At 38.4% G+C, this 60948-nt stretch overlaps 1 protein-coding gene across 2 annotated transcripts; it reads left to right on the forward strand.

Annotated features, from left to right (window-relative positions):
• The first annotated feature begins 7145 nt into the window (after positions 1 to 7145).
• LOC113094245 (voltage-gated potassium channel subunit beta-2) lies at positions 7146 to 60344 on the forward strand. Of its 2 annotated transcripts, XM_026259933.1 has the most exons (15): positions 7146 to 7281; positions 7879 to 8249; positions 47043 to 47086; positions 47939 to 47976; positions 48316 to 48395; positions 51446 to 51490; positions 51769 to 51813; positions 52018 to 52061; positions 52135 to 52221; positions 52323 to 52408; positions 53945 to 54065; positions 54734 to 54828; positions 54951 to 55071; positions 55334 to 55422; positions 57781 to 60344. In XM_026259933.1, the coding sequence occupies exons 2-15, from the start codon at positions 7960 to 7962 to the stop codon at positions 57868 to 57870; spliced, it is 1275 nt and encodes a 424-aa protein (XP_026115718.1). In that variant the 5' UTR covers positions 7146 to 7281; positions 7879 to 7959; the 3' UTR covers positions 57871 to 60344. The 2 variants fall into 2 exon arrangements, with proteins under 2 accessions (XP_026115718.1, XP_026115719.1); XM_026259934.1 differs by lacking the exons at positions 7146 to 7281; positions 7879 to 8249 and adding an exon at positions 18239 to 18687.
• The last annotated feature ends 604 nt before the right edge of the window (positions 60345 to 60948 follow it).

Below are 60948 nucleotides of genomic sequence, written 5' to 3' on the forward strand. Positions count from 1 at the left end.
TGATATACTGAGTGTTGAAATTAGCATTAAAAAAAGAAGAGGCACTGGGATGTTATTTCTGCATACATGCATGAATACATTGTATATTTATGTTTATGCCTAAGGCATAAAATATTTAAGTTTATTTATAAAAACTACAACTGTGTGTGTTTACAGCCATGTGTGTAATCAGTGATGAAATGTAAAAACCCATACAACATGTGTCCATTTGATGTTCATACCAGGTTAGTGTATAATTTATTGTTTGCTACCTGTGTGTGTGTGTGTGTGTGTGTGTGTGTGTGGGCATGTTTTTGTGACATATCAGGACACAACTTTGTATAATGACATGGGTATGACACAGGTATTACAAGGAGAGGGTGACTTATGAGGACATAACCCATGTCCCCATTTTTTCAAAATACTTATAAACCATACAGAATGAGTTGCAAGTAAAATGCACAAAGTTTCCTGTGAGGGTTAGGGTTAGATGTAGGGTTGGTGTAGGGCCATAGAATATACAGTTTGTACAGTATAAAAACCATTATGCCTATGGGATGTCCCCACTTTTCACAAAAACAAACGTGTGTGTGTGTGTGTGTGTGTGTGTTTTCTGATCATTTTCAGTTGTCTTTTCCCGTTTGACAGTATTTGTTGGCACTTTTCCTTTGGTGCATCATGATAACCCATCACAGTTTCTCCTGAAATCTCTGCGATGCCTTTGGCGTCTCCCTGTCACAATGTATTATAACTCTTTTACTTATTCATGTGTGTGTGTGTGTGTGTGTGTGTGTATGTGTCAGTATATACACCAGTGAATTGGTCCGTTAATGTGTTATTAAATGCTTTTAGGTCTCAGATTTTTCCGTTATATGTGTTCTGGATATGGATTTTTACAGACCATTTTATGACATCACCTACCGGAGATATAAATAGACAAATGATTTCTCAGGAGTCACAGCAGCCTGAAAAACCGCTCAGCTTAGATCTTGTTATTCAGTTTTGCAGCTGACCACTGATTCACCAAGCTTATAGTTTTTATGCTTGGTTAGAAATAAATGAGATATTGGGTGAAGAAAGAAAAAGGGATCACTTAAGTCAGTCCTGTATACAGCAAATGTATTTGTCATTAAACTCAAGGTGGCTATTTTATTGTTTGAATATTAGTATGAATACCTTGAAGAATTCTGTGAAAGACATGTCCAGGTCATATTGCATTTCAAAATTACCAATTAAAACAATATTAAAAAAATTGCTTAAAACTCGATTTGGATAAAAGTTGCATTACATCACTTTGCTGCAGTGAATGGATGCAAAAGTATGAGTCCAGAGATCTGATAAAACATCACAATAGTCTCCAGTCTCTTCTGAATCAGGAGAAATATGCACAGATCGAGCAATGTGTACAAGTGAAAACAGTCGAAAACAGTTGTAAACAAATATGCTTGTGGATTTTGCTGTGAGACGACAACAGGAAATGGACATTGTATGGATTATGGATTGGTATTTTGGCCAGAAGCAAAATGCCTTGATGGATTTATTTATTTTTTATTTTTTTTTACAAACACACAGCTATCTCTTCTCATGATGTTAACTGATAGACTGGAGTGTACACATTTTTCTTCACATAAAGGAAATTGAAGTTTTAGAAATGTACATTTTAACCATACATTTCCAGTACAGTATATTAATATCCAGTATATTAATATCCAGTACAAAGAGTGTTTTTGTTGCAACTTAACCCACTGCCAAGGTGACAGTAAATGTGCTGGACTTTAACACCATAGAAAATTTAAATTTTGTACGTGCATTTATTTCATTGAAATTTACATTTGTCTCAACATAATTTTTGTGTCAATGGTAGTTACTTGGTTGGCAAAATTATGACATACTTTGAATTCTGCCATCTTTGCTAATGTGACAGAAAATGGCAATACTGATTGGCTAATGACACTGCATGATGGCATACAGCCTTCGCTGAAGTCAATTTCATGCTTTTAAGAGACCACCAAAGAAAGTTGATTACTGGCAGTAATATAATGATGTATTTGCTGTTTAAATTTGATTAACTTTTCAATTGAAAAACTGGATTTTGACAGACTGCATGACTTTCTAATGGAGACAGGTGTTTTTGATGCTGTATGATATAGCATTCACCAGCAGGGGCAAACAGGACTAGCCAGTGGCACATTGGCCCCTTGTTTTGCACATGGATTTATGTAGTTGCCATGGCATCATAGCACAAGCTCTGGGGAAGCTGGAGTGACACTGACTTTGCCTCTAGTCTACATATAGCATTTTGGATTACTGGGGTTTACATGTCCCTTCTCATTTAGCACCTTAAAGCTAGATCATTTGAGGGATTTTAGAGTGCTCCATAGCAAAGAAACTGTAATGTAGATTCACTTTGTACATTTGCTGTGTTTTTATTTGCTTTATATACCTAGTACCTAGATTCCTATTATATCTTTAGTCCTGGTCTGTTCTGATTGTGTTATTTCAGTTTCAGTCAGTCATCATTACTAAATAATTATATGTGTATTTATTAATAAAATATTTTTATTAAATATTTATGAAACTATCAAAAAAGTGTAGCGGTTAAAATGTTATTGTAGTGCTAGTGATTAATCTTTTAAAAATATATTTAGCCTTTTACCCACAGCTCAAACACTTTTGTGACTTTATGATGCAAATAAATGTTTTATTTATAAAACATATACATTTTAAGATAAAAATAAAAATCATCTAAAAGTGTAGGGTTTATGCATGTAAAATAAATGTATTTAGTTTGAAATATTTTCAGAGTAATATTTATGTTGGTTTGATGATGTTTTGATATAAATAAATATGCTTGTTTAATTTTGAAGAATGTAATTAAACATTATATACATTAAATATATACATACATATGCCCTATTTCTTTTGCATCATAGTTTTGGATTGGTTCATGTGAAATCTTTAATTTAAAATCATTTCTAAATTTTTTTTTGGATTTGGATTTATTTCATATTCACTCATTAAGTTGCTTATCAAATACAATACTATTTTAAATGAAAAATATTACATGAAAAAAATTATTCTTTGAATTGCGATTTGTTTTAGAATGACAAAATCATATACAGATTTTGAATGCATTATGAGGTTAAAATGAAGGTTCTTTATTGGCATTTATGGTTCCATAAAGAACCTTTAACTTTCCATTCCACAAAAGGATCTTTATAGTGTAAAAGGTTCTTTAGATCATTCAAATACTCTTAACACTAAGAGAAGAAAAAAATAAAACATTGTTTACTGAAATTTCCTTTGTTGAACCTAAACTACTTCTGTGGCATCACTGCGGAGAAACCCTTTTATAATCTAAATTGTTAAGGCAGTGCTTATTTAATTACGATGGAACAATATTCTAAAGTATTTCCACTTCAGCAACAACCTAACAGCAACCCAAAACAACCTAGCAACCGCACAGCACCGAGATAAAAGTCACTCAGAACATTTTAGCAACCACTAGATTTATGTGGGCTAACAGTTTATGGGAATTTTACAAGCATAACATGCAAAGTCAAAAAAGCTGAATTTTAGAAAATCTCAATTTTTTCTACCCCCACATCATAAACCATTCTCTAGCTTTGGCGGGAACCCAGTGTTCCTGAATGAAAGCATGAAGTGAGAGTGATTGATTGAATGAAAGAGACGAGATGAGACGGAACAGCTGTGCCCTGAGGAGCTGCAGTCAGATGCAAGAGTTTAATCCCTGATAATCTGACCCTTTTACAGCGGATGATGGATCAAGGGCAGCTCAGCGTCCCATCTCTCACATTCTGTGTGTGTGTTTGTGGTTTTACACTTCGAATCAGTTGGTTAAACACTTTTTTGTCAGAGATGTTCAAATAAATTCTTCCAAAGATAGTTCATTTAAAAAAAATAAAGCAACCTTCTGCAAAGCATTTAGCTAATATAATAGTTCATTCAAACTATTTAAGCTAAATTGCTTTTCCTCAGTAAGTACATCTCAGTAGTCATCATAAGTTTGTATGGTAAAGTTGTGATTGAATTTACTGTCACGGTGTGGTGTGGGAGAGAAGCACGTAACGAGGAAGATGATGATACAAAGTCTTTAATAATCCACATAGGGGTAATCCATAGGGAGAAGGCAGAAACACACGTACACGTCGACGAGACCTGACAACCAAACACTGTACTGAATGCAACTTATAAGGCGAACGTTAATGAGGGTAATAAGAAGACACACCTGAACATAATGACACACAATAGCCATGGTACAAGGAACACAAGGAGGGAAAAGACAACATCATGAGTCCAGAGGCATTACATTAACTACCGGTCAGCTTGATTTCTTATTTAGCACCTCACATCATTTAAGGGCACAAACGTGATAGCAATATTAATTAAGTACTGTAACTTAACACTGTTCATGAGATGAAGTCAATAAAGCAATCATCTATTGATGTGTGCAGGGTGCAGTCAGTTTAAATTTTTACAAAATAAAGTATAAAATAAAAACACAAACCCTAAGCAAGTTTTTGCAAAGTTTCTTCAACTTTGTACATTTAATTAGGAACTCTGTTTGTACATGGTGTCTTTTTTTGCATTTTTTTGAGAATGTTTGCTGGTCCTTATTTTTCTACAAAGGCTGATTCTGCAAACGCACTAGAATTCAGGTGTACCTGTACTGAAATGTGCCTGTAAAAATGCCAATAAATGTATAAACCTATCAGTTAAAGTTGCTACACAACGAGCTTAATAAAAAAGAAATATACATAATTTATGTATTTTTTTGTTTGTTTGTTTGTTAATATGAGAAATTGCAATAAATCATTTGAAGTTCAAATGATTATATCATTTGCTAATGTAAAGCTGAATGCTTTAAAATGTACACTTATTTTGTTGTGTTGACTTAAATATTAAGCACATGTAAAATATCCGGTTATAATTTGAACTGAAATTACATTTAAAGTGAATATATTCTTAATGTACTAAATTGCAAGTTCATCATTACAACGGGTAAAAACTAATTTATTTGAACACATACAAGCATCAATAGAAATTACATTAAAGTATTTTTTAGTTTAGCATGATTGTCAGTACATTTTTCAGTAACCACATAAAAAAAAAAAAAACAAAAAAAAAAACAGGCTAATTATGAAATTACATATAATGATGTATTTACATCAGTCAAAAAAGGGATCTAAAGTTCAGCTACTTGCATTTAATAAGTATTTAATATACTCTTTATAAGCAAGACTTTTGCGCATGTTTGCAGGATGTGCTATGATAGATGAATAGCGTTCTGTTAAAGAATGCAGTGCTTAAAGCTAGAGCTGTACTGAGTTCAAGAGATTAATCACTGTGAATCTGCTGCAGTCTATTACACTGCTCTCTAGTCTCTCATCCCCCTCCCAGTCCCTCTGTGTCCTGTGACACAAATGGGACAGAGAGCAATACATCTGTGTGTGTGTGTGTGTGTGTGTGTGTGTGTGTTTGTGCATGAGAGCAAGAGAGATAGATCGAGAGACATGGAGAGCTCTGCGTTCCATAGAGAGGCTGTTAAAAAAACATCCAGAGAAAAGTCCCATATTGTATATATTGGTTTTCCATGACTAGTGGAGTTCAGCTCATGTCTCATTTAATTCTCATCTTTGTTTCATATGTTTCTCATTATGCTGCATGTAATCACCTTTCTACTGACATTCTGTAAAACTGCAGGATTGCAATAGAAACATTGTGCTACAGCAGCTCTATTAACAAGTTCATTTCAACATTACATTTTACAGAAGGAAGCCAAAGCTCCATGTGTTGCATGACGCAGGATAATAAACTGACTAACCGCTAAATGAAATGATCCAATGATGATAAAAAATTGCCTCCTGTATACCTTACTGTATACAAAATAAACATGTATGCATACTGAATGTAACTCTTTACATACAGAAAGAATATACATAAATAAAATGTACTTGACCTGTTTGATCTTGAAAGAATTTCAGAAGAAATAGCTGAGCTCATACTGAATTTTGTCTCTCTGCTATAGGAGTAGTGCTGGCTAGATTTCTTATCAAAAGTATCCTTTCACTGATTACAAATTACATGGTAAAAATTGTAGTCAGTAATATGATCTAAGTTACTCATTTTAGGTAATGTATTCAGATTTCTTTTGGATTACTTTTAAGATTATGTTACATTTAAATGATATTAAATTTAAATCCCAGGGAGACTTCAGGTAAATATTTACTCTCAGGAAAGCTAGGGAATCCGTTCATCATGAACAAACATTAATAAACATGAAAAAAGTAATAGAATAGTCAAAGACTTCCAGATTTTAAATATTTTGTCAGTTATACATCAGCAAATTTGAGTAATTTTGTAATCATTCACCTCAAATATGGTAAAACTGACTGAGAGGTGATCTTGTCCTCAAATTCAGATGCATTGATTTCAAATTAATTTACATGACATTTAGATGGCCATTTAATTGTGAATACTCAATGTATTCAATAAGGCACACAATAGAATTTCTAACTTAATAGGAATTAGGGAGAATAACTAAATTGTGAATAATTTACTACCACTGTGTATGAAAAATTCGTAATCAACTTACAAAGTAACTGTTCTCTGTAATCTATGAGGATATTAAAATGTAATATGACCTAATTACAAGTACTTGATTTTTGGAATCTGATTATGTTTTTAGTTACCACTCAGCACTGTCTGGTTTAATTTGTGCTTTCATTAGTTTTTTTTTTTTTTTTTTTTTTTTTTTTTTTTTTTGGTCTTTCTGTATGGAAACCAATTCCAATTAATAATAACTATTGTTTTTACTTCACATCATTATCTATCACATTCTGCAGCCTATTTGGTGCTCTAAGAGGTCTACTGTTTGCAGTTTATATTATGATGGCTCAGATAATGCCTGTGAAATGATTTATGTCAACCGTCCATTTTTATTATTAGATCTGTGTGTGGTATTTTTGGTTTACCGTTGGATGTCAGTCCTTTGTTGTGTTGTTTCTTTTTTAGCATTTCCTTTCCGACATCATGCGTTTGAGCTGTTGGATGAGGGAGGGGTGACCTGGTCACATTTCATCCGAGAGTTTTTTTTTTTTTTTTTTTTTTGACAATCAGGCCCAATGCAAGCTGCTTTTGCATTAGTCTCTCACTCTGTGTGTGTGTGTGTGTGTGTGTGCATTAAATCTAAATGACATCATTGTAAATCCCCTGTCATCTTTCATTTCAAAGAGCGAAAGAGATCGGGAGAAAAAGAGGGATAGATCAAAAGAGACAAAAGTAAGAAAGAAACTGCAATTTTTCTGACATTTGTGAACTTTTTTTTTTTAACGTTTTTCTGGGTTGTTTGTATTTGTTGTTTATTTGTTTATTTGTAAGCAGAAATCAAACTAAAGCGTTGTGCTTAAAGCAACAGCATTACACTAGTATGATAGTTTTCACTATTGTGGAGTAAGAAAAATAACCTTAAACCAGGAGATATTCTTTTAAAGAAAATCTTATTTTCACATTTGTGGTTTTTAAGTAAATGCTTTTTTAAATTGTATATATAAATTTACTATAAGTTTTTAATTATTTGGTAAAATTAGAAATGTAGAGGGTAGAAAATTAGAAGCTAGAATCTTTTTACAGTGCAAGATAAGATGTTAAAAGAGAATGTGTTTGTGGGTGTTTTGACAGTGATATGTACAGATGTTTCGGCACCATTTTCATAGTGTAAAAGAACAAACATCCAGGATGGGACTTTTTTTTCCTTCTTTTGTCTGTGTGTGTTTCGGATAAATGTGGCATCTCTAAATTATATATTTATTTTTTTACCTACATGCTGAAACTTTGTTCTTTGCTTTTTTTGCATTTCTTTTATCTTTGTACATTAAGTCCTGCCAGTTGGAGTGCGTCTAAACGCTCAACTGAGAGCTCAAACCGAGGACGAACACGAACCAAACTAAACCAAGGAATATGGCTATGTTTGGTAGTCGTGGGGCAAAGGGGGGTAAGTTCTCTGTTGAGGACTTGTATGGGATCAGCAAGAAGCCTAAAGCCTCATCAGTGCCATCAAGCAGCGCCGGGGCAAAAGGACCTGTGCAAGGCCGTGGGAAGGGGCAGAAAGGAGAAAAGGATGCCCTGGCCTCTCAGATTTTGGAGGCGGCGCACAGACTGGTTGAGCGGCGACGACTTGAGCTTTACCTGAGGGAGTGTGGCCTCAGCATCAATGACTGCCAATCAGAGAGACAAGCCATGCTGTACCGGTGAGTGAGGAGCTGCGCAGCTCTGAGTGTGTGGAAGTGTTCGGGGAAATGCACTCTCAGTGGTGTCAAAATGTCAAACCTGATAAAGCGAATGTGAAAGGATAATAAATGAAGGTGTATATAAAGGAGGTTGCAGTAGCAGAGCAGAAGCTGTATTCGGAGCAGGATACTGTCATACTGTTTGCTGCAAAGTAAACAGTATGCAATTATACATGTCTAACACTAGTAGTTGTTTTGTGAACACTCTATGTTGCACGTTTAATTCAGATAACATTGTCATTTTATCAGCAAATTTGGTTGCATTGCATTTTAAAGTCAAAACTAAATAAAACCATTTAAACAATAAATTGAATGCACATAATACCTGTTCTTATTTTGCATGATTCATCAGTAAACATTATTACTAATGGACATGCAAAAATTATCAAAATGTATTCAACAACACATTTAAAAAACAACACCATCTAGACTAGGTGACTGGTGATTTTAAATTAAAATATTTTGCATTTGTTTGCAATGCCTGATAAAGATCATGGGGTAAAAGTTTGCTTTTATAGATTCATTTTGCAAACTGAAATAGTGTGCTGGAATAGGTTTTTTTGTTGTTGTTGTTGTTTTTTAAATAGGCCCAAGGTGCACTATGAACCTATCAGGTATCCTGTAGGTGTGGAAATGTAATTGTTTATTAAAGTTTAAAGACAAATACAGTACCAGCCTGTTAACTGGATAACTCTAAGTTACCTTGCCATATATGATGAAAAATTATGGTTTAACCTTGTTGATTTACCAGTGAAATTCATGGTAAACGGTGATTATTATTTTTTTTTAAATAATTTTATTTAATTGTAATTTTAAAAAAATTGGGGGAGGGGGTAAACTAACTTTATATCACTTAATGTTTAAAAGTTGTAAAATAAAGAGCCATCTAATATGCAATCCCAAAACACTGTCTCTGTACTGTTTACGGTGAATTTCTGGAAAGCACAGCTGTTGTTGTACTCTATTTATTAATATGATTTTTATTATTATTAAAAAAAATACAGTGTAAAAAAGGTCAAATATGCAGTTATAAGTATCTTTGACAGTGGTTAGCTAATAATGCTACGCTGTTCTCACATTACCTCCATTTTCTGTAGATTCCTTGTGTTTGTCTCTGTTTTTTGTTTCTTTGTTTTGTTTTTTCCATAAAAGACCCTGCATTTAGATCCACGCTTCAGCCTGCTTATTCCCTTTTTTACAACCTCACTATGTTGCACATATCATTGAATATTTATGGTTATTTTGCATTAAAAGTGCAGAGGAGATATGAGAGCAGTGGATTTACTGATTTATTTACTGTATGCTACACTGCTGCCAGATCTATCATTTCCTTCCCATCTGTTTATCTTCACAAACATTACAAGCAGTTTTTGTAACTCATGTGTGTATCTGACAATTAAAGTACAATAAGACATGAAAGAGAAGTTTAGTGCTCAGTGTCAGGTATTGGTAAGGGAGGAACTCAGGTGCAGACAGGGATTCTCAAACAAAGGGGTTTATTACAAAAAGGGGAAAACAAAACCCACGAGGGGGAAAACAACAGCTAGGGCAGGAACTAAACAACTTAACAGGGCAGGATTGATAAGACAAACAAACTCTTGACACTAACTACAAACACTCACGGTAATACAAGGACTTCAGAGGGTACAGCACAATCTCACACACGATCACATAAGTAGAACACATCTGAGAAACACAAAAGTAACACAATGAACCGACGCAAGACAGAGCACACTAGGAGATCTAAATAGGGGGAACAATCAAGACACGACAGGTGGCACAGATGGGACAATCAAGACACGACTAGGTTAACAAGGGGGGCGGGGCAAGGGAACGAGACAACACAAGCACATGGCCCAAAGACAAGGCCATGCGCTTGTACACAAAACATGGGTCTGTCATGATCCTGCCTCAAGACTAGGAGAAATCAAGGACACGAGGGCAGAATCATGACAGAACCCCTCCCTTAAGGAGCGGCTTCCAGACGCTCCTCAAGGGAACATCAAACACGGGACACGACTGACATGACAGACTGGGACACAGACACAAACCAACAGGACATGACAAATAATAACAAAGGCAGACATGAATACACGACGGCAGGGTTAGGGTGACAAATCAAAAAAAACAAACAGGGAAGGGGAGGGGGCGGGACCACAAAGTTCATGGGGGACAGACCAGGGCGGGTGGGTGGGGTAGGAATCCTAGGAGGACAGGACGAAGGCTGACGACGAGGGGTACGGGCAGGTCTGGGTGGTGAGGGGTGGGGAGGGTTCTCGGGATAACTGACAGGAGCAGACACAGGACGCGGGGCAACACTTACGGGACGCGGGGCAACATCAACAGGACGAGGGGCGACTACATCAACAGGACGAGGGGCGACTACATCAACAGGACGAGGGGCGACTACATCTACAGGACGAGGGGCGACTACATCAACAGGACGAGGGGCGACTACATCAACAGGACGAGGGGCGACTACATCTACAGGACGAGGGGCGACTACATCTACAGGACGAGGGGCGACTACATCTACGGGGCACGGGGAGACAACATCTACAGGGCACGGGGAGACAACATCTACTGGACACGGGGGCACATCAACGGGACACGGGGCCACATCAACGGGACACGGGGAGACAACGGCTGGACACTTAGGACTTCTGGGGACAGGGTCAGGGGACAAAACAGGACTGACGGGGACTTCTAAAATTTGGACAAGACGGGACAAATAATCAGAAAAAGCTTTAGCAGCTAGGATAATAGGCAGCTCCTTATGGGATGAGACCGACTGTACAAGAGTCTTTGCTGCAGAGTCGGCCGCGGCTCTCTCCTCCGCTCTCACGACTGCAGCTCTCTTCTTTGCCGGCTCGGGCACGCTCACTGTTGCTGGCTCGGGCACGCTCACCGCTGCTGGCTCGGGCAAGCCCACCGCTGCTGGCTCGGGCACGCTCACCGCTGCTGGCTCGGGCACGCCAGCTCTCTCCGCTGCTGGCACGGGCACGCCAGCTCGCTCCGCTGCTGGCACGGGCACGCCAGCTCGCTCCGCTGCTGGCACGGGCACGCCAGCGCTCACCGGTGATGGCACGGGCACGCCAGCGCTCACCGCTGCTGGCTCAGGCACGCTCACCGCTGCTGACTCGGGAGGAGACAGGGTCACAGGACCGGCAGGCCCCTTCTTCTTCCTCTTCCTCCTCGGGCGCGGTGCAGAGGCTACAGCTGGGTCAGAGGCGGGTTGGGGGAGTTTGGTCTCGGACAGGGCAGACTCGGACGGCGAAGACTCTGAAGCCGACTCCCATGAAAACCGTCTCCCTCGTTTCATGGGGAGACTGCTGGCTGAGGAGGGCACCTCAGGACTCTGGGAGGGGCTTGCCTGACCCCCCAGGGTTGCCACGGCCAGGACACGACCCTCCGGGATCGCCGGCAGCTGGGTAGGTGGGGACCTCTGGGGCTCCTCCTCTCGCCCGCTCACTCCGGAACGACCTCCCCTGGTCCCCCGGAACACCACAAGGCGAGAGCCCTCAAAACAATCTCGCTGGCTGGCTGATGCCATCCAGCATTGCCTCCTGTCTGCTGAGTTCCTTGGTGGTCGGTTCATTCTGTCAGGTATTGGTAAGGGAGGAACTCAGGTGCAGACAGGGATTCTCAAACAAAGGGGTTTATTACAAAAAGGGGAAAACAAAACCCACGAGGGGGAAAACAACAGCTAGGGCAGGAACTAAACAACTTAACAGGGCAGGATTGATAAGACAAACAAACTCTTGACACTAACTACAAACACTCACGGTAATACAAGGACTTCAGAGGGTACAGCACAATCTCACACACGATCACATAAGTAGAACACATCTGAGAAACACAAAAGTAACACAATGAACCGACGCAAGACAGAGCACACTAGGAGATCTAAATAGGGGGAACAATCAAGACACGACAGGTGGCACAGATGGGACAATCAAGACACGACTAGGTTAACAAGGGGGGCGGGGCAAGGGAACGAGACAACACAAGCACATGGCCCAAAGACAAGGCCATGCGCTTGTACACAAAACATGGGTCTGTCATGATCCTGCCTCAAGACTAGGAGAAATCAAGGACACGAGGGCAGAATCATGACACTCAGATGCCAAATGACAGCCACTTTCTGATATTAATTTCTCATATTAGAAATTAAAACATATGGTTTTTATATTTACTTTTGTCTATGGCTGTATTTATTAATGAGTTAAAAACCAAGGCTAGTATTTCTTTTATTCATAACCCATTTAACCCTAAAAAGTGCGTATTAGCACCTTAAGGACTCTAAGTTACTAATCTGCAGCTTTTCAAAGTGACATAAATCCTTTTAAAGGTACTACTCCAGTAACAAGATGTTGTGCCTTACAGGTACAACTTGTGCACATTTTTTTCTGACTGTGTAAAAGTTGAGTTGAACACTTTGTATTTTGGGATGTAGTGGATTTCAAAGAGTGTTCTGGTTATATATAGAATATTTCTGGCAAATCATTCATGCATATAATAAATCAGCGTACAATGCACGGTATACTTACTGCAGAAACAGAGTGTGACTAGTATATCTGTATAGCAAGGAATACTAATTAATACAAACACTGAGACACTTCTGGCATAATGGACATTTTGTGAAGTTTATAATACTTGATCCTGTTATAATTGCACCACAAATCCCATAAGGCTGTTCTGTGTCCCCAGGTGATTAGTTCTATGCAGGTTGCCATGGGAACTGCTGGCCGTGCTCAAGGTTCGCTGGTTTGAGACTCAGGGGCTACAGTGTCCTTATTTAGCCTGAGAGAACACAGTGTGTATGTTTGTTTGTATATGACAGAATGATGGGTCCTCTATGGCTTGACTGGTGTCAGGTCTGCTGTATTTTGACATGTCACTTCATGCAGAATAGATGCATTTGAACACCATATTTACAGTGGATGCAAAACAGAATGTTATTTGATTCTTCTTTCCAAGCACAAACTCCAGAGACAGCAAAAAATAATTCAAACAGAGGCAGATTAGCCTGAAGAATATCAAAATATATTTTAGGTGCAAGAAAACTAATTTCCAATTTTACAGTAGCCTAAATGCAAATGTGGATGGAAAAGGTCAAAACTAGATTTATAATGATTTAATAATAAGTTATTTTTCATTAAAAAAATGAATCTTGTATTTAATTGTTTAATTAACTAATTAATTCGTTTTTTATTAATTGATTTACATAACAATGAAATTATGTTCCCTGTTTTCAGGGAAGCATAAAAGTAAGACAAATGTGAATGCATTTTCTACATATAAATGCATTACAAATATATCTTTATTTTTTAAATACATTTTCAGAAATATACAAAAAATGTCCAAAAAGTATTGGTTGAATAAATATTTACGTGCATATATTTGAAACATATTTTTGAATATTTTTGAATATATATATATTATTTGTAAAAAAGTATACATACACAAAGACTTTCATATGTATTCACAAATATATTTAGAAACATATTGGAGCAACTACATATTTTGGCCATTTGAGTATATTTTGAAACAGACTGAAAAAAAAAGCTTTTAAATAATTCTTAATATTGTGTCTTTTTTATGTTTTTCAATGTATTGGTTTAAATGATGAGATATATTGGTTTTGTAAAGATAAAATGGCGAACATGCAGAGGCTTATGTTTAGCAGCTTAAAGAGAAAAAAAAATCACTGAAAGAGGGCAATGAGTACTACAGGGATGGTGAGGATCTGGAAGATGAGTGATGGAAGAAAAGCAACAAGGGAGAACAATATGTCTTCAGTTCGTATAAGCATTTGTCTGAATGTATATACCACTCTTTGAAGTGTCTGTGCACGTGTGTGTATCTGTGTACACTTTTATGTTATCGCATATTGTTTTCTCCAGATGGAAGCACTTAAAAGCGTTGTCCCTCCAGGGGGGACAGCGATCTGTTTCCAGCTTTCCTCTTCTGAAATACATATTCTTACTTCCATGAATAATTGAGATGCAGTTCTTTTTGCTGTCCACTGGAGGCCATGCAACAGATTTTGTTGAAGAAAAGCAAATGAGAATTAAACTGTTTTCCAGTCTTCATTTAATGTGTTTTAACTCCTGAAAATTAGAACAAAAAAGAAAGTAGAGCTTTTTGTCCTCTGATAAATCCCTTTACTCTATCGGCCGAGACCTACTTTTGTCATTTTCTGCCAATTAATTTGCAATTATATCTTAATTATGCTTTTAGTAGGACACACCTTAAAGGCAAATAAAAGGGCATAGTCTGCCTTTTTTTTTTCATCTTTCTACCGCCATATGGACTAAATCGCAAACCAGGTGGTTTGTGCTCTGATACCACAAAGCACATGTTCAGTCACTGCACCTCACGTTGTTTGCAGCTGAGACCACTATTTGAAGCTAAACAGAAGTACAATCTAATACAATAGGGATATGATGAGCTTTATTTTAGTGGCATGCTCAGGGACACAATTCATGGATCACCTCTGACACAGCTGCAATCACCTTGAACACAATTTAGTTGTCCTTATCGGCTTATAACATGGCCAGTCTGATCATAACAACATGCTAATTTTGAGAGTGAATCTCGCAAAGCCTGTCAAGAGCATATCCATGTCATATTTCACCTCAAAATGCTAAATTCAAAATTATATCAAAACAAATTACATTTTGCATTAAGAAAATAAAGCATTTACAAACATTTGTGGGGAAAAAATGATTCTGAAGAGCTCAGTGAATTCAAATATAACACTGTTATAGGAGTCCTGGTTTGCAGTAAGTCTATTTGTGAAATTTTTATAACTTATGTGGAAGCCAAAAGAATGTTACCTGCCTGACTGCATTGTACCAGCTATAAAGTTTGGTGGAGGAGGGCTGATGATATGGAGATGTTCTCCACTGGACAGGTTGGCCTCTGATGTCCAGTGCAGAGAAATCTTAAGGCTTTAGCATACCAAGACATTTTGGCCATTGGTATGTGGGAACAGTCTGGGAAAGGTCATTTTCTACTCCAGCATGATGTGCCCCAGTGCACAAAGCATCGTGGTTGGATGAGTTTGGTAGAAGACCTTGACTGGAGTAATGATGCTGAAAATTCAGCATTGCCATAACAAGAATAAATTAAATTTTACTATGTATATAAATATAAAACAGTTGGTGTCTCAATAGAAGATTCTGCTTTTAATTTATGCTGATCCAGCATTTTGGAGCATTTCAGAACTCTGGACAGTTCCTAAAAGGGGATTCTTGATCGGTTAATTTGCATTGTCAGAAAGCAAATGAATTGAGTGACATGCAGCTACACCCCCATCTCTCTCTCTTGGGCTTCGGATTGCATGCAGATGTTCTCTGATGAGAGCAGATTTGTTCTATTCCCCCCATATTCACTACACAGCACAGCTGCGCTGTCACTGGCTGCCTCCTCTGCACTGCCTCGCTCTGATTGGTTGGCAGCAGTATCTGTGCGCCCTGATGCACTGAGTACAGCATTGAAAAACATGCTATAGCTGCATGACAGTGTACAAATGTTGGTCCAGTTGAACAGTCAGTTGAACGACATAAACTCCCCTGATTGTAGGAATGCTTACATGTATCCTTAAACAATTGAAGTTTCATACGGATTCAGCATTATTCGGGATGCTTTGGTATGAATCATTTTGAGGTTTTGTCTCCTGTATCTGTGGTCAGAGAGCAGCATCCATCAGCAACAGAAGCACAACCATCTAGCTCTAACAACTCCCCTTGGTCTTCTTAAGCAGTTTGTGAGGAGAGCCAAGAGCATGCTTTTGTTTTGTGTCAACAGGGTTACAGTTCACTCATTGTACTGGTTTATGATCAGCTGAGAACTTGGCAAAGAATGTTCTTGCAGTTTGGTTCAAAGTGTGTGTGTGTTAGATATTGTGTTTAAGTATTTGGATTGTTCAACGTTTTGTTTATAATAGCATCTTAAAGTAGGTATGAAAATGAAAATCTTTATTCAAAGTGTATATTATAGATGTTCATGTGAACAATTCATCCATGCATATGCTTCTCTTTTTTCTTTCTTTTTTTCTTGTAATGTCTAATCAAAATGTCACTACTGGGCCTTCTGGTAAAATGTGAAATGTCAGACTTCTCTCATGCAGGACATCTCCAGTTATTTTTTCACTTACACAAAATCCCTGCAAGCTCATCTGTCTGAGTACAACACCCACGTTGCAACATCCAGTCAACAACCAATGAACAAAACCAAGTCCCCATCCTACATTTTTTTTCATTTTTCAATAATCTGTTACACTGGTATGTTGATATGAAGAAAAAGATCTGTCACTACATTTTAATTGAATGTGATTTAATTCCCTTGCCTTCTCATCTGTGTTTATGTTTTAATCTATTTGAAGATAAATAATATTCTACTTTCAGAGTTTTAAATGTACTGCAGAAGGCTTGTGGACCAAAATGTTAAAATATAGAAATTTCATTAAAAATATAAAAATGCTGAATATATTGTACAAACATATTTCAGTTTTATTTGATAAATGTTGGTATGTTATTGGTTTGAAAATAAAGTGATGCATTTGCTCAAATCTAATATAGGCCTACAGTGTTGTCAGTAAAGAATTTTGACTGACCGTCTGAATGGCAGATTCCTAATTTGAAACTCCAGTTTTGGTCTACTTTTATAGGGAAATATACAGATTTGTAAATGTTTTTTTTTTTTTTTTTGTATTCCATTCTCAACCTTTGGAACCTTTTTGCTTGGCTGCCTATCTGAAATGCAACAGAGGAATTTAAAATATTGTGTTTGTGAGTGTTTATCTGTGTGTCTAACCCTAACCCAAACAATAACATGATTATTCCGCAGTGGTCCTGCTCAATTCACACATTGATCAAAATGGAAATCCGAGACTGAGAGAGAGAGAGAGAGAGTGAGAGAGAGAGTGTGAGAGAGAGAGAGAGAGCGAGAGAGAGAGAGAGAGAGAGAGGGTGGGGGATCACAGAGGTTTTCATTGGGTTCTAAGTTGGCAGTCTCGCGTTTGATGGCTCTGTCGCTCTGAAAGGATGCACAGTTCACTTCACATCTGCATCGACAGCCTTTCGTTGCTAGACCGCCTTCACGATGCGACATATCGGCTGCTACAGTGAGATCTGACGATGGAATATGGACACTGCGGAGCTGTCAAACTATCTTTTGATCGCATGCGATGATCAAAATGGCAATGATTACGCGCCAGAAAAACAGCGCGACATTTGCTTCCGTGTGTCGAACGCGTGAGGGTGCGCTGTGTGTCAGATAGTGACCATCACCAGTTAACCCGTGGAAGAGTGATTGTGTGCCTGAATTTGTGTTCATACGAGTGTAGACGAGGAGATGGCAAGGCGCGCGTCCCTGCAGTCGCGTTCGGCCGCCGCGTAGCTGGGCTTCAGTGCCATTAGGTGAAGCGGCACCGGCTGTTGCGCATCCCGTCAGTGGAAACCCGGTGTGGATGGGTGGTTCCGCATTTTGAGGAGGTCCCCCACCTCGCACAGAAAGACCACCCGGATTCTGCAGAGGAATGCCTCAACACGGAGAAGAGCGTCTTCAAGTTGCGTCGATCCGGATATTGGAGAAGTGCAGTGGACGACTCTATAGACAGACTGTGCTCGCAGCGGCACACTAAAGGCCTGGACAGCAGCCAGTCGTGACTTTTTGCCTGGCGACATAAACACGCTCCCCACCGCGTCAGGGTTGCGTTTGGACGCGCGCCCTCCTGGCAACAGCTGCAAGTTGGTGCCAGCAGGTGCAAGACCTGACTTGAGCGCAGGTTGGCCCTGTGCATCTATCTATCTATCTGTCTATCTATCTATCTATCTATCTATCTATCTATCTATCTATCTGTCTATCTGTCTATCTATCTATCTATCTATCTATCTATCTATCTATCTATCTATCTATCTATCTGTCTATCTATCTATCTGTCTATCTATCTATCTATCTATCTATCTATCTATCTATCTATCTATCTATCTATCTATCTATCTATCTATCTATCAGGCACTCCCATAAACATAATCGTTTCCACACTAGTGATTCAGTCTAATAAACTCAAACACACAAGTGTCACAAGTGTGTGAGAGCAGGTCAGAATGCAGGTCTCATTCGCTTGTACGGAGCACAATCTGAAGAGCCGCAGCGAGGACCGGCTGTGCGGCCTGCGAACTGCCCCTCCACCAGGGGGCAGCAGCAGTGGAGGAGGAGGAGGTGGAGGTGGAGGTGGAGGAGACAGAGGGAGCGGACAGGGTGGAAATGGCAACTACGCCTCTCAGAGCACGGTCAAAACACGGGACGTGGCGGGGTCCCGACCCGTGCCTCAAGGCCACGCCCACATGAAGGAGGCTATTGGACGACACAGTAGTATGAAATACAGGTGAGACAGGTGGAAGTGGCATGTGTATGTGTGTAGCACCACCTGTTGGGTGGCAGCATAGGCCAGGACTGGGTTATTCTGTGCTTTCTGATGGTTTATGGCTTCTTTAAAGATTCATAAGGGCCCAATGACAGACGCTTTAATACTGAGTGTGTGTGTATTCACTTCAGTGCTGGTGTTATGGCTGAGCTGAATGAATGGCAAATTAGATGTCAGGGGCAGACATGGAATCACCTCCTTTGCTTGCATTATTGACTAAGTCATCTAATGCCTTTAGTGTTTAGTACATATCAATATATTATATAGTATGATAAGTTCTCTTTCCATGACACAGAATTTGGTGTAGCATACAATGCAGAACTTGAAGCTGCCAAAAGAATAAATTGCTTCTTTATTATGATTTATTATTATTAAGTAATCTGACTTGTGTTTGGCAGATGATGAGAATAAGTGTGTGGTTTCAAGCCATATCTACAATTTGGCATATCTACATATCAAATTTACAGCAAATTCACTATCAAAACTGACAATGTTTATAAAGGATGGCATATTGATGCCTGTATATTTTGTTACAACTCTTAAGTGTATTTCAAGAATCAATATAATGTTCAATCTAGGGTAATCACCATTAGGGTAACACACATCACTAAAATAATGCATAAACATGAAGCAAATAACAGATAATTTAACAAAAAACACCTAATGTACATTACTGCTAACAAAAATAAGAAGAAGCAAAACGATTTAAAGAAAATATATTTTTAGGGATTTCTAGAAATGTCATTTTATTATTTTCACTGTAAATTATATTATGTTATTGGCGGGTCATAATATTTATTGGCAAAACCCATGTGTTTGACAGTATTTAGTTACAGCAAAATTACATAAAATGTTATATTATTTTTATATATGGTAATTAAAATTTACAAACATATTTTTACAATGCAGGCATCTGAATATTAGAAATATTGCAAGTTCAATCATCCAGCAATCACCTAGCAATGCTTCAACATCCTCCCAGAAAATTCGGAACTTCCACACAGCAGCAATGTGCTACTCCAGACACCTTAGCAACAGCGTAGCAACACTCTGGCAGTCATTCACAACAGTCTAAAATTGTGGCATATTCTTCAGGAAATTCTACTGCAGCTAAGCTATTTGTGTGTGTGTGTGTGTGTGTGTGTGTGTGTGTGTGTGTGTGTGTGTGTGTGCGTTTTTGTGACATATCAGGACACAGATTTTTATAATGACAACGGTATAACATAGGTTTTACAAGGAGAAGGTAACTTTTCAGGACATTACCCCATGTCCCCACTTTTCAAAACCATTTAAATCACACAGAATGGAGTGTACTGAAAATCTGAAATAGCACAAAGTTTCCTGTGAGGACTAGGGTTAGGTGTAGGGATGGTGGAGGGCGATAGAATATACATTTTGTACAGTATAAAAACCATTAAGCTAAGGGATGACAAAAACAAACCTGTATGTGTGCCTGATTCATCACTGCATGTTATCTTAAAGGAAAATTGCTTTGTAACTGTTCATGATTAAATTGTATGTGTTCAGCCACTGAAATTAGTCCTTGTTTCAAAGGGCTAGTAGTTCTTCCACTGCAAACTTGCGTCCTGATTTGTTTCATTATTGTATTAATGCCCACTTTTCATGATCTAATCATTTCTTGGTGGATACAATCCAGTACAACATCACATTTCTTCTCCTTGAATATGTTGCTTCACTGTGAAATATGTTTGTGTGAGCGTGTGTTGTGCTAATCTCAGCCTCAGACTACCCACGGATCGTTCACAGCCCTTTCTCAGAGATTGCTGAGCCATTATTTAAATGAGTTTCCACTTTGCTGCACATCACTCTATTGGATCTACCTGGACCTAAAGCAAACTCAGCTTTGCCATTTTCCATGTTGGACAGACGCTCACTTCCTGTGTGGTTCTCCTTGTGGTCATGTGGACTTGACTTTTTGGAAAGACAGTGGAGAGACTCCTAGGCGTCACTCACTCACTCACTCACTCAGTCACTCAGTCACTCACTCACTCACTCACTCACTCACTCTCTCTCACACACACACACACACACACACACGCAGACACAAACACACACACACACACACACACACACACAGAGTACAGGTTTAGTGGAGAGTGTTGGAAAGTGAGATGGATTTTATTATCCCGGTTTAAGAAACACTCACTAGACATTTGATATGCTTTTAAACTCCCATCTACCATTCTACTTATCCACCCTAGCAACAGCCAGCATCAATCAAACAATCAATCAATCAATCAATCAATCTATCTATCTATCTATCTATCTATCTATCTATCTATCTATCTATCTATCTATCTATCTATCTATCTATCTATCTATCTATCTATCTATCTATCTATCTATCTATCTATCTATCTATATATCTGTCTGTCTATCTATCTATCTATCTATCTATCTATCTATCTATCTATCTATCTCTGTTTGAATGTCTGATAAACTTCAGAATTCAGTCTTTGTAAACTCAAGGCATCATCAAAGTTTGCTTTAGAGAACTTTTTTTAATCTAGTTTACATTGTGTTATTACTGGAGTCCTCTTTATTGAGCAGCTGTGCCAATGGTGTATAAAGGACAGGAGATTGTTAGCCAGAGGGTGGAAGTTGGCAGGTGAAAAGAAAAAAAAGATTGTTGTTTTTGTGGAGTTTTCTCAATAAACTGTCATCTTATTTTTTAATAAATAGAGACACAAAAGCACTGCAACTTCAGTTAGTGGTCAAGATAAAGATAGCTGTAAAGAGATTCTCATTTCTTTCCTTACTGAATCTCCCTCTTTCTCACTGCTCAACAGCATGTTCAGAATAAAATACTAGCATACTGCTTACTGCATGTTGCGCAGTGTACACTGCACGCTGCCTATTATTTTTTTAAACACCATACACTGTGTGCAATAATAATTTTTTTCTTTCCTGGTGAAGTTGATAATTAGTATGTAGTATGTTACTCAGAATATCCCCTCATAAATGCACCCACATGCAATTTACATGTCCACTGTGAGAGACATAATAAAAAAAAATCCAGCAATCGATTTATGATTTTTATGATTTTTATATTTTAACTATTTATTTGTATGATATAGCTGCAAATAAGTATTTGAACACCTGTATAACAGCTAGAATTCTGACCCTCAAAGATCTGTTAGTCTGCCTTTAAAATGTCCACCTCCACTCCATTTATTATTCTAAATTAGATGCACCTGTTTGAGGTCGTTAGCTGCATAAAGACACCTGTCCACCCCATACAATCAGTAAGAATCCAACTACTAACATGGCCAAGACCAAAGAGCTGTCCAAAGACACTAGAGACAAAATTTTACACTTCCACAAGGCTGGAAAGGGCTACAGGGAAATTGCCAAGCAGCTTGGTGAAAAAAGAAAATCATTAGAAAATCGAAGAAGCCTAACATGACTGTCAGTCTCCCTCTGACTGGGTCTCCATGCAAGATCTCACCTTGTGGGGTCACAATGATCCTAAGAAAGGTGAAAAATCTGCCCAGAACCAAGGTTATTGTTGTTACTGTTACTGTTGTGTTCCTGTAGCTCAATTGGTAGAGCACATTGTTCTCAAGTGCAAGTTTGGGGGTTCGATTCCCCGGGAACACATGATATGTAAAAATTGATAGGCTGAATGCACTGTAAGTTGTTTTGGATAAAAGCGTCTGCTAAATGCATAAATTTTAATTTAATTTTTAATTTTAATTTAATACACTAAGACGTCATGGTTTGAAATCATGCATGGCACGGAAGGTTCCCCTGCTTAAACCAGCACATGTCCAGGCCCGTCTTAAGTTTTTCTGCAAATGGGACAGGGCGACTGCCCTGTATTAAGAAGAGGATAACTGGGGCCATGTGTTGCGAGATTTTGGGGAACAACCTCCTACCGTCAGTTAGAGCATTGGGCCAAAATCCTTCCTGCATCTATCTATCTATCTATCTATCTATCTATCTATCTATCTATCTATCTATCTATCTATCTATCTATCTATCTATATTATATAGATAGATAGATAGATAGATCTATATTAGATCTATCTATATTAATGTTGCGAGATATTGGGGAACAACCTCCTACCGTCAGTTAGAGCATTGGGCCAAAATCCTTCCTGCAGTGTGTGCAAACCTGGTGAAAAAGTACAGGAAACGTTTGACCTCTGTAGTTGCAAACAAAGGCTACTGTACCAAATATTAATATTGATTTTTTTCAGGTGTTCAAATACTTATTTGCAGCTGTATCATATAAATAAATAGTTTAAAAAGATCATATATTGTGATTTCTGGATTTTTTTTTTAGATTATGTCTCCCACAGTGGACATGCACCTACGATGACAATTTCAGACCCCTCCATTATTTCCAAGTGGGAGAACTTGCAAAATAGCAGGCTGTTCAAATACTTATTTTCCTCACTGTTTATATATATATATATATATATATATATATATATATATATATATATATATATATATGTAAAAGTATATATATATATATTTTTTTTTATGTAAGGCATGTGTACCAACACATTAGAATATACTTGCTGTGTAATGCTATTAATGGCAATTAAAATAACAACAGCTATAATTATGCTAATGACCCCTAATAGTTGTGATTGAAAAGCTACCATTTTATTTACATGCACTGGGAGATGGAGGCCATTAAGAAGCATATGCATATGATGGCACATAATCTGTGAATATCGCAGTTGTGCTTGTCATAGTGAGAGGTTATACAGCAATGTCCTTAGCCAGCGCTGTGGATTAGCCAGATAATTAGTCACAAGCCATATGTTAGATTTTTTATTCAGTTCCTACAGAGTTAAAGTGGCTTGCAGAGATTCATGTTTCTAAATTTCTCATCCTAATGCCGTCCGATACTTATATGACTTTTTTCATCTGTGAAATGTAAAAGAAGATGCTTAGCAGAATATCTATGTTGCTCTTTTTCCATTCAACAACAAAGTTTAGTTACAAAAAGCAGTAAAAAAGGTTTTAATATGCCTCATATACTTTATTATCTGATATAAGGTTATAATACCAGCAAAAAAAATAAATTTGTGGGGGGGGGGGGGTGAAAAGACTTTCAAGGCAGGGACATAAATCTATAGAGGTGAAATATTTCATTAACATTGTGTATTATGTAATAATATGTAAAACTAATCTAATACAGATCTCAATTATGTGGTTGTTACCACAAAAAAAAAAAAATCGAAAAATAAAAGACTTGCAATATAACAATAAAACAGTTCTGCACAGGCCTTAGCTCTCTGACTCTGAACGTTGACTTGGAAATACATGTCTGGAATTGTAATGTGTTTTTAAGTAAAAACAAAGAAAGATTAGCTTCTGCTTTGGCCAGTGAGAAGTATGAAACAAAATATGGCCAAATGAAATTAATGTCTCTCTGTTCAGTTGGCTTTAGGTAGATGTGGGCCAGCATCTTCTAATCTGTAATTCTCTCAGTTACCCAAGATCACAATTAACAGTGAGTGATCCAGAGCTAGTCTGATTGCTAGTCGATAAGAAATCAAACAGGTCAAAAACACTGATCTCTGCTTCCAACACAAAATCCATAACTAAGATTAACATCAAATCCCTAACACTTATCCAAGACAACACATGAACAAAAATGTTTAGCCAACATGTCTAAAGACATCAGCTGACATGAGCTGAACTACTTTTCTTTTTTACCTATTTAAGTAGGACTTAAGTACATTTTTTAATATGTAGTTTCTAAATGATTTTTTTTGGCTTTGGCTGAATGTACTGGGAAAAAAAACATTTATGATAAAACTTAAATATAGTTTAATATCATTTCAATTTCATATTTGTAATTACACATTTGTAATGATGAAGTACACCATTTGATAATTTAAAAAACAATGTGCTCTTTTTAGAAAGTGTACTTAATTGTTTTAAGTACACATAAGTATAATTTGATTTAATATATCTGCATATACAGTCAATATACTTTTAAGATTTCAAAGCAGATTAATAGAATGAAATACTGGCTTTATTTTAGATACATGAAAGACAGGATGAATTCTCCTGTACAAAGGAGGAAGTTTGAGGCAGACTGCCACCGGACTAATGATTTTGGTGACAGTGAATGGGCCAATAAATTTGGGGGCCAACTTATTAGAGACGGAGTGGAGAGGAATGTTCTTGGTAGAAAGCCACACTTTTTGACCACGATGTATACGGGAGGCCTAGACCGGTGGCAATCGGTTTTAGCCTTGGTGCGCGCCCCCACTTGGAGTAGAGTCTCGCGGGCTCTAGTCCAAGTGCGGTGACACCTCTGGACGAAGGCGTGAACGGAGGGGAGTGCGACCTCGGATTCCAGACTGGGAAAAATAGGTGGCTGGTAACCTACGCTACACTCAAATGGAGATAGGCCCATAGCTGATATTGGTAAGGTATTGTGGGTGTACTCCACCATAGACAATTGTAGGCTCCAGGAGGAAGGATTCTTGGAAACCTAACATCGCAACACCCTTTTCAAATCTTGGTTGGCTCTCTCGGTTTGACCATTGCTCTGGGGATGAAACCTTGAGGACAGACTTACAGTCGCTCCCAGTAATCTACAAAACAGATCGGACACAAATTGGGGTCATATGTCGGAAACCACGTCTATCGGGAGGCCATGTAAATGAAAGACGTGATCTACAACGGTCAACGCTGTCTCCTTGGCTGAGGGTAATTTGGTCAAGGGAATAAAGTGGGCGGCCTTAGAGAACCGGTCCACCACAGTCAAAACCATGTTGCCCTAGGAGGGCGGGAGGGCGGTAATAAAATCTAGTGCGATGTAGGACCAGGGTCTCAAAGGGACCGGCAGTGGTTGAAGTAACCCATCAGGGGGTCGATTGGAAGTCTTACCAGTGGCACAAACCGAGCAAGCCAAAACAAAACTGTGAATGTCGCAAGCCATAAGTGGCCACCAGAATCATTGCTTGACTAAGAATTTAGTACGATTAACTCCTGGATGACAAGTCACATTAGAACAATGCCCCCACTGGATAACGTTGGACCATAATCCCTCTGGCACAATTAAGCGATTCGGTGGGCACCCGGGCGGAGGCGTTACCCCTTCTAAGGCTGTCTTGACCTTCGATTCGAAGGAGACCACTAATGTTTCAGGAAAAATACACTCGGGAGTGGACGGGCGTTCGGAGTGGTCAAAAATACGTGACAAAGAATCGGGTTTAATATTTTTGGAACCCAGGCGGTACGAGAGAGTAAAGTCAAAACGCCCGAAAAAAAGTGCCCACCGAGCCTGCCTGGAGTTCAACCTTTTGGCAGTGCTAATATATTCTAAATTCTTGTGGTCTGTCCATACAACAAAAGGAACCTCCGATCCTTCTAACCAGTGGCGCCATTCCTCCAATGCCATCTTGAATACCAACAATTCTCGGTTACCAATATCCAGTGTTGTGCCTGAACGCGTTCACTGAACGATAGTTAATGAACTCGTTCATATTTTGGGCGAACGTGAACTGAACGTAGTGTATTAATGCCTGATGAACGTTACTGTCAACTCGTTCATTCTGGTGTCTGTGAACGGCACGCTCTCTCAGGTTAACTTCGTTCAATAGGGTCCCAGATTTCTATAGAGCCTTGCAGGCAAAAACCCGGCTAAAACACACCGTAAACGGGTCTTAATATGTAGCGGAAAAACACCCAATCTGGCAACACCAGCCACCAGTGTCGCACCGTCGTCCGCCGCATGCGTGACGCGTCATCAAAAAATCTGATAAAAGAATTGCTGTCTGTGATTCTATATGGGCTGTTGCAATAATTTTGAAAAACAATAGCTCGCAGCAACATATGGAAAAAAAGAACTATGAACTAGTTCATTTTTGGAACTGTGAACTTAGTTCAAAATTTTGTAGTTTGAACTATGAACTGAACTAGTTCATTATAAAATTTGTGAATTGAACTTTTAACTAGTTCATGTAGAAAGTGAACTTTCCCAACACTGCCAATATCATAATTTAGTTCGGCTGGAGATAATCGATAAGAGAAAAATGCGCATGGGTGCACCTTGTCGTCTGAGGGAGAACGTTGAGATAACACCGCCCCTACCCCCACCTCCGACACATCGACCTCCACCACAAACTGACGTGATGGGTCAGGGGTGATCAAGATAGGGGCTGAAACAAAGCAGCTCTTCAGCCTCAGCTGTGTCTGACCACCTGAACATAGTTTTGGGGGAGGTCAAGGCGGTCAGAGGTGCGGCCGGTTGGCTGCGAATAAAATGCCGGTAGAAGTTGGCGAACCCCAGAAACCTCTGTAGGGCTTTACGGGAATCTGGACTTGGCCACTCTACCACAGCCTTAACTTTCTCGGGATCCATGCGTATTCCCTCAGTCGACACGATATACCCAAGAAATGGAACCAACTGTGCATGAAACTCGCATTTCTCGGCCTTGACAAAAAGCTCATTCTCTAGCAATCTCTGAAGCACTCATCAAACGTGCTGCACATGTTCCTGGAGAGAAGAGGAAAAAATCAATATGTCATCCAGGTAGACATATATGAATTGATCAATCATATCTCGCAGCACGTCGTTGACGAATGCCTGGAAGACCGCTGGGGAGTTGGAGAGGAACCTATATATATTTCTCCATAGCCTCCCTTTCCGGAACAGAAAGTGAATAGAATTTGCCTTTAGGTGTAGACTTACCTGACAGTAATTCTATGGCACAGTCATAGGGATGATGCGGAGGAAGAGAAGCAGCACGAGACTTACTGAACACTTCCTTCAGGTGGAGGTAATCAGTGGGCATGTTAGACAAATCCACTGCCTCCTCCTGAAACACAGACATAGAAACAGACGGACAGGCAGACACTAGACAAGACTCATGACATTTATTATTCCAGGCCAGAATGGAATTGGATGACCAGTCTATTTTGGGGTTGTGAAGGAGGAGCCAGGGGTGACCGAAGACTATGGGTCCCAGGGGAGAGTCAAGAATGTGGAAGGAGATCTCAGAGTGGTTGCCTGATGTGATGAGGGTGATGTCTTCAGTGAAGAGAGATATGACCAGTAGTTTCTGTTCATTGAGGGCGTGAACCGTGATGTGTTGCGTGAGGGGTCTGAGGGGAATGTGTAGTCTGTGTGCCAGTGTACTGTCCATGAAATTACCTTCCGCCCCTGAGTCCAGTAGTGCTTGACAGTCGTGAATCTGTGCTGACCATCTTAGTCTTACCGGGAGGAGCGTTGATGATGATGAGGTCTTCTCGGCGGAGATCCCACCCGATAGTAGCCTCATAAGTACTACCGGGCTTGGCCTTTTACCGGACAGGTGTAAGCGTGATGCCCGGTTCCCCCGCAGTAGAGGCACAGGCCCAGGGACCTCCGCCTCTCCTTCTCCTGGGATAGCCGAGCTTGCCCTACCTGCATTGGCTCATGATCGTAGGAGGGGCTCAGGCGCGCAGATGGTACTAGGGACGGGGGGGGGATACATGACAATTAAAACAAAATATTTGTGAAATATTTCAGATTGTGTGCAATTAATCTAGAATATAAGAAAGTTTGCTTTTTTGAATTGTTACAAAAAATAAAGACCTCGTCTATGACTGAGCTGATGATTTTTCTGGACTGAAAATATTTGACTGCTGGACAGCTTGGTCCCCCCCAGTTAAAAAATCCCATCTGCGACCCTGGAGGGGCTGGCCACGTCCCCGCCGCTGGCCCGCATGTCAGTCTGGGTCCTGGGTGCGGAGCTGGGTAGGTTCCGTCGCTCCACTCGCGTCAGACGTGCATCAACCCGCAAAGCCAGTTCAATAAGCCCATTTAGAGAAGTCGGAAGGTCCAGGGCGTAGATCTCTCTCTGGACGCGGTCAGCCAGCCCATGCAGGAACATGTCCCTCTGCGCCTCCTCATTCCAATGACACTCCACCGCCAGAGTTCGGAATTCGATTGAATAATCTGAGACGGATCTCTCATGCTGACGTAGCATAGTGAGCATCCTCGCTGCCTCCCTCCCGGTGACGGCCGATCAAAGACCCGCTTCATCTTGGAGGAGAGTGTCTGGAACGAGGCGCAGCATGGATCCTGGTTCTCCCACACCGCTGTTCCCCATAACGCCGCCCTCTCAGTGAACAGGTTTAATATGAAAGCCACCTTGGCTCGTTCGTTGGCGAAGGTTTTGGGTTGGAGAGAAAAATGCATATCGCATCGGGTTAAGAAAGCTCTACAAAAGTTTGGCTCTCCTGAGTAGGACTCCGGAATGGGGAGACGTGGTTCCGGCTGGGAGGGGGCTTCCGATGGTGTGGGAGGAACGGGCGGTGTGAGTGGCGCAGTGGGAACTCGTAGTCCTGTAGTTGTTGGGTGAGCTCGGACACCTGCGCCACCAAAGCCTGAACTGCGCGACCAGTGTCATTAAGATTCCTCTCCTGGGAGTCCATCCTCTGAGCACTGGCACTGAGAAACTCTTCCAGGGCGAATGGTTGATGACTCGCTGCCTCCATTGTTGGTCAGATCGTTCTGTGACGGGTATAATGGAGGACAGGAGGCAAATGCAAGTAAGAATGTTTATTGAAGGTTTTTAATGATGAGGAGATGTTGGAGGGTGACGCAGGAACCTCGATGGCAGCACAGACAGGTGAGTTGGTGTTTTGAGTGCGCTGGTAGAGGTGATGGTGGTGAAAGATCCAAGGTGAGGCTGTAATCCACTGTAGACAGAAACCGGGAACAAGGCACGAAACAGTAGAGCTGGAGGATGAACTGACATGAATTACTGAGGACCTCAAACAACGATCTGACAAACAAGTGACGAAAGACAGGGCATTAAGTAGGCTGGTGGAATGAGCTGCAGATGCCGCTGATCGATCAGCGGTAACACCCACATGAAACAATCAACATGACGTAACATGAGACGAGCAGGAGACGGTGCATTCATGAACCGTGACAAATACACTACAAATGCACATTCAGTACAACACTGGGTAAGGGGATAAGAGAACAAATAGAATTGGTTCAGTTCCCTTTATGTGTGTGTCTATAGAGGGATCGAGACAAAACCAGACCCCCAAGACCCAGACCAATTGCAGACTCCCTGAGACCCTGACCAAGACTAGAAACCTTGAGGCCCAAAATTAGACCATGACTTAACCCAAGACCCAAACCTCCAGAGCAGTCCACAAGACCAGTACCCCAACTCTTTGCACATTTATTTTTGGGTTTTAGAGTCTTATGTTTTGTGTATCTAGCTCATAGTCATGTTAATGAACATAGATCTGCTTATTACATTAAGGAAATTCATTTGATCTCACAGGAGTGGTGACTCATATTTAACTGGATTCAATTTGTTTTGCCAGTACAATGTCATGAAACATTTCCAAACTCATTCCTGTCACAGACTTGGTTCTGATTGCTGTAAGTGCACATGCCTTGCACTTTCACAATTTCTACAATTAATGGCAAAATTAATGTTTGGAAATGTAAAATAATATTTCCTTCTAACACACTAAATCAAAAGATAGAAAACCATTTTTATCTGGCAAAAATACTAGTGTTCTTATAATTTTAGCCACCACTGTATATTACATTTTTATTTAACTGTGCATATATTACAGTCAGAAAACATCACATTCAGTTAACTTAAGAATATTATTTTAAAGTATTTTATTTCTGTAACGTCCTCAAAGTTTGCTGAAGAGTTTTTTTAAACACTTTTTTAAAAAAAATTTAATTATTGATTGACTGATTGTCAAAATGGACATAGTTAAAGGGGACATACCTAAAATAAATAATAAATGAGTATAAATATATAGGAAAACCACACAAACCTTTTGAGACTTTTCAGGATATTTTCAAAAATTTAAAAATAAAAATAATAATAATAACAAAGTAAACATAAAAAAGTCATTGATTTGCATCAATATGACTATTTCTTGTAAAATAATAGTAAAAAATAATTTCAGCCAAAGCTACTGCACAGTACATCCTTCCAAATCACCAGTTTTGTTGGATTATCTGTTCAATATAACTTGGGGTATGATCAAACTTATGCTAGGTATTCCTTTTGGTTTATTCGTCAGATAAGAAAAGGAAGATGAAGCTGAGCACATTACATTATGCAACATTCTCTGTTGCACGGTATATATACACCTCTCTCTCTCTCTCTCTCTCTCTCTATATATATATATATATATATATATATATATAGTAGAATAGTAGAAGGAGTTGCATGATAGGAGGCCATTCTACACATTCTCTCTCTCTCTTGCTCACTCACTTTTTTCCCACTTCTCAGCATGTGCAGTAATTGCCTATGCTAACTCATTATAAAGTACATTAATCAGAATGGGCCTTTTACGGCTTGCAGACAGACACACTGTGGAGAAATGTACGCTGCTCTCTTCCACCACTGCTGTTCATTTTCTTTTCTCTCTCTCTCTCTCTCTCTCTGTCTCAGTGTCCATCACTGTCTCTCAATATTGTTCCCTCTTTCTTTCTATAGCATTGTTTTTACTTTTTGTCCTCTGCCTTTTTCTATTTTCTCAATTTTACCTCATCTCAACATCATTTCATTTCCACTTTATCTGCCTTCACTCACATTTTCACATTTGTTGCTCTCTCTACATCTCTCTCTCTCTCTGTCTCTCTCTCTCCACCCTGTTGTGGTGCACTGCAGTATTCTGAGAGGAGTGTGTCTGGATGGTGTTGTGTGCTCTGCATTTCTGATTTTTATGAATCTGCCTGATGTCTGTGTTGATGTATGATGTGACCTTTGCAGTACAGTGGGGTCCAACAGTCTGAGGCTACAAGTGAAAATATTTGTGTCACATCACTGCAAATTATATTATCAGCATAACAATGTGAGAGAAAATAAAAATAAAGAAAGAAATTTTAGAGTGAATAAGAGTTTGCTATTTTATTTTTGCTTTAATGACAGCAGCAATTAAACTGACATAAACTCTAACAGTTTATCTTAAAAATATTTTTCCATTTTTGTTGTAATTTACAATTCTGCAACAGTTAATTTTCAGGTTCAGTAATAATAATAATAATAATAATAATATTAATAATAATAATAATAATAATAATAATAATAATAATAATAATAATAATTTTTAATGTGAATTTTTGGGCCCTCTTATACTTAAAGCAAATTGTGTTGTTGTGCTGGTTCTATTTGCATGCAATTCTTTGCATATGTAAAATGCTACATTTTATTTATAAGCAGAATAAAAGTTGAATGTGTATTATTATTCATACTTTCTTAGCTTTCAAAGCACATAACCCCACTCCTACATACTTCTCAATAACATAAAATACTTTACAGTATGTATTATATAAACATTTATTTACAGATAGTTATACTCCAATTTGTAATTTCATCAAGGCAATATTTCCAGATATTAATTTGTGATTGTTCTTCTCTTACAGTAGACACAGCCATTTGCACTACAAATAGGGGATAACATATTATTATTAAATATAGCTTCACAAGAGTGATAGTGATTCTGCCTTAGCAACCTAGCAATTTGATGGGCTAGACTCAAGTACTCCAGCATTTTACAAAAGCACTTAACTTGGATTCCTACACTATGCAAATTACAATTGTGTCTATATACATTACTCTATATGTAAATTCAATTCAAGCTTATTTGTATAGCACTTTTTATGATACAAATCATTACAAAGGAACTTTACAGAAAATTACGTTTCTACACTATTTAGTAGTAGCCTATAAGGGGTGACTGTCAGTTTGTGTGCATATGACGAGATTTTTCAGAAAAATTAATACAAGACATAGTCAGCCAGATGATGAACATTATTAACAGCAATTATTATATGATGAAATCACACGTGTAGCAATATTTGTTAGTTTTGTTTGTTGATTCAGGGTTAGCATCATCTGGGGTCCTCCGAGGGTCAGCATCATCTCTTCTCAGGTGTTCTGGATCCAGACTGGAGCTTGTGTATATCCTAGTTACCACGGGATGTAAATCTTTGCAAAACAGAGAAACAAATAGACTTCATTAGCATAGCTGCTGTTCAAACAAAGTAAAATTAATTAGTTTAACCCAAGCTAAAGAATAAGAATGTGCATTTGATCACAAGCAACTACACTCACAATTTAAGAGATGCATTATTCGAATGCTTGGCAAAAGAGATGCGTTTTTAATCTAGATTTAAACAGAGAGAGTGTGTTTGAACCCCGACCATTATCAGGAAGGCTATTCCCGATGTTGGAAGCCAAATGTGAGAAACCTCTACCTCCTTTAGTGGACTTTGCTATCCTAGGAACTACCAAAAGTCCAGCATTTTGACACCTTAGGGAGCATGATGGATTGTAACCAGGTATAAGGCTAGTTAGATAAGCAGGAGCTAAACCTTATACGTAAGTAATAATAATTTGTAACTGATACGGAACTTAATAGGTAGCCAGTGCAGAGACTGTAAAAGTGGGGTAATATGATCATAATTTTTTGACCTCGTAAGGACTCTAGCCACTGCATTTTGGACTACCTGTAGCTTGTTTATTGAAGATACAGGACAACCACCTAGAAGTGCATTACAATAGTCCAGTCTAGAGGTCATGAATGCATGAACTAGCTTTTCTGCATCAGAAACAGATAACATGTTTCGTAGCTTGGCAATGTTTCTAAGATGGAAGAATGCAGTTTTTGTAACATGGGAAATATGGTTTTCAAAAGACAAGTTGCTGTCTAATATAACACCCAGAATTTTGACTGTAGAGGAAGTAACAGTATATCCGTCTTGCAAATTGTAATCTACAAGATTCTGTGTACTGTTTTTTTGGTCCAATAATTAATATCTCTGACTTTTATTAAATATTAATATTTATTTTAAAATTTAATAGGAGAAAATTATTGGTCATCCAATCTTTTAAATTTTTTCAGTAAATAGAAGTCAGAGGTTGTTGCAGAGGCCGGCGTTATAAAGCATGTGTTTGTGTTTTAGCAGGATGATTTATGATGATTTATGAGGTTTATGTTAGGAAAAAGAATCTGCAGAGATCTCAGCATTATTAAACTTCTGTCTCACTGAAAAATGCTTGTGTTCATAAGAGATAAAATAGATTTTGAAAAGCTTTTTTGTTTTTTTTTGTTTTTTTAACAAATGCCTTTTTTAAATAAAGCCTTTACTGATGTCATGATCTGGTCTTCGAACTGCCGTTAATTCACCAAACAGACTTTCACAGTACACAGTACATCCTGGACTACATTTCCCATGATCCATTGCACCAATCACAAGTTCACCTGATAACAATCACACCATGCACCTGAGAACAATCACACACACACACACACACAGCACAATCATCAGACACACTTTATAAGCATTGGACTTCTTGTCACACACTGCCAAGTATTGTTCTACACATATACCTCCCTGATACCACGCCCTTCCGTGTTTGTTTTCATAGTCTTTTCTTCTGCACTCACTAATGGAATGACAGCCGCACTAGAGCACGAGTACAAAATGGCAGTAACAGCAGATCACGATTGCAAAATGGCTGCCACAGCTGATCTTCACGAGTCAAGTCAAGTCACGGTTCATCTTCATGAGTCTCGTCACGTCTCAGCTGGATGTCCAGAGCCTCGTCACATCTCAGCTGGCATCCAGCATGGAGGATTCACCGCTGTTGTCAGTAAGAGAAGCTGTTATCCCTAAACCAGCGTGCTCAACCCTGTTCGGTTTAGGAACTAATTCCTCAGTCTGAAGTGCTTCCCATGATAGGGATTGCTTTATGTTGCGTTTGGGCTGCGTACATCTACAACTATAGAGGTGGTGGCATCTACTTTGATTTCTGCAGAGGTGGCAGCTAATGCTGCAGAACCTTCCAAGGCAGTGGCGTTTGCTGCTCTGTCCCCAGAGGCGGTGGCATCCAATGCAGTTTCTTCAGAGGTGGCGGCATCTTGCAGAACCTTCCAAGGTGACGATGCTCGCTTCAGCTCCTTGCGTGGTGGTGGTGCACAGCAACTCCCTTTCAACCCATTATGTCACTGTTGAAGGAATTATTAATGGACTCCCCCTGTTATCTGTGGGTACCGCTGTAGAACTTCCAGAGGTGACGGCATCCGCTGCAAAACCTCAAGAGTTGTCAGTGGTATCGACTCTCGTCCTGTCCTGTCACAGCAAGGGAGGCCGTCTTTGTACTCTCTTCCTGTCCTGTCATGGCTATGGAGGCCATCTGCGAATCCTTTTTCTGTATTGTCACAGCTATAGAGGCTGTCTATGAACTCTCGTCCTGTTCGGTCACGCTATGGAGGTCATTTTATGAACTCTCGTTCTGTCCTGTCACGGCTATGGAGGTCTCTGCTTTTCTCTAGGCCTCAGTCTCTACCATGGGTCCCGGCCCCATCTGCTCTGCCCTGGTGGGCTCCAGTTCTGCCTGCTCTGCCCTGGTGGACTCCAGTTCCGTCGGCTCCACCCTGGCTTCCTGCTCTGCTGGCTTGGCCTCGGTCCCCGGCCACTCCACTTCCACGTGGACCTGGCCCTCCGTCTTCCGTGTTTGTTATCAAAGTCTTGTTTCAATTTATAGCTTTCATAATCCTGTTTCAGTTTATAGGTTTCATAGTCTTTTTTTTTTTTTTGCTTTGCCCTATTACTCGTGTTTTGATCCTTTTGCTCTGGATTCTGGATTATCCCTCTTGCTTAGCCCTCTGGATATTGTTCATTCATCGTAGACCCATGCTTGCCCAAGGATTATTCTTGTGCCCTCTATATACCTGTTTGCCATTGTTTGACCCAGGCCTGTTATGACCACATCTGTCCAATAAAAATTTGCACATGGATCTGCACGTCTCACGTCTCTTCAGCCCCGTTACAACTGATGATGATAGTCAGTAAAAAAAAAACTCTCAAACTGAAATGTTGCAGCAGATACTCCAATCAAAACCAGAACATAATATATGTTTGTATGTATATTATCTGCCACAGTGGTTAACTGAATGGTTAAATGTACTGCTCACTGTTTGTTGTTGTTTCAAAAATCAACTCATGTTAGAGATATCACTTGTCAAGGATGCATTTATTTGATCAAAAAATACAGTAAAAACAACAATACTGTGAAATATTATTACAGTTTTAAATAACTTTTTTTCTATTAAAGTTGATTTTGAAATGTAATTTATTCCTGTAATCAAAGCTGAATTTTCAGCCTCATTACTCCAGTCTTTAGAATTTTCAATAAATTGTGCGAGAGACAACTCCGTAATCACTGAAAATCTTGATGCCTGTGCTATTTGTTTCTGGCACACTTATGAGAGATGTAAATATGTCAGATTCGTGAGCTCTTTTCAATCTGATCAGATCTGGTTCTCTGACTCAGTGACTCAGTCGTAGCATTTAACAGCCCACTGGAAGCTGAATTTCAGTCTGTTTTTCACACATGGTATTCAGATAAATAAAATGAACACATAGCATGAGTTTTATAGATTATTTGCTTGATTAAAAAGACTTTTGTCTGCTTATAACTTTAACCCTTATAACGCATTTCATGTCTGTTTTGACTTAAGAATAAATAAAAACAAATCAATTTCTACATTTCTAAAAATAGATTAAACAAGTATTTTTTAAGAGAGGTAGCCACTTAAATTTTATATATATATATATATATATATATATATATATATATTCCTCCTAGTAAAATTTTTTTTTTTTTTTACATTCACTCATTAATGTGAAGCTGTCAGTTAAAGTATGGTTTTACTTTATTTTGTGTATTTTGTGAAATGCAATGTGTTTAAGTGGTTTAAGGTTAAAAAAACACACTATTTTCCATATAATGTAATGTAATTGTTTCTCCTCTATGCCCCACCTTCTGAAATGTGTTGATTTTACAAAGCTCATCGTTCTGAAAAAAGCAGCTAATTGTGCTCTGATTGGCCAGCTATCCAGTGCATTGTGATTGCCCGAATGCCTCAAGCGTGTGATGGAAATGTTATGCCCCTTAACAATATGCCATCTCCCAAACCAGCAGCATGAGACTCAGTCCAGCTGTTCTGCTCGTTCACATCCCATCATCAGTTCCCTTTTAGCAGTTCAATCAATGTACTGTTAGGAGTAACTGAATAACTTGGGATACTGGTTTATTTCATGTCAGAGGGAGTGTAAGGGTAGCCTGACTATGTCAGACTTCCTACTTCCGCTCAATTTCATTTCGCTTCTGTACTCAGTCTGATGCAGCGTCAGAGCTTTCTGTTTGCCACCGGTCTGGAAACAGCCGGGCCAATCAATGAACAGAGGGCGGGCTGAGAGCCGTGACGTAGATGCTTAGCGCCGAGTTTTACATTGTAGGTTAGAGAAATCGAAAACCGAAACGACCGCGGAAATGGGAAACGAGACACGGGATGCAATTCACTCTGTCATGGAGAACATTCAACTCTTTTTCAAACTGCAAAAGTCGTTTACAGCCATGTTCACTCCGGTATTTCGCTCGCATCATCATGTGTTAACAACAGGTTTACAGTGGAAGTTCAATCATAGATTTGAGTTCGATGCATGATGTCTGTGCTTCGATGCGGCTGTACAGGCGCATAACATACGTCATAACTAAACGTATCTGATTGGCTACGGGTAACCAATGATTTTAAACTTCAGACAAGCGCCCCCTAGCGAGAGAGAAAACACTTCTCTATTATGCCATTCCAGACTCTGTCTACGAAGCAAAGTGAAGTATTACCAGGCTAGTGTAAGGGTGCCTTCACATCTCTAGTTCGGTTCATTTGATCCGAACCTAGGGCAAACAATTATAAATTGTTGCATTTTTCAGGTTTTTTTGGTTCCTTTTCACACTACACTGATTGCTTTGATCCGAACCAGTTGAAACAAACCAAAATGCAGTCACATGACAACATCCACATCACTCATTGGCCATGACGTATTCCCTAAACTGCTTTTCGTTTGATCATAATTAACGTGGGGAAAGTTCCAACATAAGAGGAAAAGCCAGCAAACAACACTGAGTCAACACAACTATGGAGAGACGACTGCGCGGGCTGGTTTTGTCCCTGGCCATAATCTATTACATTGTTTGTATACACCGCAATATGCGAACAAATTAATTTCTATAATGAAGCATGGATATGGCTTGAAAACAATGTTATAATGCACTGCAAACGGCGAGCGGGCATCGCTCGTAACTTCAAGCGGAGGCGTGCATTAATTCTTCTTAACTCTGACTTGCTCATGGTCATTAGACCAAATTTCTATGAGGCTTCGCACCTCCTCACTTCTCCAAGTTTGTCCACGAGCTGCCATGCTAAAGTGCAAACTGTCAACAAACACTTCCTCATCCCATGGGAACCGTTTCAAATGATTCAGTTCGATTTGATGAACTGGTTCGAACGGATCACTAAGAAGATCCGGTTAAATAGAAAGATTCGGTCGCGATCCGGACATCACTAAATGAGACAAAACCAATAAAACTCTTTTCAAACTAGGCATCTGTTTAACCCATTGGGGACATGATTACGGATTATAATTTACTTCTACTGCTTAAACTGAAACCATGTCTGCATTTGTGATCTGAGAACCAACAAACAAGCCTACTCTACTGCTCAAAACTTGCGTTTGAATCATCATTGGCAAATTATTTAAATATAAAATATGTACTTACATGCTGTGAGTCAGAAGCACCAGACTGTCCTTGCAAAGTATGAACTGGACAACTTTACAGAAACAGCCTTTGTGCCACAGGCGCATTGCAGGCTACTGGTTCAGGAAATGACACTGCACACATCTGAATATTTGGGTTGGACTGTTCTGGAACAGTGTTGAAATTCAACTCAACTGATTTCTAGTCTTTTCCTCTTTTGGAAGGCCAAACAAAGTAGTTTTGCTTACACAAGGAAACACACAGTGACTCCATGACATGGTGCTCGTGGCAACAGCGAGAATAAAAAGTACGCCTTCTTTCTATGCTTGAACATTTGTGCAGCGTTATGCAAATCTTCCCACATAGTGACGTAGAGATGTGGGGGAATGTTAGAACGAGCCATTTGACGTGCCTTAACTTATATAAATATATATTTTTTTAATTTTAAGACTTTAGTCTTTGCAACTTCACAGATCTTTTTTAAGCACCAAGAGTTGTAACACTCTAAAGAGAAAGGAAAAATTTTAACCGCATCATGTGACACCTTTAAACACAGGGACCAGTTTCATAGAAAACAGCGATTCTCTTTTTTTGTGTTCCACACAGTATTAAAACAACATGAGGTTGAGCAAATAATAGCATTGTAAATTCTACATACTACTAAAACTAATATTGCATGTTTTTGTGACAGTTCGGCTTAGAGGATGAAAAATATCACGTAAAGTCCCCAACATGATAGTAAAATGTGTGTTCGTGTGTGTGTATGTGTGCATGTACAGTAAACACGCAGCATTGACTGTGAATACTCAGCACCATCACCTTCATGTTTTCTTCCCCGAGGCTTCTCATCATATATATGCATATAGATGTGTGCGTGCGTGTGTGATTAAGTTCTAATGCAGCGCTGTGGAAAAGAGCGAGGGATGGAGAAAGATAAAAATGAAGGATGACAGAGAAAGTGAAAATATTTGTGTCAGCGAGAAAGAGCTTTGCAGCTTTCTCTACCTCTCTCACCCATTCCTCCCGTCTGATGAATAGATGTTTCTTTTTTCTCTGCTTTTTTAGATAAAATTAATGATTCATGCTACTAAATTAGCAATTCCTCACGGTCTTGGCTGGTAATATATCTATATCAGTATAATGAATAGTCCATTCCATATACACATTCACACACACTGGATGCAAACAAATGCACAGTTGCAACATTTCTATAAATAGACTGGCTAGGCAAACAAAAATAGATGCAGAGAAGAGAAAGCGTGGTTCAGCCACCTGGATCTAAACAGGCTGACAATCTGTCTCTTTATATATCTCTGTTTCTATCGGACATATAAGTGAGCAGAAGCTGAAAAAAAAAATGCAGCCATTGTGAACACATAACTGATCTTCAACTGGTGTTCTCACAAAGAGCATGCATCTGTAATTAAAACATCTAAGGTGCTACTATAACTTTCAACACTTTTTCTATTGGCTATTTTACATGGGTTTTGAATAAGGCTCCATATCCATTAACCAATATATGCTAGCTGATGTTAAGATGAAGAGTTGGCATTCATAAATGTATGGTGTAGGGTAATTAAACTGGAATTATTCTGATAAATGATTAATCAGTCAGCTATGCCTTGATATTAGTAATTGATTAATGTTATTACAAAAAGCCATTTTATTTTTTATATTTTGTTTAGAAAAAGTAATCCTACATCCTGAACATTGTTGCTCATAAATACTGCGTGAATTGAATGGTATGAAAATCAATGTAATGTGTCATGTGTAATAATTGTGTTTATGTAAGCTCTACGTTATGTGCAAATTGCAAATAAAAACAGACACTATTTCAACTGAACAGAGATGACATAACTGAATTCAATGATGAACTGCCTTTAACTATCATTTTGCATTATTGAGACACTGTTTTCCAAATTAATGTTGTTCAGTGCTTTGACGCAATGTATTTTGTTTAAAGCACTATATAAATAAAGGTGATTGATTGATTGATGTGATGAGGGTTAAATATAAATATGACATTCTAAAACAGAAAACAACTGATTGCTCATAATAAGTAAATATATGTCAAGTTCTGTGTGTTTTCTGACTGCCCACAGCTCTGCCCAAACTTGAAAACTGCTTTACTTCTGATGAACACAAAGGACAACTCAAATCTGTTCACTTTTTTTTTTTTTAGATGGTTTGATAGATTGGGATGGAATAGCATAGGTTGATAACCTTTAAGATGCACAAACCAAAACATGAATTTGTTACAAATAAATCACAAATAAATTTCAATACCACTTTCTCAAAGTAATAATAAATAAATCTTACTGAATCCTCAAACCAAACCAAACAAAGTCATTAAGATTAACCTAGGATCTCTAATAGTTAATAATTAAAATACCAATCCCATAATTCAACTTCTATAATTTAAACAATACACATTGTGGCGGGAGGAGCACAAGATAGACACAGTGGGCGTGGCGTCAGGCCTCGGAGAGGCTTTTATTAACACAAAATCATAAAACAGGGGATAAAGGTGGCCAAAGGGGAAGAGTGTCCAAAAGAAACAGGGGATCTGTAAGTGGCGGAGTCCGGCAGCCGCACGCGCTCCCCTCTTCGCTCCGGGGCGCGAGGGGCGGCGGCTTCCTCTAGCGGCCGCATCACTCTCATTGGCCGCGGTGATGGCAGGGGATGGACGGCCCGGCATCCTGGCCCGTCGGCCGTGTAAACGGGTGCTTAGAGAACATGCTTAGAGTAATGTTACTTCTGTCAGGTTCTACGTTCACATGATAAAGTCTTCGTTATTTAATTTAAATTACACGTTACAACCAAACAAAAAGTCATATAGAAGCCTGAACTCAACACATTCAAACTCATTCAATCACATTCTGTCCTACCAGTTGAGACTTTGGATGATCAGGAGCTGTGGTTACAAGAGAGAAGTGTTCCCGGTTCTGGTTTACCTAATTAATGCAGCCTAAAAATCCTTTAACGGATTTGGATATTAAAAGCATATTAGTATATGTAAGCCAGGTTAAATAAATGGATCTTTAATCTAGATTTAAACTGCAAGAGTGTGTCTGCCTCCCGAACAATGTTAGGTAGGTTATTTCAGAGTTTAGGTGCGCTCCATTTTTTGGGTTGCTCTTTTTAGGGTGCGAGTATGCTCATTATACCATGGTGGCATACTGGTTTCCTTAACCTTCCTTAACCGTAAAGCAGCATCTGTATTTAAAATGCTAGAAAAGAGAGAGTCCATAGTTTCTGTCACATCATCAAGTTGTTCTGAGGTTTTGGATATTCTAAGGAATTCGGATACATCAGGAAGATAACTTAAAAAGCAGTCTTTTGTGGTAGAAGTGATGGTTCTTCCATACTTGATCATTCCTGTGAGCTATGTGCCACTTAGTCCGGACAAACAGGTTTGGTGCGGCTAACTGGCTCCATTTCCTCCAGAACCGGTCAACTTCTGTTTGGATGGTTCTTAATCTCCTGTAAGAGTAGCCTTCAAAGTCAAAGGTCCCTGGATCTCCTCTGGGTCCAGTCCTTCCAAGCAGAAGTGAATTTGGGCTAATGTATTCTACACAGTACTCCTGGCTGTGGGTCCTGTCATCAATTGGTCGTTCATTGGCGAGGTTGGAAGCCATATAAAGGAAAGTTTGAAACTCACCCCATGTGAAGACTCCATTACCCCCCAGATTGTGCAAAGCCCACTTCACATTCCGGACAGCAGCTTCAGCAGCTCCGTTTCTGTGAGGTGAGTCTACTGCATGGATCCTTCAGTTCCATTCTGTCTCATGCTTGGAGACTTCATCTTCAAGCTTTGATTTCTCCAGTTGGTCCAAAAACATGTAGAGCTCTTTGAGGAACGGTCTGGCTCCGACAAAGTTCTTTCCAGGATCCGACCACAATTTCCCTGGGTGTCCTCTCAGTGCCATAAATCTTTGGTAGGCTAACAGGACTCCTTCAGCTGACTGGTCACTGACAAGGTCTGTGTGCATAGCTCTGGATGCCATGCAAAAGAAGACAATTCCCCACACTTTGAGTTTCACTTCGTAAGGTCCAAATAAGTCCACCGTTGTGTACTCAAATGGATTGGCTGGTGTTATTTGCTCCAATGGAAGGTCACTCATGATCTGTTGGCATCTTCGGGCCTTAAAGGGATAGTTCACCCAAAAATGAAAATTATGTCATTAATGACTCACCCTCATGTTGTTCCAAACCCGTAAGACCTTCATTCATCTCCGTTCAACACGTTAAGATATTTTAGATTTAGTCAGAGAGATTTCTGTCCCTCCATTGAAACTGTGTGTACAGTACATTGTCCATGTCCAGAAAGCTAATAAAAACATCTTCGAAGTAGTCCATGTGACATTAGATAGTCAGTTAGAATTTTTTGAAGCATCGGAAATACATTTTGTTCCAAAAATAGCAAAAACTACAATTTTATTTAGCATTGTCTTCTCTTCCGTGTCTGTTGTGACCGAGTTCAAAACACTGCAGTTTAGTGATATCCGGTTCGCGAACGAATCACTCGATGTAACCGGATCTTCTTGAACCAGTTCACCAAATTGAACCTAATCGTTTGAAATGGTTCGTATCTCCAATAAGCATTAATCCACAAATGACTTAAGCTGTTAACTATTTTAATGTGGCTGAGACTCCCTCATTCACATCAGATGTAGACATCTGCTTCCCACTTTGGCCTGATCAGACCCACAGCTTGAGGAAGAATCCACCTGCCTTCAGAATTTCTTCGACTCTATTGGTGGTTTCGTCTAGCTTTCTCAGGTCATTATGGGATGTCAGGATATCATCTATATAGGAATCCTCTTCAAGGACTCTCCATTCCTCCTTCAGATGAGTGAACATTGGCAGCTTTGCTGTCTCTCATGGCCAGTTGTGCGATGCACCCTCCTGATCAATCACCAATGTTGACCCTGGTGATGGCATATTCCTCAATTTCTTCATCTTCACTGTTTCTCCAGAGAAATCTATGGATGTGCATCTCCAGGTCTTCAAGCCACACAGAATTGTACTGTACATCTTATTGATTTCGCTGAGGGCAGCATGTACTCCTCTCCTGAACCTTAGTAGCACTGCCCAGGTTGGGATTAAGTACATCAGGCCCTTTCAGGAGAGGTCATTCATGCTGATTCCTCTAAACTTCTGGCTGCTGTTCCATAATAGTCGGACAGGTGTTGTTACAGAGTGTGGGTTTGGTGCCACGAAGTGACTGATGTACCATACTGGTAATTTACAGTCAGCAAAGGTCTCTCACATGGGTTCGCAGGCCACATCGATGCTGTCCCACTTTCACCAGTCCAAGAACTCTCTGCCAATAGCAGTGGTTTTGGTTTCAGCTCTAGACTCTTCCATCTCAGCAATTTCTTGATACTTCACTGCTGTGATTCTCATCGATCATGCAGAGTCTCAGAATTGTGCCAGGCCATATCCATTACTTCACAGAGGTCTGGATGTGCTCCGCCAAAGGTCTTTCCTAAAGGGCTCTCCCATAGGACAAGATCTCCTACTACCTTTACTCTCTGTGGAGCAAGTCTTCTTTCACAGTGGCCTATGAAAAGCTCCACATGTTCTGGTCTGTGAAGATCTTCCAGGTTGGAGTCGGGGAAGAACTTCTTGAGTTGCTGTGGTTTGATTACTCTGTGAACTTTTGCAATTTCATCAAACCCATAACAGATCAGCTCATGAGCTCTCTCCGTACCTCTAGGTGTCTTGACTCTTACCCTGAGTAAGTATCTTTTGGTCTTTAACTTCATGGCCATGCCTCCAACTCCATGGACGACAAGCGTGATCTTTTCACTTTTAAGCTTCAGTCTCCTGGCAGCTATATGAGTGATGTAGTTGGTATCTGATGCTAAGTCAATGAGAGTTCCAATTTTCTGTCCTGCATTGGTGGTTACTTCGAGAAGCATAAGAATACCTGGTAACTCACATGCGCTTGAGTCCATCACTCCATGAAGGCTTCCTCCAGTGCAGTGTGATTTTGCAGTCATGTTGGTAAAGGCCCGCCTGAATTTTTCTGCCATATCCGGGGTAAGCTCAGATATTAATTCCTCTTGCTCCTCTGTGAATGTTTGCCTCTTGGTGCTGAGTTTTCCCACTTATACAGATTCTTTCCCCTTGAATCCTCCTTTCAGGCAAAGAAAGAAATGGTGATCTGAAGAGCTTCCTCTCCTGCAGTCTCTGTTCCTGCACAGGTACTTGTCCGTACATTCATCATCCTCTGCATGACATCGGAGACATCTTCTGCATGCCTGCAGCCTTTCGACAGCATTCAGCTTCTCACCAGGCTTTAGTTCTTTGAACTGCTTACAAAACAATATCTTCTCACGGTGCTTTTATATCTCCACAGACAACACATCCGCCTTTCCTCATGGACTTTTTGGAGGCATACCTCTTCTCCAGGTATGTAGCTGTCTTTTCAGGTTTTTCACCTACACCCAGAATGTCCTCTTGTGTCTTTAAGAATGTTAAAAGGATGTCGAAGTGATTGTCCACCCTCCTCAGTTCCCATTTCAGCCAGTAGGCCAGCCCTGTAGTCATTATTTGCATCGCTGACATACCTTGCCAGGGAACTGAGCTGGCTGAGCTCCTCTTGCTGAACATGCTTAATCATACCATCTGCAACTTTGCTCAGGTAGTTTGATTGCTTGGTGAAAGCAGATTTAGCTAAGGTCCGCTCTTGCTTCAGTTGCTTGACAGTCTTCCCAAGAGTTTCCTTTGCAATGGTGTAAAGTTTCCAGTCAATTCTTCCTTTGCATCGACAGCTTGACTTCAGGCCTTTGGTCCTTGTTCTCACTGCCACGCTGGTTATCAACTGTCAAGTTCTGTGTGTTTTCTGACTGACCAAAGCTCTGCCCAAACTTGAAAACTGCTTTATCTCTGATGAACACAAAGGAAAACTCAAATCTGTTCACTTTTTTTTCTCTTAAAGATGGTTTGATAGATTAGGATGGAACAGATTAGGTTGATAACCTTTAAGATACATAAACCAAAACATGAATTAGTTACAAATAAATCTCAATACCACTTTCTCAAAGTAATAATAAATAAATGTTACTGAATCCTCAAACCAAGCCAAACGAAGTCATTAAGATTAATCTAGGATCTCTAATAGTTAATAATTATAATACCAATCCCATAATTAAACTTATATAATTTAAACAATAAAAATGCTTACAGTAATGTTACTTCTGTCAAGTTCTACAGTACGTTCACATGATAAAGTCTTCGCTATTTAATTTAAATTACATGTTACAACCAAGCAAAAAGTCATATAGAAGCCTGAACTCAACACATTCAATCACATTCTGTCCTACCAGTTGCATCTTTGGATGATCAGGAGCTGTGGTCACAGTATCTTTTTTTTTTCCAGGAACGGGTGAGAGGGCCAACTTCTTCTTCTTCTTCTTCTTCTTCTTCTTCTTCTTCTTCTTCTTCTTCTTCTTTTCATTTTATTGGCAACCACACTTAACACTGCATTATTGCCATAATCCGGTAGCTTAGAGCTTGGATCAGAAACATTCCTTTCTCTTAACATTTCTAAGCACACCCCCCCCCCCCCCAAAAAAAAAACACTGGAGCTGCGTGTTCAGCTCCTCCAGCTTCCTCCCCACTTCTCTTTAACTCCCGCTTCCCATCCATAACCTTATTTATCTCCAGATTTACTTACACTGTCTCACACTATACTTCATCCGCCTATTCTACCTCTCTCTATAAGCCTATATACATATTAATTCTACATTCTATTCATTAAACCAGTATTATTCAAAAACTGAAACAACACATTAACCATACTATTTCATATATTCGAGTCCAATATATTTTTTCAATTTTAACTCTTTTCCTTCATTCTTCCATAATTCTTTTCTGAGAGGGCCAACTGAGCTCTTACCAAACATTTCAATGCCATGCACTCCCTGTGGGTGCGCCGGTAAATATGGTCCCAAGAGCACTTCAGAGAAGTTTGTTCCACCAACTCTTGTAGCATGGTTGCCCCCTGCAGTTTGGGAGTGCTCTGAGTATCCTGGGTGAATCTAGGCTGGAGTGCTCAGTACAACTTGTAATCATGAATTGACACAACAATATAAAAGCACAGATTAAAAGTAAAGATCAAGTAGAGCGATAACCAATATTTTAAACCAATATGTCACAATTGAGAATAACAAGGGCTCTGACAAAACTTTCTTTAATTGCTTTTAAATTATTGAATTGACAAATTGGTTTTGAAAATTAACCATTAAAATGCTTAATATCCACACCGCTAAATGTTCAGGCCGATAATCGGTCGACCCCTACTCATTAATCTGCATTTAATATCCAACAAAAAGCATTGGCTATTTAATGTTATATGTAGCAAAATGTATGTTTTAGTCAAAAGTTTTGCATCCATTTTTCTAATGCGCTCTATTTGTCTTTTGCACTCCTGTAAGTGAATACAGTCATGGTTAAAGTGTGATGTTATTCAACTGTGGTCTTTAGTGTCCTTGTTAGTGTGTCTGCCTCCCATGCCAGAGACACCGGTCCAAATCCTCCTCAGAGTGAGCGAGTAGAGTAGAAACAGAGGGGCTATACATGCATCTTTTAAGACCTGATATTAACTGGATATTGACAATGTAGCACATCTTCGAGCAAATGTTAATTTGATAAAACTACAGTATATTGAAAGTATGGTTCAAATTACTAAATTCTTTCTCTTCATTTTTTTCTCAGAAACCTTGGAAAGTCGGGTCTACGTGTTTCTTGCTTGGGTCTTGGTGAGTAACTATAAGCTTTGGTTATCTCTCTTTAAGTCTAAAAATACTCAAAGTTTAACCTAGAGAGTCAGTTATTTATTTGAAGCTGAGGTGACTTTTTTTTTCTATGTTAAAGCTGCGTTAGGGAACTTTTGACACTCTAGTGATTAATAAACAGAACTGCTTGCGTCTTGCGGAAGAACCCCGTAGCCGGAACTACTTCTCTCTGTTTATGTCTATGAAGAATCACAAAGGTACTGGGTTACTCCGCCGCGGTATCCCCGAAGCAATCTAAAATAGTCCGAATATAAACACTTATTATAGGTGCACCCTAGTGATTCAGGACAAGCCAAAAACACGGTTTGGAAAATGGATTCATGGTGTACTCGCGTATTATATACATTTTTCTACATTTTGAACACAAACAAAGTTACGGACCGCAGCTCTGATTGGTTATTTTTTACTGGGAGCGATGGAGTTTCTGCAAATGGCAATAGGACCACTGGGAGGAGCCAGAGGAGCTTGATTATTTTCACAGATTATCTGTCTCATATTCTACTGTCAGGACATAATGACAGGTTTAATAAATATGTAAAAAATATTTTTTACAAAAGTTCCCTACAGCACCTTTAAATGCTTTAATTTATCCCAGCTTATGCACTGACAACTATAAATTAGCCACAATATCCATCTGAGGATCTAAACCAGCCTGACACAGCAGCATTAGCTCAATCATGGGGGTGAGGGGTTTGGCAGGGATAGCTGTATAGCAACCAATGAAAGACAGGGGGAATGTTTGGAAATCTGTTGAAATCAATCATTATTTTACCCATTCTGGTAACACTGTCTCACGCACGGTCATTCTGTCCACAGGTACATGGGTGACATTTGGATCTCAGATCTCCGATGAGGTGAAATTCTTTCTTAATTTCACATGATATTGGTACATTATTTATAAATATTATTTACACCATTATTAATGGAGCAGACATTTACACACTCATGTTATTCCATACTGTAACATAAACTCAAATTTAAATGAAGAAATTCTGAGAAATGGTGGAGTGTTTTATATATTTTTCTATATATGCAGTAGTCAATCAGCAAATGTAAACATATCTGATGCATGAAGCACAAGTTTAAATAACTTTTCGGTGGTAATTGAAAGTTTTTGCACAAAGATTATTTCTTTAAGGGGCCAGATCTCTGTCATCTTCTGCGTGTGTTTGTGTGTGGATGCTTTTCTGTAGATGGCGGAGAGTTTGATGACGATAGCCTATGAGAATGGAGTAAATCTGTTTGACACGGCAGAAGTGTATGCTTCAGGCAGGTACGATTCCCAACAGTGTATTGGATGAGAGTTTCTGTGTATTGCATTCTTGTCCTGTCAAGTACTAGACCACAGAAATAAATTTGGGGCCTTAATATGTGTTAATCTCTGCCAGTAAACATGTTTTCTGAATGCATTTTGTGAAAAAGAAGTGTGCTTAATAGTATTGAATGTGGACTTGTCGTGTACTTAAAATAAAAAAGTACAATAAATAATATAATATTAATTAAATAAAAGGACACTTAAAATAAGTGTATTTACAAAGCATGTTAATATGTTTCTTAACACATAAGTAAGCTTTGATTTAAGTCAACTCAAAAAGTTTACTTTAAAGTATATTTAAAATCTTAATTTTAATAATATTTTGTCATGCTTTAAAGAAATAGATCACTCAAAATGAAAATTTGCTGACTAACATGCTGATTATATTTTTCACAATATTATTCAATATTACATTTAAAGTTCATATATTATAAATATACTAAACTGCAACATCATCATTACAAATGTGCAACTACAAATATGTTTTTTAAGTTTCAATGAAAATGAAATGACATTGAAGTATATTTTAGTTTTCCATGAATGTAATATTTCCTTTTTCTCCTTAATAAGCATTCTCCTTATTAAGTCCTCTTAAGGCTCTGGTTGTTTAATTTTTACATCTCTCTTTCTGCCTACACAGAATTGAGATCTTCATTTGTAGGCACTGGTGTAGAGCTGTCCAGTCCTGCTCCTGCAGGGCCTTCCTGCAGAGTTCCGCTCCAATCCTAATTAAACAGATGTGTTGGAGCAGACTGGAGCTAAACTCTGCAGGATGGAGGCCCACCAGGAATAGGATTGCACAGTCCTGATGTAGTGTGACATCTACTTAGGTTAATATAAAGCTGGAGTTAACTGAACAGCTGTTTGGAGATCTTTGTGATTGGAGGGATTATGTAACGACATGCTGATCGTCATTTGGAGTTGTGTAGATTACATAAATGACCTTTGAAAGGTCAACATGTCCTGTGGTGTGACATGCTATTCTCAATCTAAAACCATTTTCAAATAACTAATTCTTTTATAATTATTATGCATGTGTAACGGAGGCCTGCTATAAGAGCTGTGCGGGTAAACCTCACTCTCCTGATCTCAAGAGGCACACAGAGTGAGTTGGGGGAGTTACAGTAGGGGTTACACATACATCTTTTATAACCTGATATTAAATGAATATTTAAAAATCCATACACTGTAAACTGACCATTGTCAAAAATATACTTGTCTTATGGTTATAAAGTCTGCTGGTCATAATTGATACAAATTTCTAAGGTTTTCAAATTATCACTATGGTTAAAACTTTCCTGGAAAAAAAAAACAGGGTTGTAAACAATTTACTACATGCCTCCTGTTGGCTGATAAGTCTGTTTTTTAGCAATTAAAATAAAGTTTTGTATAATTGTGAAAATATGCACATTCAGCTTGTGGTTTTACTAATGTTTATAAAGTAAACATATATAAAAAAATGTTGTTACATTTTTAATGGACTAAAGCAATTTAGGTTTATTTGATTATAACTATGTAATTTTATTTATTTAGAAAATGTATGTTAACATGTGTATCAAATATGATCATCGGGCTTTTGAGGAATGGTTATTTGTTCATCTCTCAGTCATTTTTTATTCCTCGAATATAAACTCCATATTCTTTTGTATTATACTATATGAGCCATAAAATCCTGATGAAGAAAATATGATACTCAAAAAAAAAGTTTCAGTAAATTGTTCCAATTTGAAAAATTTTATTTTTATTAAGGGCCTGTCAAAATTGATGTTGATTATCAAACATCCATATAAATGCTACCTAACTATATTGTATATTTTAAAACTCGTTTTATAGTTGATCAGTTTTTTTTTTTGTATGTTTTTTTTTTTTTTTTTTTTTTAGGAAACAGTTTAGAAAGAGTCAATGCTAGTAGCTAGGTCACTCTTAAATGCACAGGTCACTACAGCTGAACAAGCATGTCCATGTTCCATTTCACGCTTCCAAAGTCCTGCATACAGCGGGCATCTGGGTGGCAGACGCCTCTGGTGACCTACATTAGGACCTACATGGTCACATAGTCAGTTCTGCTTTTATCAGCAGAATGTGCTGACTTAACATGGGTTTTTACTGAATATGCCTCACCAATTGAACTGTAATGGAATTAACCTCACTTCTCTAAGGCACCATTAAATTTCAGACATTAGTATTGCAAATAAATGCAAGAAACCTGGATGAACCTCATCTCCAGTCACAAGGTCATTGGTTTGCCTGTTCCTTTATTTTTTGTTTCATGTTAGAAGCTTTTATTTTCTGTTCATTTTAAGTTTTATTGGAATAAAACTATAGTCTACTCTATAGTAAGCTGTCATTCATGTCCCCTAATCAAACAATGTGAGACAAGTGTAATGGTTTAATACTTATTTAGACAGGGTGGGTTACATCCTGACCAAAGCGTAATTAATAGTAATAGTGATTATTTCATATGCTAAATTATTGGATATCATTGGTTTATTCATTGGTCTCTTCAGGAAAAAAGCACTTGTTTCAATGTGTGCAGATAGTGGAGGCTTTTGTAAAAATGTGGTTGTGGATTTTTTAAAAACTTTTTTTAATTTCCCTTTGGCCTGCTCTTGTTCTTGCTGTCATGTTGTTGCCCCTCTCACATTTGTTTCTATCTCAGTCTTTCCTACATTCTTCATATAAACCCTGTAAATGTCAGTTGATTACATTGAAAATAGCTGTGTAGGGATAATAAGCCAAACATGATAAAGTTCATGTAAAACATTTTTGAATATAATATAATGTTTAAATAATAATATGACCTCTGTAATAATAATAATAATAATAATATGACCACTGTAATATCTTTCTCCAAAAATGCCCAAAATCTGCTTTAAGAATGCTGAAGTTATTTTCTAGAAAACTAGCCTGAAATTGAGACAACTTATTTTTATTTTTTTTAATTTGTTGTGTAATAATAATAATAGTAATCAGATATATTCTCATTTTGTGTCTTTATTTTTCCGCAGGGCTGAAATCACTCTAGGGAATATTATCAAAAAGAAAGGCTGGAGGTGACCTGCTTTTGTTCTTATGTCTGTCATTTTTTATTCATTTTTGTGGCAAAACAGTTTGAGTATATGAGTAATGCAGCCTACTATACATATACGTCTCAGTGACAATTTATGGAAAATGTTTTTATGTCTTATCTTGAATGTCTGTATTCCTGTGCTCTGGTTATGGTTAATCTTGAAAATGTTGGAAAAAATAAAATGAAATTGCAGGATAGTATTAGGTTTCCTCACTATAATAAGCACCCTTCCCCCCTCCCCCTAAAAAAAATCTGTTTCAGACGGTCCAGTTATGTAGTAACGACTAAGATCTACTGGGGAGGACAGTGAGTATCTGTTCAGCTTTATCTGGAAAATGTTGTGTTTAAAATATAGGTTATTCAATTCCAGCTGCTTGTTCACCGTGTTGCAGCATGCTGACACTCACTACACTACACTCACTAAATTGATTGCATTTTGTGTATATTCATCTTGAGAGGTTTTCTGACTCCACAACTTTCCTCTCTGACATTTGCTTTCATAATCCCCAGGGCAGAGACAGAGAGAGGCCTGTCCAGAAAACACATCATAGAAGGTAAAATGCTGTTTATGACGAATAAAAACGATCACAATAAAGCAGACAGACAGTGATGGCGATGTGTCTACAGGTCTCAGAGGTTCCCTGTCTAGACTACAGCTGGAGTACGTGGATATTGTCTTTGCCAACCGAAATGATGTGAACAGCCCTATGGAAGGTCTGTCATTTTTTTTTTACATCTATCATGGCATGTGTTGCAGATGCATCATTTATGGAATATCGGTTATCACAAGTGCTTTTGTGTGTTTGTCTTTACAGAGGTAGTACGTGCGATGACATTTGTTATAAACCAGGGTATGGCCATGTACTGGGGCACGTCACGCTGGAGTGCCATGGAGATAATGGTACATCTCAATCAAACAATAAATTACCTTTATTTATATTGCGCTTTAAACAAAATACATTGCGTCAAAGCAACTGAACAACATTCATTTGGAAAACTGTGTCTCAATAATGCAAAAAATATATAAAAAAATAGAAATCAATATACCAAAAGTTTTTTTTTAATCTATTCTGAGGACAAATTCTTACTATAGTCTAACTACAACTTTTGCCTCAATAAACTCTTAATAAGGCATTAATTCATGCTTTATAAGTACTAATAAACAGCCAATATGCTAGTAATAATAAGCAATGCTAATAAGCAACTAGTTAATATTGAGATTGTTCCCTAAACTTTAATGTTACCTCAAAATTCATACCATGAGCAATCCTGTGTCTTATCTGTTTCTCATGTACGTCAGGCCAAAAGCTACTCATAATTTATTAAGTAAAAACAAGTAGTGAAAATGATTAAGTCAAGCAACTTCTTTAAGAAAATAGCTTAAAGCCATTAAGCCATAAGGGGATGATGCCTTTTAAAATGTACTATCCAGTAGGGGTGCACGATAAATATCGTCCGATAATTAATGTACATCTCGTCAGTAAAGCCTGTTATTTAATCAGCGGTAATTTCCATCAGCTGTGTGATTTCACATAGAGTAGTTGTTACTACACGGAGGCGTTGTTAACTGACAAGCTGCGCAAATCCACGTTCATTATCAGTGTTTATTTGCACAGCTTTACTGACGAGATGCGCATTCATTATCGGACGATATTTATCACGCACCCCTACTTTCCAGCAATATCATTTTATTTCTATTTTCTCAAGCATGTTGAAAAAACACATATATTTATACGTAAATATATTTTAGTGAAATAACTACATTTGACCACAAATTTTGACCACAAATACTTTTATTCTTTTATCAAGAAGATTTAACGATTCAGTATTTTTTTTACTGATTCGAGCAGTTTCCTATGCTGCATTTGAAAAACTTACTTTTTAAACATGGAATTGTGAGAAAGTCAGAATTCTCACAATTCCGTTTTTTTCTTTCTGCCATAGAATTCAAAACTAGTGATTGCTACTCAGAATTCGTAAAAAAAAAAAAGAAAAAAAAATCCCCACAGAGTTTATTTCTCACATTTCTGACTCTTTTCAGTGTTTATATTTTGCCTCTTGAGAGTTATAAATGTGCAGTTGTAAATTAATATCTCACACTTCTGATTTTACATCTCTAATTTTTTAGAAAAAAGTGTGAATTTTTATTTATTTATTTTTAATTCTGTGGCAGAAACAGGCTACCATACATGTATTTTATTACCTCCATTAAAAAATTTCAACATAACATTTGGTTGTGCTAAACTTCTACTTATTGGAAGAAGTGTCCTATATATTACTATGAAAATATAAGTACTACTGTCAAAAATCGTATTAAATGAATGTCTGTACTGTTAGTTAATTATTCCCCAACACTGCTGTAAGCATTGATTGTTAAGATCTGGGCCACTGAAAGGACAGTTTAACCCCTTTTTTGTCTGTGTGTTTGTGTGTTTAGGAGGCATACTCTGTAGCGAGGCAGTTTAATTTAATCCCACCGGTATGTGAGCAGGCCGAGTATCACTATTTCCAGAGGGATAAAGTCGAGGTGCAGCTGCCAGAGCTCTACCACAAGATCGGTCAGTTAACAAGAGTTGCCTTAGAATGAAATGTAAAATACATCATTTAACACATTAAAACCTTTACTTAATTAATTTCAATTATTACAAAGGCTACTCTTTAAAGTGACTTAAGTGTGTTAAGAAAGTCAAGAAAGTGGACTTTTTTTTGCATCAAGATTATCTCAAGTAAATTGTTTTAAAAAGGTCTTAAAGGTTCAAAGTGCATGTCATTGTAGTGTTACCACAATATACAATATATAATTACTTTAAAGGTCTATGCCATTAAACCAAGTGTGTAATTATTCAGATAGTTAACAATAAACGTCGTCAGTTAAGATAACTTTGTTTTAGAGAAATCATATCATTGCAATGGCAGTTGCTCAGCTGGTACTGTATATAAGCTGCTCGGAAGTATCAAAATAATGAACTATTTCTGATGTTTTTTTATATTTCATTCTATAAAACTACATCAAGCAAATACAGAATATAACGGCAGGATGTATTTACCATGTCTATCTTTTGATTTGAACTGAAAGAGAAAATTGACTGAAGTATTACTCTACAGTGCTGTGCTGCAAATGCAACTTTTTAAATGTGCAACATCTCAGTTCATTTAAAGTTTTAGATTGAAATAGGACAGATGTCAACTCTAACTCCATGTCTCATGACTGTCACATGCTGCACAGGTGTTGGAGCGATGACCTGGTCTCCTCTCGCATGCGGGCTGATCACTGGAAAATACAGTGATGGTGTTCCAGACTGTTCAAGAGCCGCGATGAAAGTGAGTCCTGAAGGGTTTGTCAACAGACGTATTTGAAATTGTATCATCTAAATCATATTATAATCATGATAAAATCCATTTGAGCAATGATAAATGTTCAGTTGTGTGACTGTGTGTCTTAGGGCTATCAGTGGCTAAAGGAGCGAGTGTTCAGTGAAGAAGGGCGCAGACAGCTGGCAAAAATCAAAGAGCTCCACCTGGTGGCTGACAGGCTGGGTTGCACAGCTGCTCAGCTAGCCATTGGTGAGTCTGTGTCTCTATACTTTTGGTGTAAGTGGTCTCGTACACTCTAAAGCTAATTTTGGCCAAAAATCGTCCACTTGTATGAGCTGCCCAACTCCTGGAAGTTGTATAAAGTCAGCAAATCAAATTACTAGACTGAGAAAGTGTTTGTCAGCTATATGCATCAGATAGTCATTGAACAGTCTGTGCTTTCTAATGTCTAGATGTTTTTATAAACCCCAGTGCTTGTGTACAATAAGGTTTTGTGAAATCTCTCACTCAGCGTGGTGTTTGCGTAGCGAAGGAGTCAGTTCTGTACTTCTTGGTGTCTCCAATACAGACCAGCTTCTTGAGAACCTTGGAGCCCTGCGGGTAACACACACACACACACACACAAACACACACACACACATGCGCGCGCGTTTGTTTGATTATCTTAGTGGGAACATTTGGTCCTCACAAGAATTGTCAAAACAAGCACACACATGCACACACACACACACACACACACACACACACACACACTTATACACCTACACTACCATTTAAAAGCTTAGGATTGGAAATAATTTTTTTAATGTTTCTTAAAGAAGTCTTTTATGCTCACTGTGAGCATTTTTTTTATTAACCATAAATACACTACATATGATTACAATGTGAAGTATTATTACCATTTAAAATAACATTTTCTATTCAAATATACTAATAATTGCAAAATTTAATTTATTCCTGTGACTCCATTATTCAGTGTCACGTGATCCTTCAGAAAATATTTCTAAAAAAAGAAATGCTTAATTTTACTTGCAGATAATATAATATTAATGAAATAATAGACCACTTAAGTGTAGTCCCATCCAATAGTATTTTAACAGTGAGGCCAATTCCTTTATTTTGACTGAAAACATTTGGGTTTGAGATCAAAAGATGAATATGAAACAAGAGATCAACATTTCAGCCTTTATTTCCAGGTATTTTCGTCAGGATCTAATACACAACTTTTGTTTGAACCCACTCATTGTTCAAGTGACCAAAATTATTGGAACATGTAACTGACAGGTGTGTTTTGTTGCCCTGGTCTGTCCTTTTAATTGATTATTCAAACAGTAAATATCACTGAATAGCTGCGCTTAGTTTCAGATTTGGGTTTTGCCTGTGCAGACTGCATTTATAACTAGAAGATGTGTAAACAACATGAAAACCAGAGAGCTGTCTATGGATGAAAACAAGCTGAGAGAAGATGGAAAATCAATCAGCGCCATTGCACAAACATTGGCCATAGCCAGTACAACCATTAGGAATGTCCTGAAGAAGAAAGAAACCACTGGTGTACTATGTAACAGACCTCGAATGGGTAGACCAAGGAAAACATGAGCAGCTGAAGACAAAAACATTGTGAAAACTGTAAAGGAACCCTCTGAAACAACTGTTAGTGAAATCAGCAACAACCTCCAGAGGGCAGGAGTGAAGGTATTACAATCTACTGTTCACAGCATACTTCATGAACTAAAGTACAGAGGCTACACCAGAAGATGCAAACCACTCATTTGCAAGAAGAATAGGAGACGAGCATCAACAATTCTGGGACAATGTTTATGGACTGATGACACAAGGATTAACCTTTACCAGTGTGATGGAAAAAAAAAGATCTGTTCATGATCCCAAACATACAAACTCATCTGAAACACAGTGGAGGTAATGTCATGGCTTGAGCTTGCATCGCTTCTTCTGGGATGGGCTCATTGATATTAACTGATGATGTAACACATGATGGCAGCAGCAAAATGAACTGCCAATTTACAGAAAGATGCTACCAAACTGATTGGAAAGATCCTTCATCATGCAGCAGGATAATGACCAAAAACATAGTGCATAAGTAACAAAGGAGTTCATCAGGGGCAATAACTGGAAGGTTTTAGACTGGCCAAGTCAATCTCCAGAATTAAACCCTATAGAGTATTTTACCTGCTACAGAAGAGATGAGGGATTAACCCCCCAAAACTAAAAGAGGCTGCGGTGAAAGCCTGGAAAAGAAGAATGCAAGAGTTTGGTGATGCAACAAGTCTTATTCACTTTAATCTAGTTTAAGTCAATCTGTTCCAATACTTTTGGTGACATGAGCAATAGCTTGGTTCAAACAAAAGATGCTATCTTCTAAGTTGTGTTCATCAGATCCAGATGATTGAAATTGACCTCACTGAACTTTCAAGAATGTTTTACACACTTTCAAAAAAAAAGTTTTTTTTTGTCTGTTTAAAAAAGTACACTTATTTTAACGTGATGATTAGCATACTGAAGTACATTTAAAGTACTTGATTATTATTTTAACTATAGTGTCATTTTATATTATTTTATATATAGTTGATATATTTTATTGGTAAATGAAATTGCAATTCATTGTTTGTGCCAAATTTGAAATATATTTAAAAACGTTTCAATATAAATTACATTAAAATAAGTTTTGTTTTACTAACTTAGATGCTGTAATTTAATATCGTATGGAATTACTTACATGAAGACATTAGCCATTTCAGTGGGTCAAAAAAAAAAAAACTAAAGAAAAAGAATAGAATTAATCTGAAAAACTCTTTTGTAACATTCTAAAAGTCTCTCCTTTTTTTTTTTTTTGATCAATGTAATGAATCTCTGCTGAATAGGAATTCACTTCTTTCAAAAAAGGTATCTTACAATCAGACAGACTTCCTAACAACAGGATTTTCATATTCTCACTAGGTGCTGTCTCAGATGACGCCTCAGACTGTGAGCGAGATGGATGCTCTCCTGGGCAACAAGCCTAACTCCAAGAAAGAGTCCCGTGCGTGAGGGAACCGGAGAGATGACACAAACATGTGTGGCCAGAAAAGACAAAGAAAGCAAGCTGGAAAAGATGGAACACGGCGTACCATCGTTTTTCTGCCCTCCCGTATATTACATCACCTGCATGCCTTCTGCAACATGCTTCCAGCCCATACCGCACTGCTCTCTGTAACCCTACTCAAGTAACATAACCTATGAATTAAACACAGAAACAGCTGTCCACAACATCACAGAAATGCGACGAACACCAGCTGTTATCATTTCTTTACTCCGAGAGACTTAAGCTTCAGTCTTCCATGAGGAAGTACTGTCAATTATAGGAGGAGAATGGAATAAAAGTGGCAAAAAGCTTGTTAATTAGCAGGCCCAGACAGTATCTACAGGACTTTCTTGCAGTTTCTGCTGAAGAATTCCACTGTTTCCACTGCCGGATTTCTATTGCCATATTGTGTGAAATGGATCAAAACTGGAGCTAAGAGTTGTAAATTCTTATTGCCGGCTGAAAGCATTGTCAGATTTGCCAAAATGCTGTATTTATTAAACAAAACAAACATGCACGGGGCAAATTATGTGTAGGACTTTGCAAATCATGGGCGTTCTGTGGAAATCTGTGCAGATTCCGCATGGGCCTGGTTGTGCGGGTGTGTGTTCAAGGAAGTACGAATATGAGTGCATGCAGTGAAACTTTGAATGAATCTCTCTGTTGCTGGTGTTGTACCTGAGTGACTCGGAAAATGGATGCTGTGTGACGCCAAGCGAAGATGTTTCTGAGAGCTGTCTGTCCCGTTTGTTGGGGTGTTCACTGCCTGTCACATTTCATTCTCGCTGTGCAGGAGAGCGTGGCAAACACTCCGGCGCGTGACAAGAACAACATGCAGCAACTGCAAACAGCTGTTTGGACACATCACAAGTCTTCCTCCATTTCCCTCCTTTCCATCTCTCCTTGTGTTTACAATGGTGCACCTGTCCCTTTAAGAGAATTTGTGCAGTTAGGGGAGTGGAGTGTGAGTGTCTATATGGTACCTTGCAGATATATTCAGACCCTCACCAGTTTTTAAATCTCAACGTTTTTAAAAACAACTGTTCTGGTCATTATTACTATTCCTAACATACACCCAACTCTCAGAAAACTAAAGGGTTAGTTCACCCAAAAATGAAAATCCTGTCATTAATTACTTATTGACCTTCATTCATCTTCAGAACAAAAATTAAGATATTTTGATGAAATCTGAGAGCTCTCAGACCCTGCATAGACAGCGATGCAACTGCAATGTTTTCAGGTCCAGAAACGTAGCAAAGACATCAGTAAAATAGTCCATGTGACATCAGTGGCTCAAACTTAATTTTACGAAGCTATGAGAATAGATTTGTGTGCAAAGAAAACAAAACTAATATAATTTATTCAACCATTCTTCTCGCCGAATGAAGGTCTTACGGGTTTGGAACGACACGAGGGTGAATAATTAATGACAGAACTAACCCTTTAAACTGATGCATAACTCATCCCAGGCTGTCAAAAAAAAAAAAAAAAAAAACATTTTAACTTTAGGGGAGCAACAACTTGTCACTGGGGCAGAGGGACACATTTGTATCTTCTTTACCCCTAAATGTTTCATATTATGACCTTAAGAGTACATATTACTATATTAAGGTAAATCAAAAAGATTTTTCTAATCAGAACAGCGAAATTTTAAAAACGTAGTTTGCATCACTGGATATTACTGTTGATTTCGATCATAAAACAGTTGTCAAATATTAAATGTTAAGTTAACCTGGTCAAAATAAATAAATACAAAATAGATAAGAATGAATCATGCACATATGAATTGTAACAATAATATCTATAATATGCATGTAAAAAAAATATATCAAGAAAAAATTATCCAGGCCAACATTTTAGATTTTGTAGAGCCATCCCATGCAGCAATGATAGCTTTCAGACTATCGGAGTATGAATGCATGAACGCACTGTCCAGATGTCATTTTGGCCTTTTTTTTTTATCTAGGCAGATTTTGCTCCAGGTTGTTTGAGATTAGTCAGATGTTCTTTCTGCATTACAACGTTCCAATAGTGCCACGATTGTGACGTCAGTGCTATAACTGTGCCGTTCCAGGACATTCTGCACAATGTTCTTCAGAATGTCCTGCTGAATGAGCTTTCTCTCAAGCTTCGGCAGTTTTTAGTAGACTAAAAAAAGAAAATCAATTGATGATGGGCTCTTTTGACTTGGAGCAGTATCACACTGAACCTTGCAACACCCTAAAGCGACCAGAAAACCCAAATGCAAACTGTAGCGACATGAAAAATTTGGAAGAAATTCTGACTTCTTGCAATTCTAAGTTTGTATCTTACAGTTCTCACTTTTTTCTCAGACCTTCAAGAAAAAATGTCAAAACTGTGAAATAAAAAGTCACAATTAGCATTTTATTCTTTCTTACTTTTTTTTTTAATTCCATAGTAGAAATCATCTTCCATGGACAGTTGCATTTTAAGTGGCTTAAATATTTTGCAAACAGTTAATTTTAAGAAGATTTTCTTAATATAATATAATATACTGTAATTTCTAAGAATGTTTTTTTTATTACTTAAGTTTTATATCCTGTGTTGAATTAGGGTATTTGGGAAAAATGAAAGGACGTCTGCACTAGTATCAGCACCAAATGGAAGTGCAATCTGTTTGAGAAGTCTGTCTGGGCCAGATATAGCAGGGACTGTTTACTTGAATAATGGCAGGCAAAAAGGATGTTTGAAAATTATATTATATATTTTTTTCAAAATCTGTTTTGCGCAAGATAGACACTTTACCTTCATATGCAGGATTTGTAGTTCATTATAATTAGCGAACTGGGTCATGGTCTGAATACTTTTGCAAGGCATCATGTGTGTGGGGCTTGACTTCAGTGGTCAGCATCCTTTGCACTAAGAGGAGAGAGTCATAATTTAAAGATCATAGTTCACAAATAGTCATAAAGGTCATAGGTTAACATGACCAGAGAACTGTGCTAGTATTGCTTTGTGTGTTTGACAAATGCAAGCTGCGTCAGTGACAATGAAAAGCGAAGCGCTTCACTTTTAAAATGCTT

This window comes from Carassius auratus, unplaced genomic scaffold, assembly GCF_003368295.1.
Source record: "Carassius auratus strain Wakin unplaced genomic scaffold, ASM336829v1 scaf_tig00215316, whole genome shotgun sequence".
NCBI lineage: Eukaryota > Metazoa > Chordata > Actinopteri > Cypriniformes > Cyprinidae > Carassius > Carassius auratus.

Bases quoted from the DNA above. Each gene is read 5' to 3' on its own strand.
- LOC113094245 (XM_026259933.1), top strand. From the start codon at position 7,960: ATGGCTATGTTTGGTAGTCGTGGGGCAAAGGGGGGTAAGTTCTCTGTT. The intron at 51,491-51,768 runs GTGACCTGCTTT...AATCTGTTTCAG, and splicing joins ATCAAAAAGAAAGGCTGGAG to ACGGTCCAGTTATGTAGTAA. The intron at 51,814-52,017 runs GTGAGTATCTGT...CATAATCCCCAG, and splicing joins AAGATCTACTGGGGAGGACA to GGCAGAGACAGAGAGAGGCC.